Source organism: Callorhinus ursinus, unplaced genomic scaffold (genome assembly GCF_003265705.2).
Source record: "Callorhinus ursinus isolate GAN/ISIS: 27379988/994484 unplaced genomic scaffold, GSC_fseal_2.0 scaffold16, whole genome shotgun sequence".
NCBI lineage: Eukaryota > Metazoa > Chordata > Mammalia > Carnivora > Otariidae > Callorhinus > Callorhinus ursinus.
In genome coordinates this window covers 3976719-4048807 of record NW_027397078.1, presented here as the reverse complement: position 1 = coordinate 4048807, position 72089 = coordinate 3976719, and the positions used below count along the sequence as shown (strand labels likewise).

The following is a 72089-nucleotide window of genomic DNA, read 5'->3' as shown; positions in this document are numbered from 1 at the left end:
GATGAAAATCAAGTACCATGGCCTCAAGTAGCCGAGAGGAAATGGGAGCAGCTGCAGGCTAAAATGACACAGGTTCATCCTGTTCTTACTAAGGTTCAGTAGTTTTTCTGGGATAAATGCTTCTCAATTTGATGTCTGACTTCAGCAAATTTCCAGAGTCCTCATATGGGTGTTTTTTTTTTAACTTAATCCAGTTTAATGATTGCTTTTGATGGAGAGGATTGACAGAGCTCCTCACTTCACCATTCTGAAGTCCTATTCCCTGGTCAATGCAATTTTATCTCTAATTAGGAAATTAATGTATTGAGCATCGAATGTAGCCCAGTTTCTGATTCTATCATTCCTTCCTCTTTTATCTATATGGTAATGTAGCAATGAATGCATTAATATGAGTTAAACGGGATCTCGGAGCCAGAAGCTCCACTGAGGTAGCACCACAAGACCCAACAGTATATGAACAGACAGGGAAAGCACACTTTTGCTCATGTCCAGCTAAAAGTACCTAATAAGTTTACCAGCTGTTAAATACCAAAAATTCAACTGACTATACTTAAAGATCGAATTGGCTTTATTCAATGAGTCAAGAATTGGGCAGCATCCCATCTAGCAAGTGAGCTGCAGAAAATCAAAGGTTTTTAAAGGCAGAGAAGGAATGGATAAAAGGAAATCATTAGCAAAGAATGCATTGTTTTAGGCAAAGTCACCCTCCTAAGGGAAATAGAAGGGGTCTATCAGTAGATTACCTCCTAGGGCTGACCAGGAAATTCCAGGTTGGCTGGTTAGAGGTCACATTTCTGGAAGAAGCTGAAGCTGCACATTAGGTTAGGTATTAAGTCTTGGTGGGTTTAGCATGAGTGACTCCATTTTGGGCCTGCACAAACACAGGTATTCTTCAGTACTGTGGATCCAATTCCCTCAGTTGCAAAACCTGTCCTGGTGAGTTTCCAGATAACTAGGTGTACTCTCAGTCATTTTGAATAGAATCATTTATGAATTCTTAGATGTGTGTGGACACCATTCTCCATTAAAACACACACACACACACACACACACACACACACACATACACATACACACACACACACACCACCACCACCAACAACAAAACTCAAAGTAGTTTCCAGTACTATAGTTTGTTCTTCCTTTAGTGGCTTCTGAAAATTATCTCTTAATTCTCGATTGTTGCTTTGGGTTTAGAGTGAATTTAACAGGATTGTATAATGTTGTCAGTGTGAAATTCATTGTCTTGTAGATTAATCATGTTACACTCTTTCTGGTAATTGACACTGAATTATCGTGACGTTAGTTTAAGGAAAGGAGGGAATCCAGAGACCAGCCCTTTTTCTCTAAACCTCAGTTGATATGAATTATAATTACTATTTGACAATTAGCTGGTTTGGATATGGGCCAGGCACATAAGGAATTAATGAGCCTTTGTTTCTAATGTCTTTCTGCTCGCAAAGTTCTCTTCCCATCAGCCTTTAAACTCACCTAATTTAAAATACCATTTCTAAGAAGATGTCCTGGATCTTCATTATTCATTCCCTTATATTACCAAGGGTTTGGTGATGAACCATTAGAGGGAATTGCTTTTTACCCCTTCTCTCTGGACTCTCCCCTCCCCAGATTTACTCTTCTCCATGGAAGAGAACTTTGCTTAATATGATTGGTAAGTTTGGGGGAAATATATGTTATTCTCAGCTCAGTTCTATTTCTTTTTTTTCTCCTTGAGAGCACTCCTGCTCTCAGGGAGCAGAAGTTATCCTCTGAAACTCAGTGGCAGAGACTGCTCCGTCCCATTTTACCTGGTTTAATGGTAGATAGAGTGGTTTAGTCTCTATACCCTCCAATTTAGCCTTTATTAGTAATAAAGTTACTCATTTGCACTCTAAACCATTCTTTTAGGGCACCTGGGTGGCTCAGTAGGTTAAGTGTCGGCCTTTGGCTCAGGTCATGATCGCAGGGTCCTGGGATCAAGTCCCACATTGGGCTCCCTGCTCAGCAGGGAGCCTGCTTCTCCCTCTCCTGCTCCCCCTGCTTGTGCACGCGCTCTCTCTCTCTGTCCAAAATAAAATCTCCTTTAAAAAAAACCATTCTTTTATATTTTTTCTTAAATCATTCAAAACCTCCCAGAGTGTGGAAAGGAAGAGAAGCTACCTCCTTGATTCTCTTGCAGACCCTAGCAAAGATTTTAATAACTCCTATCTCAAGTGGTCTTTTACTATGGCTATGGTAGTTACTATTGGAGGAATACTGTCCTCTAGAACTTTGTTACTCAAGAGTGGTACCAGGGCCGGGTACTTTGGTATCACCTATGATCTTAGAAATGCAGAATATTGGCCTTACCCAAGACCTAAAAGAATTAAGAGTCTGCATTTTAACAAGATACACATTGCAGATTCAAGGGCACCTTAATATTTGAGAAGCATTTACCCTAGATATCTCATCCCTAGAGAAGAGTTGCTTATATTGGTCATTTTTTTTTATCTTGCTTCTTTTTTTTTAAGATTTTATTTATTTGTCAGAGAATGAGCACAAGCAGGGGGGAGCGGCAGAGGGAGAGGGAGAAGCAGGCTCCCCGCTGAGCAAGGAGCCCGATGCAGGACTCGATCCAAGGACCCTGGGACCATGACCTGAGCTGAACGCAGCTGCTTAACTGACTGAGCCACCCAGGCTTTCCTTTCCTCTCGCTTCTTGTGCCACACACTTCTTGTGCCATAAGGTTCTGATAATTTGTTTAACTGACTTTCTAGAAATGAATTCTAAAAACTGAAAATACCTATACTTTCATTTCAACATTATTGAGAAATAATCGACAAATGTCATTATATATATTTAAAGGATACAATGCAATGATTTGATATACCTATATAGTGGAATGATTACCAAGATTAAGGTAATTAACACATCCATCACCTCACATAGTTAAATCTTGTGTGTGTGTATGTGTACGTGTGTGTGTGGTGAGAATGCTTAGGATCTACTCTCAACAGTTTTAAAGTATACAATATCATATTATTAACTGGTCAATATGCTGTACATTGGATCCTCAGAACTTATTCTTTTTTTAAAAGATTTTCTTTATTTGACAGAGAGAGCACAAGTGTGGGAGGAGGGGCAGAGGGGGAGGGAGAAGAGGACTCCCTGCTGAGCAGGGAACCTGACATGGAGCTTAATCCCAGAACCCCAAGATCATGACCTGAGCTGAAGGTAGACACTTAACTGACTGAGCCACCAGGTGCCCTGAGAACTTATTCTAATAACAGAAAATGTGTACCCTTCAACTAACATCTCCCTATTTCCTCCTCTCCCAAGCCCCTGGCAACTACTTTGTCTTTATTTTTAGATTCCACAATAAATGATACTATATAGTAGTTCTTCCATGTTATCACAAATTACAGGATTTTCTTCTTTTTCATGTCTAAGTAATATTCCATTGTATGTATGTGTTTCTTTATCTAGTCATCCATTGAAGGACATTTATGTTGTTTCTGTATCTTGGCAATTGTGAATAATGCTGCAAAAAACATGGGTGTGCAGGTATCTCTTTAAGATACTGATTTCATTTCTTTTAGGTATATACTGAGAAGTTGAATAACTGGATCATATGGGAGTTCTCTTTTTCATTTTTTGAGGAACTCTAATTTCCTTAGTGGCTACACCAATTTGCATTCCCACCAATAGGGCATAAGGGTTCCCTTTCCTCCACATCCTCACCGGTGTTTGCTATCTCTTGTCATCTTGACAATAGCCATCTTAACAGGTGTGAGGTGACAGCTCACTGGTTTTGATGTGTATTTTCCTGACGATTAGTGATGTTGAGCACCTGTTCACATACCTATGGGCCATTTGTATGTCCTCTTTGGAAAAATGTCTATTCAGGTCCTTTGCCCATTTTTAATTGGATTAGTTGCTTTTTTGCTATTGAGTTGTATGAGTCCTCTATATATTCTGATGTGAATCTCTTATCAGATATATGGTTTACAAATATGTTCTCCCTTTCCGTAAGTCGCCTTTTCAATTTATGGGTTATTTCCTTTGTTGTGCAAAAGTTCTTTAGTTTGATGTAGTCCCACTTGTTTAACTTTTGTTGGCTGGGCTTCTGGTGTCTTATCTAAGAAATCATTGCCAAGACCAATGTCAAGGATCTTTTCCCCTATTTTTCTTCTAGGAGTTTCATGGTTTCAGGTCTTACATTAACTTTTTGACCCATTTCATGTTAATTTTTGTGAGGTGTATAAGATAAGGGTCTAATTTCATTCTTTCGCATGTAAATACCCAGTTTTCCCAACACCATTCATTGGAGAGACTATACTTTCTTCATTGTGTGTTCTTGGCTCCTTTGTCAAAAATTCATTGACCATGTATGTATGGGTCAAAAATTACTTGACCATGTATCTATGTCTGGGCTCGCTATTCTGTTCCACTCATATACGTGCCTGTTTTATACCAGTACCGTACTGTTTTGATTACTATAGCTTTGCAGTATAGCTTGAAATCCGGAAGTATGATGGCTCCACCTTTATTCTTCTTTCTCAGGATTGCTTTGTTTATTTGGATCTTTTGTGGTTCCATATAAACTCTAGGATAGTTTTTTCCTATTTCTATGAAAAATATCATTGGAATTTTGATAGGAGCTACACTGAATCTATAGATTCCTTTGTGTAGTGTGGACATTTGTACAATATTAAGTCTTCCAATCCAGGAATACGGGATATGTTTCTATTTATTTGTGTTTTCTTCAACTTCATTGATCTATGTCTTGTAGTTTTCAGAAGTCTTTCACCTTCTTAGCTGAATTTATTACGAAGTATTTTTGTTTGTTTTTGATGCTATTGTAAATGGGATTGCTTTCTTACTTTCTCCTTCAGATGGTTCGTTTTATTGTATAGAAATGCAACTAATTTTTATATGCTGATTTGGGATCCTGCAACTTTACTGAATCCATTGATTAGTTCTAACAGTTTTTGGTGGAGTCTTTAGGGTTTTCCATATAAAAGATCTTGTCATCTGAAACAAAGATAATTTTACTCCTTCATATATGATTTGGATGTCTTTTATGTCTTTCTTTCGCCTGATTTCCTCTGACTAGGACTTCTTGTACTATGTTGAATAGAAATGATGAGAGTGAGCATCCTTGCCTTATTCCTGATCTTAGAGAAAAGCCTTTTAATTTTTCACTGTTGAGTGTGATGTTAGCTATGGGTTTGTCATATATCGCCTTTCTTATGTTGAGGTACATTCTGTACTTAATTTGTTGAGAGTTTTTTTGTTATGAAAGGAGGTCGAATTTTGTCAATTTTTCTGCATTTATTGAGTTGATCATAGCATTTTTATCATTTATTTTGTTAATGTGGTGTAGCACACTTATTGATTTTCTGATGTTGAAACACACTCATCCTAGGGATGAATCCTACTTGATCATGGTGCATGATCCTTTTAATGTGCTCTTAAACTTGATTTGTTAGTATCTTGTTGAGGATTGTTGAGTCTGTGTTCATTAGGGATATTGCCCTATAATTTTCTTTTCTTGTAGTGTTCTTGTCTGGTTCCAGTATCAGGATAATGTTGGCCTCATAAAATGAGTTTGGAAGTGTTCATTCCTCTTCAAAATTATGGAAGATTTTTAGAAGAATTGGTATTAATTCTTGTTTAAATGTTTTGTAGAATTCACCTGTGAAGCCATCTCGTCCTGAGCTCTTCTGTGTTGAGAGGTTATTGATTACTGATTCAATCTCCTTGCTCATTATTGGTCTGTTCAGATTCTCTATTTCTTCATGATTCAGTCTTGGTAAGTTGTATGTTTCTAGGAGTTTATCCATTTCTTCTAGAATATTCAATTTGTTGATGTATAATTGTTCATAGTAGGTTCTTATCCCTTGTATTTCTGTGGTATCAGTTGTAATGTCTCCTCTTTCATTATAATTTTATTAATTTGAGTCCTCTCTCTTTTTTTCTCAATTTTGTTTATCTTTTCAAAAAATCAACTCTTAGGTTGTTGATTTTTTTTCTATTGTCTTTCTTGTCTTTATTTCATTTATTTCTGCTCTAGTCTTTACTTATTTTCTTCTTTCTGCTAACTTTGGGCTTAGTTTGTTCATACCTTTCTAGTCCCTTGAGTTGTAAGGTTAGGTTGTTTATTTAAGATCTTTCTTTTTTCTTTTTTTTTTTAAGATTTTATTTATTTATTTGTCAGCGAGAGGGAGAAAGAGAGAGAGTGTGCAAGCAGGGGGAGTGGCAGGCAGAGGGAGAAGCAGGCTCCTCCCTGAGTGGGGAGCCAGGTGTGGGACTCAATACCAGGAGCCTGGGATCGTGATCTGAGCCAAAGGCAGATGTTTAACTGACTGAGCCACCCAGGCGTCCTAAGATCTTTCTTTCTTCTTAATGCAAGCATTTATCACTCTAATATTCCCTCTTAGAACTACTTTTGCTGCATCTGATAAGTTTTGGTATATTGTGTTTCCATTTTCATTTTTTTTAATATTTTTGGATTTCCTTTTTGATTTCCTCTTTGACCCATTGATTTTTCAGGAGTGTGTTAATTTCCACATATTTGTGAACTTTCTAAGTTTTTCCTGTTATTGATTTCTAGTTTCATAGCATTGTGGTCAGAAACAATCCTTGATATGATTTCAGTCTTCTTAAGTTTGTTAAGACTTATTTTGTAACCTAGCATATGATCTGTACTGGAGAATGTTGTGTGTGCTTGAGAAGAATGTGCATTCTGCTGCTATAGGATGGAATGTTCTGTATATGTCTGTTAAGTCCATTTGGTCCTAAGTGTAGTTCAAGTCCATTATTTCCTTATTGATTTTTCTGTCTGGTTGATCTATCCATTTTTGAGAGTGTGTACTGAAGTCTCCTACTATGAGTTGTTGTCTATTTTTGCCTTCGTATTTGTTAATAATTGTTTAATATGTTTAGATGCTCCAATATTGGGTGCATATATATTTACAATTGTTATATTCTCCTGGTGAATTGACACTTTTATCATTATATAGTGACCTTATTTGTCTTTTGTTGCTATTTTTGCTTTGAAGTCTATTTTTTCTGATATAAGCATAGCTATCCCTGATCTCTTTTGGTTTTCATTTGCATATAATATTTTTTTCCATCTCTTCACTTTCAGCCTATGAGTATCCTTGAAGCTTAAGTGAGTCTTTTGCTGTCAGTGTATAGTTGGATCTATTTTTTTCATTTATCCATCCACTCTATGTTTTTTAATTGGAGAATTTAAACATTTGCATTTAGAGTAATTATTGGCAGGAAAATACTTACTATCATCATTTTGTTAATTGCTTTCTGATTGTTTTGTAACAATTCATAACTCTTGAATGATTCCCTAAGCCCTTGTAATTCCCTAAGTGATAAGAGTACTAAGAGCATCTTTTATTCTAATGTTTGGTCTTTAACCCTGATTCCTGACACAGATATTTTGAAACCCTTGTAATTTTCTGGGTGATAGGAGTGTCTTTTTTATTCTAATGAGGTGACTCTGGGTAGGCTCCTGGATGAGAGCTGGTTACCAGAAAGACGAAGCCTTGATTAGAAGTTTGGAATTTTCAGCCCTGCCCCACAGTGCTCCTGAGAGAAGGCCTGAAAAATGGAGTTACTGATCAATTATGCCCATGTGATGAAGCCTCCATAAAAGTCCCAATAATACAGGATGCAGAGAACTTCCGGGTGGGAGAACACATCCACACCAGGATGGTGACACACCCCCACTCCACAGGGACAGAGGCTCCTGTGCTCAGAACCCTCCCAGACCTCATCTTATGTGTCTCTTCATCTGGCTGTTCATCTGTCCTTTATCATATCCTTTAATAAACTAGTAAGTATAAGTGTTTCACTGAGTTCTGTGAGCTGCTCTAGCAAATTAATTGAAATCAAGGAAGGAGGCATTGGAACCTCTGGTCAGAAGCACAGATGATAACCTGGCTTGTGAGTGACATCTGAAGTGGGGGGAGGGTACAGTTTTGTGGGACTGAGTCCTTTAACTGTGAGATCTGTCACTGTCTCTAAGTGGATAGTGTCAGACTTGAATGAAATTATAGGACACCCGGCTGGTGTCACAGAAAATTGCTTGATGTGGGGAGAAACCTCCATAATTTGTTACCAGAAGTGTCAGAAGTAAAGTGTTATGTGTGCTTTTTGTATGAAGAGTAAAAGAGACACACAGGTGAAAGACTCGTAGTAGGAAGGAACTGGATTTGTGTCTACACCGGTAGAAAACTGAATAGGTTTTTCCAAATCCACTGGTGTCAGAGAAATGGGATTTTCAGGAATGGCTCTGGCTCAAGGAAACATGTGGTTTGGAAAGAGAGAGGATGAAAGGGTAAAAGATGAGAGATGAGAGACCTTTGATTCCTCGATAGCCCCATGCTCACCCAAGGTCTGGAGTAGCAGCTATGCAGCAATCAGTTACTAAAGGTAAAAGTTACCAACGGAATTTTAAAAATGGATCCAGCTCTGGGGAAATCTGGTTCACTGGATGCATAACAAAATGAAAACTAATATGAAAAAGTGGCCTATTCTTTGGTTATGGTGATTTGTAATGGTAAACTAAAAATAAAAAACAATGCTGGATTGGATCTTGATACTAGAACAAACTCAGATTTCAGTGAGTCTAAGCTTTAGCCACTAGCTTCAAAGCTTCCCTCGAGAGAAAACTTACACAGGGACAGTAGAAAGTACTTCTAAGACCTCTGATCACCAAGAATGTAGCCAGTGTGGGGGGAGGACGAAACCAAGCACGTGGGGTGTGAAAGAGTTGTTTCATCTTGTACATCGGTATCCTCAGCTTCCTGGGGAAGTTTCACTGAATTGGATTGGGGAGAGTCACTGATTGGGGGCCGTGTCTTGGGTCTGAATGCCTCTGGGTGGAAGAACATGTTTGGGTTGATGCAGAACCCTCAGCTCACTCTAGAACAATCACAGATGGCTGAATGTGATCCAGAAACACAGGGAGTTATTCTTAAGGGAACAGCCAGCCTGGTGGACTGGATAAAAGCCACCCTAAGGTCTTTTAATGCTTAGAAAGGAGACTGTCCTTAACCCCCATGAATGCCAAGTGGAACACCCCAATGAAGCGGCTGATATGTTTCCTATGCAAACAGTGTGGGACTGGCTTTATGTTGACTGAGATATTCACCCACTAAATATGCCCATTGTCCAGGTCATTGTAAATGCTGTGGCTAAGGGGACCCCTTTCACCTGGGCACCCCACATAACTTTGCTGCAAAACCAAAGGACAGTTTTGGAAGTCTTACTGAATTTGCTGTCTCAGTTTCCTCTCTGTAGATACAATTAAAAATATTAGGTCAATTAACAAGAGAAGGGGAAAGACAGAGGAAAGAATCAAGAGACTAGTCTTAGCAGGGTGGGAAATTTTAAGTGGTTATTAAGGAATAAAGTGAATAAAGCAAATATTGATGGGACAAAACAAAGAGGAAACAGAAAGGAGAGAGTCACAGGACTCACCCCAGCAAGGTGGAAATCTTTAGATTATTAAGAAATGGGATGGATAAAATGGACATTGATGGGGTTAAAACAAAAATTTTAATACAACACTACCAAAGGTTGGGTGGACCAGGGGATCTCCTGCTGGTGCACCAATATTAAAGGGCCCCAAAAAAGTCCAGTCTGTTTCTCCCAATTTGGAAAAATTTTTAAAGCCTGCAGACACAGATTACATTGAGAAACCTGACCAACAATCGCTTGTGCTTGTGGCAGTGATTAAAGAGATTAATCAAGTTAATGATTGACAAAAGGGCCAGGGTCCCTTGGCTTGACCCCTCACTGGTGACCCAAAGCCTTTTGAACAAAAGCGGATAAAATGGTCAGGAGGTAGAGAAGAGAAATTTGTAGGACTCCTTGATACCGGAGTCCCATACACTGTGGTACCAAAACCCATTAGTGAAGCTCCAATGTGGGCTACAATTAGATTGAGAGCACACAAAAATATGGCAGCCAATAAGATTATGAAATTTGGACTCTGAAAAACAAACTGAGGGTTCTAGAGGGGAGGAGGGTAGGGGGATGGGTTAGCCTGGCGATGGGTATTAAAGAGGGCACGTTCTGCATGGAGCACTGGGTGTTATGCACAAACAATGAATCATGGAACACTACATCAAAAACTAATGATGTAATATATGGTGATTAACATAACAATAAAAAAATTTTTAAAAAAGATTATGAAATTTGGAATGTTTAAATAGCCTTTGTGTGAAATGGTTGTAGCTCCTTTACCTGAATGTCTTATGGGAATGGGTATAGTAAGTCTGGCTGGGGAGCACTTCCCCTACCTAGTATTGTAAAACCAAGACCTGTTGATGAAGTTCTAATGGAGGCTACAGTTAAGAATGTAAAGGTTGATGGAATTAAAGTAGAAGTTTATAGGAGAATTGGAATGTTTGAACAGGCTTTATGTGAAGTGGTTGCATCTCTTTTACCTGATTGCTTTATGGGGACAGGACATTCTGTCTGACTGGGGAACTTCCCCTCCTTAGTATTATAAAACAAAAGACATGTAAATCCATCCTTTAAGCGATGTTAATTGGGCATGCAAAATGGAAGCCAGTAAGATTGCCTGAGCCCCACACAGTGTGGACTAGAAGCTGGAGTGTTGGTAGGGACAAATTCTCTGTGTGCTAGCCCAGTGAAGAGCTTCCTAGATTCCTGGAATATGCTGGAGCTTTTCAAAGCCCTTATTCACGAAATAACCTATTCCCCAGACTTTCCTCTCAGTCATTTTTGTTAGCGTATTGGTTTTTTTTTTTATTATGTTCAGTTAGCCACTGTATAGTACATCATAAGTTTTTGATGTAGTGTTCAATGACTCATTAGTTGCATATAACACCCAGTGCACATCACAACCCATGCCCTCCTCAATACCCATCACCCGGATACGCCTTCCTCCCACCCCCCTCCCTTCTGTAACCCTCAGTTTGTTTCCTGGAGTCTAGAGTCTCTCATGCTTTGTCTCCCTCTCTGATTCCCCCCCCCCCGCCTCAGATTTCCCTCCCTTCCCCTATGGTCCTCCGTGCTATTGCTTATGTTCCACATATGAGCAAAACCATATGATAATTGTCTTTCTCTGCTTGACTTATTTCACTTAGCATAATCCCCTCCAGGTCTATCCATGTCGATGCAAATGGTGGGTATTCATCCTTTCTGATGGCTGAGTCATATTCCTTTGTATATATGGACCACATCTTCTTCATCCATTCATCCGTTGGGCATCTCGGCTCCTTCCACAGTTTGGCTCTTGTGGACATTGTTGCTATGAACATTGGGGTGCATGTGCCCCTTCTTTTCACAACATCTGTATCTTTGGGGTAAAAACTTGGTAGTACAATTGCTGGGTCATAGGGTAGCTCTATTTTTAACATCTTGAGGAAACTCCATACTGTTTTCCAGAGTGGCTGTGCCAGCTTGCAATGGCAAAAATTAACAAAACCCTCTTACAGCTCCAGAATTTTTTTAAATGATTTCTATCTCTGTTAAACTTGTTTGGTTTGTGTATTGTTTTACTGATTTTCCTGAATTGTCTTGTTTGTTTGTTTGTTTTAGTTCACTGTGCTTCCTTAAAACAATTATTTTGAATTCTTTATTAGGCAAATTGGGGATCTTCATTTCTTCGGGGGTTGGTTACTGGGAAATTATTGTGTTCTTTTGATGGTGTCATGTTTCCTTGATTTTTTTTTGTGTTCCTTGAAGTCTTCATTACTTTCTTTGCATTTACGAAAAGTTACCTTCTCCAGTCTTTACTGACTGGCTTTGAGAGAGAACTATCTTCTGTCAGTGCTGCTAGGGATTCAGAGACCTTCCTAACCTCTCCTGTGGACACACTTGTTCCATACTCCTCCTAGAGTGTATTCTTAAGATTGTATGCCTTCTCCCAATCCTGAAGAACCAGGCCAGGTGCTGACAGCCTCTCACTTCCCACTTAATGCTGAAATTTGTGTCCTTTCTCCCAGTCCCACAAAAGTTAGGCCAACTTTAAGTGAGTACTAACTAACTAGCTATTTGGAAAGGCTTGCACTTCCTGCCCCTGGGGGCATGCACGGAGAGCCAGCCATGGGGTGAGGAGATTTGTGAGCGAGGTGTGAGGAGCGTTAGTGATTGGCTGTGGGTCATTTGGGGGGATCCTCAGGTGAGGCATCCACAGCAGCTTGTGGGTGGACTTCCTGATGGAGTCTGTGAAGTAGTATGTTTCTGTGTTTTTGGACACCCTCTAAGCCCTAGCTGCTGTGCTCCCAGCCCATCTCTGTCCTTTAGTCGTGTAGTACACCTCACTACTCTGGATGGGACAAGAAAGAAGTGGGCCTCTTTGGCAGTGTCCCATGCAGCTAGGAACTCACTCACGGCTCTCACTTTCTCCTGTGAGAGAAATAGCAGGCTGAGGGGGTCTCTTTTGGCACTGAACTATGCTGCCTTGGAGAAGTGATGCAGACAAAATAAAACTACTTTTACTCTCTTTAATGTGTCCAGTGCTGGATTTCATTGCTCCAACAGTGTGCTGAAACTTCTCTGGACTCCTGGGCTCCCACCAAAGTACTCTGGTGTGTGGGCAATTGTCAAAATCAGTGCCATTTGGAGGATAATAGAGAAGATACTGGAGAACTCGTCTGCCATGTTGCTGATGTCACTCTTAGGTCTTTATTTTTAAATTAGATAGTGTTGTGGATGGATATTTTGTCATTTCCCACAGTTATGCCACTCCCATGTGGAGGCAGGGCTGGCCTTCTACTGGCAAAAATACTGGTTGATATTCAGGATAAACCATCAAGCCTCTTTGTCCTGTCTCAGAGCTTATAAATCTATGCTAAAACAGCAGAATATCAAGATTTTTTTGGCTCTCACTAGAAAATATAACTTAAACTTTCTACTACTCATCCTCTGGTTGAAAGCATGGCAAACACGAATAACATAAAGGAAAGGCAATAATCTTTCTACCTTTGGAATTAGGAAAAACTTACATTCCTCCAGTTGACATCAATACTTCTTTCTGATAAGTATAACCATGTACTTTCTCCCGTTTTCCTCTTTATTTTGACTTCTAGGGATTTAGATCCAGATACACACACACACACACACACACACACACACACACAGTGTGTGTGTGTGTATATATATATATATATACACACATATAGTTTTTTCTTTTTTCTTAAATCAAGTTTCTATACTTTATTTCTGTTTCGTTCATGATGTTTCTATAATTTTTTAAAAGCTACTTCATTTTTTTGTTTGTTTATTTGTTCATTCTGATTTTTTCTTTTGTGAGAATGTGGCTATGAAATAAATTTAGTAACAAAAATAAATGAAAATTAGTCCTGTATGTTTATTTCTAGGGTAGACTAAGAGGAGTAAAGCTTGGCTTTGGAGGCAAAGGCTCATTTGAACCGCAACGCTATTGAAGTAGAGGCTTCCTTCTTCTAATTGTAGTGGCCTCTGGTGTGTAACTTATTTTCCTAAATATGGCATTTGACATTTTTGATCATGGACAAAACTGAAAAAAAAAAAGTGATGTCATCCTTATTCCCTGTCCATTCCCTGAACAAATATTTATTGAGAATCTACCAAGAGCTAAGGATATAGCAGTGATCAAAGCATAAAAATTCCTGGCTCTCAAGGAGCAAATATTCTAGTGGGAAAAGAAGAAAATAAATAAATTTATTTAAGCCTTTTCCCTCTGGCCTGTCATCCATAAAACATCACTGTCTGCTGGTAATTTGGTTTAAACTTACTTGACTTCAATTTCTTAATTTGACGGGTGGTGATCAAATAAAGGCTTAGGAATATATTGGCAAATATATTTGAGTTTTAAGTGCTATGTAAGAAGTAAAGGTAAGGTAAAGGTATATAGTAGGTAATGGAGGGGGATGTTACTTATGACAAAGTGATCAAAGATGTTTTTGAGAAGGTGACATATAAGCAGAGACCTGAGCTGACGTGAAAGAATATGCCATTCAGCTTTCTAGGGGAAGAATGTCCAGTGCAGGAGAATGCATGAGTAAAGGCCCTAGCGTGGGAATATGCTTGACATGTTCAACAAATAGCAAAGAGATTGTGCAGATGAAAGGCAGTGGGCAAGGAAGAAGTATTCAGAAATGAGCTCAGAAAGGTAAGTAAAGAGCAAGATCATGTATAATCTTGTACACCATTGAAAAAGCCTTTGGTTTTATTCTGGGTACAATCAGAAACCATTGTGAGGTGGGGACATAAATTTAGAAATGACATTATTTGACTTATATTTTTAAGTAAGTCCTTTGGCAACCATAGAGGTGGAGTGTAGACAGAGACACGAGTCAGGGGGCCATTGCCATAATCCAGGCAAGAGATTATTGAGACTTGGATCAGAAGATATGGTAAGTCATCGGTGGTCAGAATCTGGATATATTTTGAAAGTAAAGCCTACAAGAATTGCTGATGGGTCAAATGTGGGATGTGGGAGAAAGAGAGAAAACAAAGACTTTCCCACAGACTAGCCTCTGGTAATGAAGCTTTGCAACATTGCCTGAGCTGGGCACCATAAGGTAGGTTTGTATCCTGATGTGAACTCTGGCCCTGCATCTTCATGTCAAGATATCTGGTGATTCGGCATAGTGGGCAGTAGGTGTTTTCGTAGAAGTCATTCCTACGGGTAGCAAGAACTTAAGTATATATGGAAGGAACTGTGAACGTTACCCAAACTAAATGCATTCTCGATTCAGCTTTAGCTGGATATCACCTTTAGCTGGATATCAAAATTCCCCATGGCTACTTCAACATCACTCAACTCAAGGGAAGTGAAATGGAGGGAAAGTTGGAGTGGACAGAGCCAGCAGTTTTAACTGCTTGCAGTAAAATGCTTAATTTTCACAAATTTTACAAAACTAGATGACTATGTGAATACCTTGCTTGCTTTGCTTACTTACTTCTGTTAAGTGCAGGCCTCTGACACTTAAAGCCGATTAGCTTCACGGTAACTTTCCCTCTATATGTAGAGTTTGAAGGCAAGAGCACGAAGCAGTCTAGGAGACAGAATGAAGTGCCACTGCAGAAGGAAAATCAAGAGAGAAGAGTAACTTGGAAGCCAAGCGAAGATGATGATTAGATTGGTGAGATAATGACTAAAAATTGAGCAGTGTATTTGGCAACATGGAGGTCATGGTGAAGGTAAGAGGTGTCTTATTGAAAAGCAGGGGTGGCAAGGGGAATGGAACGAGTTCAAGAGAAACTAGAGGAAAGGAAGTAGAAACAATGGGTAAGGACAATCCTCTTGAACTTGTCTTTTTACTGAGTATCCAGATGCAACTCTTTTGTGAGTTATATGAGGAATTATATCAGGATTTCTTCCTGCAAAGAAATAATTCCACCCTCCATTAAATCCACTTCTTATATCACACTTCATGTCCTACGTATTTCAGCATGTTCCCAACTCTTATTCACCTCCCTGGCATGTTCAAGGATCACTGTATTGCTTTATCCTATAAAATACAGTGAACTCAATATTGAGACCATTAAAGGGACATTTATTAGAGATGTGGGAAATTCTGTATTCATTCCCATGCCGACACTGATGTGAAAACCATAGAACTTGAGGGGACCCTTGTCTCTGGCACATGCTAATGTGATCAAATCCTGGCATTTAAGATATCACAAGAATTTTGAGAGAGGCCCGATATTATTAAACATAGAGGATAGAGACTACAGAATAACATGAAAAACATTACTTGTTGAGTAAAGTTATGGACTAAAAGTAGCATTGCTACACGTACTGGGATTGAAGAGAAAAGAATGAAAGACGTCTTTAAATTCTAATAATAATGACTCCTCACCCCTGCTGATATTGGCCAAAAAAGGGGGGCTTAACAACTGCCATCAAAAACAAAGCAATGACTCTGAGGAGACACAATGTAGTGTGGTTTCAGGATGTGGCGTTCTTAGTAAGGCAGGTTAAAAACCAAAGAGAATGAATGAAACAAGATGTGTTCCACTGTGATTCTGAAGAAGGAAAAGCCAGTGAAAACACTTGCCCCTTGCCTTTATTCTGGAGGGTGTGCCTTTGGGCAATTTGAAAAACAAAGGTTAGCACCTTCCAAGTTTTATGAGCAGGCCTATTGCTCTGAGGGCAGCTATTTCTAGACAATGCCGAACTAAGAAGGATGTATACACTTGGGAATGGGATAGAAACAGAGCAGTGCAGTGAAGAGACCTGCATTCAAGGTCAGACTATTTGGGCCACATCCTGATTTTTCGATGGACTTTATAATTTGGAGGCAATCCCTTAAACTCTGACTTCAGCTCCAATATCAATAATTGCAAATGTAGTCATGTCGTTTCCTTGCCTAAAACTTTTCAGGTGCTAAAAATTATGAGAAAAATGGGTCTCATGATCCTCATGGCCCACAAGGTCTGACTCGATCTTGCCTTCTTCCCCAAGGTCATGTCTCTCTATGCTCCACCCAACTCCTAACAGCCTAAGTGCTACCAAACTGCTTGAGATTCCCTCATGAACTGTGTTGTTCCGGGGGAGATGCTGTTCCCTTCTTTCTTTGCTAAACTAATTTATACTTATCCTTCAGGACTTAGCCCAGCTGCCATCTCCTGTAAAAAGACTTTGCTGGACCCTCCCGATGAACTGAAGCTTTCTCCCTAGTATTTCCATAGCACTTCATATTAGGTTGAAAAACATCTGTGACCCCTGCCTATGACAGCATGCCCTGTGTCTTGGTTGTCTGTATCCCTAGGCCCATCACAGGGACAATAGTCCCTCCATTAAAAAAAAAATTACCAGGGCACCTAGGTGGCTCAGTCTGTTAAGCATCTGCCTTTGGCTCAGGTCATGATCTCAGGGTCCTGGGATCAAGCCCCACGTTAGGCTCTCTGCTCAGCGGGGAGTCTGTTTCCTCCCTTTCACTCTCCCTCTCTCTCTCTCTCTCAAATAAATAAATAAAATCTTTAAAAAAATTATCAGACCAAACAACCATAAGCTGAGGGAAAAACTACTTGCTTTGAGACTTCACAGGTTGCTATCATATTTGCATATGATACAATGCATGTAAAGGCGTGTAGAAGAATGCGCATTTATTTAATGTTTAATACATTGATTGATTCATTCATTCCCCAAATATTTACTGACCATCAACCACATGCCTGGGGTACTAGAGATATACCAGAAAATAAAGTAGACCACATCTCTCTCTTCATAGACTCTGCACTATACATGGGAAACAGATAATATAGAGATGAATACATGTATATCAACGTTGTGTGAAGAAGTAGTATGAGGGGAAACAGAGCAAAGTGAGCAAATAGAGATAGACTGGGGTTACTATTTTAACTAAGGTGGCTAGTGAGGGCCTGTTTGATGGGGCAAAGTTTGAGCCTGAAGGAAGTAAGGAAGCAGGCTATCGACAATCTTGGTGACGGTATTCTAGACAAAAGGAGACAGGACCGTGTTTGGTGTGTTTAAGGAACAGCAAGGAGCCATTATGGATGGAGGACACTATGTGAGGAACAGTCTGGTGGGAAGTGAAGTAGAAGAGGTGGTGAGGAGACCAGATGAAGTAGGGCCTTGAAAACCCATGGAAAGTACCTGGCTTTTATTTTAGGTAAGAGGCAAGTCACTGGCAGAAAAGAGCAGGGAATAGGCATGACCTGATTTATGGTAGAGAAGGCTTCCTCCAGCAAGCTGGACTAGATGGGGAGAAAGCATGGAAGCCAGCAACCAGATGATCAAAGCATGGACTAAAGAGGTAGAGGTCAGATTTTTGGATTTAATTCTAAGACAGGGCCACCAGGATTTGCCAATTGTTTGAATGTGTCAGAAAGATGAGTTAAAGATGACTGGGATTTTGAGCAGCCAAGAAGACTGGAGTTGCAATTTATGAGGTGTGGGAGGCTACAGAGAGAACAGATTGGGGTAGGGGTGTGGGTGGTTAATCACAAATCCAGTTAATTGATGTCATAGCATGGCTATATGCTGATGGGAGTGATGCAGCCCAGAGTTAAAAAAAAAAAATCACATAGGAGAGAGGGGTGAATTTACGAAGTGATGTCTATGAGATATGACAGGGGTCGAGATCTACTGTTGGCCCTAGGTAAGGGTGTAAACAATATCAGCTATTGCACTGGGAGCTTATGCCCTGTAACACACTGCACAAACATAAGGCCCCATTAAACAGAACTTTGTTAACTAAACTGATGAATATTCTAGCTGTTGCATTCTTTGGGGGCTAACTATATTTTCCAGTTGAACTAAACCAATGAATTAAAAGGTCTGAAAGGCCACAGCAATGACACAGTACATATTGGATTTGTGCTCCACGGAATCATCCTCCAACATGGAACTGCAAATTTAAATATCATCTGGCCCTTTTAAGATTATATTCATGTCTATGGTGTCCCTTGATCCTTAACCTTTAGGGAAGGTAAGCATTATAATTGCTTTTTGGTAGATGAAAAAAACAGACGCCCAGGATTCTAAAGGGTTTCCCTAAAGTCACATAGCTTATTAGGACAGAATTAGGACTTGAACCTGGGTTTCCTGTCTGACCCCCCTGGGGTTCTTCCTAATAACTGGGATCTCAGTCATATTCTGTACCTGCCTTCTAGATCTTGTCCCTGACCCAGAGAAGACTCACACACAGTTCCAAAGGGGCATTTCCCCAGCCACTTGGCCTGTCAAATTCACTGATTTCCCCTGATTATTTTCTTCCTCATTCTCATCCTCAGCATAATAGAAAAGGCTATTATAACCTTCTCTTAGGAAAGTGATTAATTATGGGGAGAAAGACCTGGCTTCCTGTCAGGATGCATAAAGAAGACCATTTCTCTGTCCTTCCTGGGAAAAAGAGGAAAAAGAAAAAACCTGTTGCCATGGTTCTTTCTGATTTCCTGGCTTAATGCTCCCGGTTTGCCCCCAAGGGAACTGAAGGAGATTGACTCTTCAGGCAGTCTAGATAAGCAGAGAAGCTTCCAGATGTTTATTTAGGGGTTATAGTGCAGATTTCACCTTTCTTTTCTTTCTCCCCCCCCCCATTTTTCAAAAGCATGTCAAGGGGGTTGTAGAATTCATACTATCAAACTTGTCAAAAACAGATGAGACAAAAAAGATGAAGGAACATCAAGGAATGAGGATTTGGATGATTTTGAAGTAAGATTAGAGACAAAGGCCATAAAGCCTTACACATCTAGAGATCGCCTGCAAACTTGGCTCTGAGCTGCCCAACAGCCAAAGTAAAAGGGTAAATATGACCAGTACAATGTCCACAAATGCCCATGAGATTATAACAAACCGCGACTGCAAATTGATCCAGGTGAAAAGCTTTTTGTTTGGCTGGATGCATTTCTCAAACTTTTTGGTCTCAGGACTGCTTTATACTCTCAAAAATTCGTGAGGATGCCAAAGAACCTATGTTTGTGTGGGTTATATCTATTGATATTTACTTTATTAGAAATTAAAATGACAACTTTGAGAAATGTAAATTTATTAGTTTGTTTAGAAATAATAAATCCATCACATGTTGACATATTTCCCAAAACAAAAAATTTAGTGTGAAGAGTAGAATTGTTTTACCTTTTGGCATTTAAGTTTACATTTTACATTTAATGTCTGGTTTAATAGGAGACAGCTGGGTCCTCATATTTGCTTCTGCATTCTAGCTGTTAAGACAATTTTGGTTGGTGATGAGCACTGGATGTCATATGTAAGGGTTGAATATCTAAATTGTACACCTGAAACTAATATTACACTGTACATTAACTAACTGGAAAAAGAAGACACATTTTGGTTGAGGTATATGAAGAAAATCTGGCATTACACGTTACATTCAATGACTATATGTCATTGAAAAATGGAAGAGTATTGAAAGAGCCTTTTTGATAACTGTTGATATTCTTCTTTGATACTACAACACACATTGACAAGTGGCTATTTCTTAAAAGATAGTTACAATGTGGAATCTGAAAGTATATCAATGAACTTCTCATATGCTATTGGGTTACAATCTATTGCTGTAGCCTGTATTTTGAATGGATCTTTTACCCATGCGTGATTTTGTAGCATCGTGCATTGGTCATTTGGAAAATACTGGTTCACTGAGTTTTGTAGATCTTCTAAATGTTGACACATTTCATTATGTGATATCAAAAAACCATGTTCGTTAATATCACCACCAATCTCATTAGAAAGTCTTTCACTATTGGGAAGCTGTCAAGCTCACAGTAGCAGATACACGTTTTCCAAATTTTTAATTTTCAGCTGAAGCTCAAATTTTATCATTGGCAACAAATACTGTCAGTTGTTTTCCTTTTTGTTTTTTTAAAGTTTATTTATTTGAGCAATCTCTATACCAAACATGGGGTTCAAACTCATGACCCCGAGATCAAGAGCCGCCTGCTGTACCAACTGAGCCAGCCAGGTGCCCCTATCAGTTGTTTTACTTGAAGTGACTGGCTACTACTGTTCATTTTGAAGAAAATGTCTGCGAAATACCTAAATCTAAATAACCATAGCTTGACTATTACTTGGTTGTTCTTCAAGTGAAAATGGCGTTTGAAGAAAAGAGTTGACTTTTGCTCACAACTCAGTTGCACAAGTGCTTTCCTATAGAAAACCATCATGCTTCTGTGTGCACTGGAATTGCTTTATTCATGCTTTTCCATTTCATCACACGGAGCGTCATTCTGTGTACTCAAAGGCTGAGATTGAATAAAATTAATATCTTAGTTCAGTATCAAGTACCTTCTTAAATAAAGTTTTCTTTTTTGTTTTCATTTTTTTTTTTTAAGATTTTATTTATTTATTTGACAGAGAGAGATACGGCGAGAGAGGGAACACAGGCAGGGGGAGTGGGAGAGGGAGAAGCAGGCTTCCCACGGAGCGGGGAGCCCGATGTGGGGCTCGATCCCAGGACCCTGGGATCATGACCTGAGCCAAAGGCAGACGCTTAACGGACTGAGCCACCCAGGCACCCCTGTTTTTGTTTTGTTTTTGTCTTTGTTTTGTTTTGTTTCTTTCTGCCTGTGTTTCTTTTTGCTTTGTTTTGTTTTTAACTGTGAGGGTATGGCAGTGAAGAAGAGGAAGATGACCACTGCTAGTATAGTTGTTGCCACTGTCTCAATTCATGTTAAGGCACCAGCTTGCCCCAGGCATGCAAATGTCAAACCGTGAAAGAGGCATTAGTAATCTTAGTGTTAATAAGTATAATTATATATTAGTATACATCTAGAATAATTAGCCTCAGTATCAATATGCAAATAGAACTGTCCTTGGGAACCATCTGAAAAGGTCTCTGTAGAGCACTTTGTGAGAACTACTGATCTAGAGGAAAGGATGGACTGCATGTCCAATAGGTAATTAAATATATATATATATAAATTGTATATATTTATAAATTTTGGACACATATATTCAGGTAGTACATTATAACATATTTTTTAATTAAACTTTTTCTTTTGATATTGTAGATTCACATGCAGTTGTAAGAAACAATAGGAAGAGGGGCGCCTGGGTGGCTCAGTCAGTTGGGCAATCGACTCTTGATATCAGCTCAGTTCTTGATCTCAGCTCATGGTTGTGAGCTCAAGCCCCTCTTTGAGCTCCATGCTGGGTGTGGAGCCTAGAAAGGAAGGAAGGAGGGAAGGAAGGAAGGAAGGAAGGAAGGAAGGAAGGAAGGAAGGAAGGAGGGAGGGAGGGAGGGAGGGAGGGAGGGAAGGAAGGAAGGAAGGAAGGAAGGAAGGAAGGGAGGAAGGGAGGGAGGGAGGGAAGGAAGGAAGGAAGGAAGGAAGGAAGGAAGGAAGGAAGGGAGGAAGGGAGGAAGGAGGGAAGGGAGGAGGGAAGGGAGGAAGGAAAGGAGGAAGGAAGGAGGGAAGGAAGGAAGGAAGGAAGGAAGGAAGGAGGGAAGGAAGGAAGGAAGGAAGGAAGGAAGGAAAGAAGGGAAAGGAAGAAAGGGAAGAGATCTTGTGTATCCTTCACCCAATTTCCCTAATAGTAGCATCTTCCAAAACTATAGTACAATATCACAACCAGATTAATGATATTGATACAGTCAAGATACAAAACATTCCATTACCACAAGGATATCCTTGTGTTGTCCTTTTATAGTCATGCCCACTTTCCTCCTTATTGCCTTCTATCTCTCACCCCGACTGCTGGCAACCATTAATCTATTTTCATTCGATGTTTTTTCATTTCAGTAAGGTTATAAATGGTTATAAATGGAATCATATAATATGTAACCATTTGACATTTTCACTAAGCATAATTCCCTGGAGATCATGCATGTTGTTGCAGGCATCAATATTTTATTCCTTTTTTAAAAGAATTTATTTATTTATTTTAGAGAGAGAGTGCACAGGAGAGAGTGTGAGTGGGGGGAGGGGCAGAGGGGGAGAATCTTCAAGCAGACATCCCGCTGAGCGCAGACCCCCCCCCCCCACACACAAGGGGCTCAATCTCACAACCCATGAGATCATGACTGGAGCCAAAACCAAGAGTCAGATGCTCAACCAACTGAGCCACCCAGACACCCCTATTTTATTCCTTTTTATTGCTGAGCAGTATTCCAGTGCATGGATATATAGTTTACCTCATCAACCTTTGAAAGGCATTTGAGTTGTTTCCAATTTTGGGTTATTATAAATAAAGTTGCTATGAAGGTTCATATACAGGTTTTTATGTGAACATAAGCTGTCATTTCTCTGGGGTGAGTGCTCAAGAGTACAATTGCTGGGTTGTTTGGTAATTGCATGTTTATAAACTGTCAAGCTGTTTTCCAGAGTGGCTGTACCATCTTTCATTCCCACCAGCAAAGTGTGAGTGATTCACTTTCTCTACCTCCTTGTCAGCATTTGGTGTTGTCACAGTTTTTAATTTTAGCCATTATGATAGGTGTATGGTGATAGCCCATGTTTTAATTTCTATTTCTCTAATGGATAATGATGTTGAATGTCTTTTCATGTGCTTATTAGGATCTTTATATTCTTGTCATCAAAATGTCTATTCATGTCTTCCCCATTTCCTCATGGGACTGTTTCTTTTTTTATATAGTTCTTTATAAATTCTAGAAACTTGTCCTTGTTTTTCTTCTAAAATTTTATAGTTTTACATTTAACATTTAGGTCTGTGATCCACCTTGAGTTGTTTTTGTATAAGGCAGGAGACAGCTTGAGGTTAACTTTTTGCCTATGAATGTCCAATTGCTCCAGCACCATATGTTGACTTGCTTTTGTACTTTTGTCCAAAATCAGTTTGACATATTTGTGTGGGTCTCTTACTGGGTTCTCTATTCTCCATTGAGCTATGTATCTATCCCTCCAACTATTACCTGACACTGTCTTGATTACTGTAACCTATATAGTAAACCTTAAAATAAGGTAGAGTGATCACTCACACTTTATTCTTTAAGATTAGTTTAGCTATACTAGGCTTCCTTAGCCCATGGCTTCCATTTAAATTTTACCATAAGCTGGTCTGTGTCTACAAAAACTTTGCTAGTATTTTGATAGAAATTGCATTAAACCTACAGACCAACATAGGAAGAGTTGACATCTTTACTCTGGGTCTTTTGTGTTTCCATATGAATTTTAGGGCTGTTTTTTTCTATTTCTGTGAAAAAAATGCCATTGGAATTTTGATAAGGATTGAATTAAATTTGTAGTATGAACATTTTAACAATATTAATTCTTCCAATCCATATATTTCCATTTATTTGTGTCTTCTTCAATTTCTTTCATTAATGTTTTATAGATTTCAGTGTACAGATCTCTCACCTCCTTGGTTAAATTAATTCTTAAGTTTTTTTATATTATTATAAATGAGATTGATTTCTAAATTTCTTTTTCAGGCAGTTTGTTTTTAGTATATAGAAATATAACTGATTTTTGTATGTTGATCTTGTATCATACAACTTTAACGAACTCATTTTTTAGTTTTAACATTTTTTTTGGTGGAGTCTTTACAATTGGCCGTATATAAAATTATGTCATCCACAAAGAGAGACAATTTTACTTCTTCCTAATTTGGAGGCCTTAAAAATGTTTTTCTTGCCAAAATGCTCTAACACTTCAAATACTATATTGAATAGTTGTGGCGAGATTAGGCATCTTTGTCTTGTTTTTGACCTTAAGGGAAAAGCTTTCAGCTTTTCACTGTTGAGTATGATGTTAGTTATGGGCTTGTCATATGTGGCCTTTATTATGTTGACATACATTCCTTCTGTATCTAATATGTAGAGATTGTCATGAAAGTGAGTTGAATTTTGTCAAATGCTTTTTCTGTACCTACTGAGATGATCATATGATTTTTATCCTTCATTCTGTTAATGTGGTATATCCCACTTATTGATTTGCATATGCTAAACCATCCTTACTTCTTAGGTATAAATCCAACTTGATCATGGTATATGATCTTTTTAATGTGCTTTTGAATTCAGTTTGCTAATATTTTGTTGAGGATTTTTGCATCTATGTTCATTTGGGATATTGGTCTATAATCTTTTCTTACAGTGTTCATAACTGGCTTTGGCATCAGGGCAATGGTGGGCTTATAAAATGAATTTGGAAGTTTTCCTTCCTTTTCAGTTTTTTGGAATATTTCGAGAAGGATTGATATTAATTCTTCTGTTTATAAATGTTGGTTAGAATTCACCGCTGAAACTATCTCAAGTTGGGCTTTTCTGTGTTTGTGGGTTTTTGATTACTGTTTCAATCTCCTTACTCATTATTGCTCTGTTCAGATTTTCTGTTTCTTCATGATTCAGTCTTGGTAGTTTGTATGTTTCTAGGAATTTATCCATCTCTTCTAGATTTTTCAATTTGTTGGCATATAAGTGTTTGCAGTAATCTCTTATGACTCTGTATTTCTGTGGTATCAGTTGTAATGTCCCTTCTTTCATTCATAACTTTATTTATTTGAGTTTTCACCCTATTTTTCTTAGTCTCACTAAATTTTGTCAATTTTGTTTATCTTTATAAAAAAATCAACTCTTAGTTTCATTGATTTTTCTCTATTGTTTTTGTAGCCTCTGTTTTATTCATTTATGCTTTAATCTTTCTTATTTCCTTTCTTCCGCTAACTTTTAGCTATTGGATTATGGACCCACCCTACCCCAGTATGACATCATCTTAACTTACTTCTGCAACGACCCCATGTAATATAATAATTTATGAGATATATATTTGATCAGATGACCAAAATATATTTCTCAGTTATATTTGATCTTCATCCACAATTCCTGAAAATGCTTCAAAGCCATATGGGTGAAACAAGTGTCTTGTTATTAATGAAGGTGACTTTTGGACCCTACCCAAGTGGGGGCCATTTGCCAGGAGGACCAATTATATGATTACAGGGTTGGAATTTTCAGTCCCATGCCCTGACCTCTGGGAAGGGGAGTGGGGCTGGAGGTTGAATCGGCCAATAGCCAATGACTAAGTCAATCATGTCTGTGTAATGAAGCTTCCATAAAAACCCAGCAGGCTTTTGGTCCTTTATGAAGACTTTCCATGCTTGGGAAACCAGAATGCTTCCATGTGCCATGAAGCCAGACCCCAAGCTCCATGAGGACAGAAACTCCTTGAGAACTTGCCCTAGGTATCTCTTCATCTGGTTGCTGATTTGTATTCTTTATCATATCCTTTAATAAACTGATAAATGTAAGTAAATGTTTTCCTGAGTTCTGTAAGTTACTCTAACAAATTAATGGAACCTAAGGAGAAGGTCACTGGAATCTCCAGTTAGCTTGTTGGTCAGAAGCCCAGGTAACAGCCTGGGGGCTTGCAACTGATGTCTGAAGTTGGGGATGGGGAGCAGTCTTGTAGGACTGAACTCTTAACCTGTGGAATCTGATGCTCTCTGCAGGTACATAGTGTCAAAATTGAGTTGAATTCTTGGATAACTTGCTGGTATCTGAGAATTGTTTGGTGTTTGTCCAGGAACCTCAAAATACCCTATTTCCAAAAAAGGTCACATTATTCTGAGGTACTGGGGGTTAGGACTTCAACATATCCTTTTTGGAGGGACACAGTTCAACCCATAACTCCTACTTCTGTTGCTGTCTTTGAAGTGAGTTTTTTATAGATAGCATACAGCTGGATCACATTTTATTTACCAATCTCTGTCTTTTAATTATTTTATTTAGATCAGTTATATCTAAGGTAATTATTGATATATTAAGATTTAAGTCTTCATTTTATTATTTGTTTTCTGTTTGTTTTCTCTGTATCTTATTTTGTTGTTTCTCTTTTGGGCCCTCCTGGAGGTTATTTGAACATTTTTCAGTATTCCATCTTAATTTGTTTATATTTTTTAGCATATTACTTTGTATAATTTTCTTGGTGGGTTTTCGAGGAATTATAAAATGCCTATGTAACTTATCATAGTTTGGTATCTACCTTTAGCCCTCTGAGTTACATATAGAAAACTTACTTCCACTTAGGTTCCTTTACTCTCTGCACTTTTTAAATGTAACTGTCTGAAGCATTTCTTGTACATACATTGAATCCTATGTCCAATAATGTTATAACTTTTGCTTCAACCCTCAAATATGATTAGAGAATCTCATGAAGATAGTCTATTGTAGTTCCCCCTAAATTTTTTTACCTAGTCCAATGTTCTTCTTTTCTTAATGAAGTTCTGATTCTTATGTTATCATTCCTTTCTGTTTAGAAAAATGTCTTTTAACCATTCTTTAAGGGTATATTTGCTAATGACAAATTTCCTAGTTTTGTTTTACCTGAGGATATAGTTCCCCTTCATTCTTGATATAGAATTCATAGTTGAAGTTTCTTTTCTTTCAGCACTTGAAAAATGTTGCTCCACATCATTTTGGCCTCCGTGATTTCAGATGACAAATCCATTGCCATTCTTTTTTTTTTTTTAATTTAAATTCAATTAGCCAACATATAGTCCATTGCCATTCTAATTGGTGTTTGCCTACAAGTACTGCATTGTTTCTCTCTGGTTACTTTCAAGATTTTTTTCTTTGCCTAATTTTCAGAAGTTTAACTATGACATGTCTTGCCATGGGTTTTGGGGGGATTCATCCTATATGGAGTTGACTCTGCTTCTTGAATCTGTAGGTTTGTCTCCCACCAAATTTGGAGAGTTTTCAGCCATTATTTTATCAAATTCTTTTTTTTTTTTTAATCTTACTCTGTTTCTCCTCCCCTTCTGGGATTCTAATCATACAAATGTTACCTTTTTGGCTATTTTCCCCTGAGATTCTGTTCATTTTGTTTCATTCTATTTCCTCTCTATTATTCAGATTAGGTAAATTCTATTGATTTGCCCTTAAATTCACTGATTCAATCCCTTGTCATCTCCACTCTATTATTAATCCCATCCAGCAAGTTTTTATTTTGGTTATATTTTTCAGTTCTATAACCTCCATTTGGCTCTCGTTTATAGTTTCTATTTCTTTACTGAGATATTCTGTTTTTCATGTTTCAAGAGAATTCATAATTGATTGTAGAAGCATTTTTACAATGGCTGTTTTTAAATCCTTGTCAGATAACTCCAACATCTGATTCATCTTGGTACTAGGGTCTGTTAATTGTCTTTTTTCATTCATTTTGTGATTTTCCTGGTTCTTGGTATGATGAATGATATTTCATTGCATAAAATATACTTTATATTTAGGAGCTTATAAAACTCTGGATCCTATTTAATTTTTTTTTTAAGCAGGCAGTTCTCCTGTTGACACGTAGCAGGAAAACCTAGTGGGTGTGTATGTTTAACTTGCCACTGACTCCCACTAGGTCCTACTGACACCACCCCAGCAAAGATGAAATGCTGACTTACAGTGCTTTAGCACAGATGGATGAAGTGAAAGTTCAACTCCACTCTTGTTCGTGCAGACATCTTCCCTGTGAAAGTAGAATGTTGAATCACACTTCCTCATTGTCTCCAAGCAGAGGTGTAAGCTCAGCTGTTTGCTGGGCCTTTTTGACACCAAGAAAGAGGAGGGTGGGAAGTGAAATACCAACTAAAACTTCCCACCACCTTGTTCTGCCTTGTCAAAGCTGGGCAGGAACTCACCACTGACACTACCCCAGCTGGGAAATCTAACACTCCCTGGGTCCAGGATGGAATGGACTATCAGCTGCGTGTTTAATCCTGCTGACATTCTCCTAACAGGGAAATTGGATCACTGCTACTTCCTTCTGCTGGGTAAGGGATGGAAGATCAGCTCCTTGCTCAGCTGATCAGCACCATCCAACAAGGGAATCAGAATGTACTCTCTGCTTCTGCCAGGTTGGAAAGTAGGGCGAAGTGGAATGTCAGCCTCCTGAATAGGATAGGCATTTCCTGAAAGGATTTCTGTTGTTATACCACTCTTTTCCAAGTACTTTGGCTAGAGAGAATAGGCTTTCTTGGTGCTTATTTGTCTGAGCCTGCTGGCAGTTCTGGCTTGGAGGCTTCTGCGACACCCTATCTAGGATATAGGGAAGGCAATAAGGAAACCCAGGGAACTCACATCTGTGTTGTTTCTCAAATCCTGAGGTATCTAGGCAGCCTGCCATATCCTTTCCACCTTTCAGAGTTTTCCTATACTTGCTTGTTGTGTTATGTCCAGGGATTTTTATCTGTCAGTATATTGGAATTGAATCTCAAATGTTTCTTTGTCCTTACCAATTTATATGGCCTGGAAAGATTGTGTTAATAGGCTGTCCCTCAATCCAATTTCCTTGTTAATCAATTTTATTCCTCAACAAAGAGCTTTAAGTGTTTTTTTTTTCTATTGAAGTATAATATGCATGCAGAAAAGTACACATCGGTGAATTTTCACAAACTGAATGCATTTATTTAATTAGCACCTAGATTAAGAAACAGAACGTGACCAACATCCTCAAAGGCCTCCATTCTTACATGCTTCCAGTGACTACCCTCCCTAAGGTAACTATTAAATTGTCTCCTAATAATATAGACTAGTTTTCCCTATTCTCTTTTGTGTCTGGATATTTTTGTTCGACACTATGTTCATGAGATCCATCTGTTCTATTGTGAGTAGTTGTAATTTGTTCATTCTCATTGCTATACAGTATTATATTTTGTAAATAAATGCCACAATTAAGTAATCCATTCTACTCTTGATGGGCATTTGGGTGTTGTATTGGGATTTTCCAGAGAAACAGACCCAATAGGGTATGTGTGTGTGTGTGTGTGAAGAAATTTATTATAAGGAATTGGCTGACATGCTTATGGAGGCTGGCAAATTCCAAAATCTGCAGAGTAAGTCAGCAAGCTGGAGACCCAAGAAAGCCAAAAGTGTAGTTCCAGTCCAAAGGCTGGCAGCCTTAAGACCCAGGAAAAGCCAATGTTTCAGTTTGAATCTGAAGGCAGGAAAAAAGCCAGTGTCCCAGTTTTAAGACTGTCATGCCGGAAGAATTCTTTCTTACTTGGGGGCAGGCCAGCCTTTTTTTTTTTCTATTTAAGCCTTCAACTGATTGGATGAGGCCCACCCACATTAGGGAGAATAATTTGCTCTACTCGGTCTACTGATTTAAATGTCAATCTCATCTAAAAACATTCTCACAGGAACACCCAGACCAGTGTTTGACCAGATATCTGGGTATCTTGTGGCCCAGTCAAGTTGACATATAAAATTAACCATTACAGTTATTTTCTAGTTTGGCCTATTATGAGTATGTTGCTATGAACATTCTTGAATATGTCTTTAGGTGAACATATGTGTACATTTTTGTTGAGTATATATCTAGGAGTGAAATCACTATGTCATAGTATGAGCATGTATTCAGCTTTAGTAAATATAGCTTAGGAGTTCTCCAAAATGGATATGTAAATCAACACTCCCATCAGTAGCATATGAGAGTTCTGGTTGCTCCATATACCATACCACTTGGCATTTTTTATATTTTTCATTTTAGTCATTCTGATGAGTGTGTATACGCATTACATTATGCATCAGTTTGCATTTCTCTGATAAAGAAGTTGAGTAACTTTTGATGTCTATTGGCCCTTTTGTTATCCTTTTTTAAAAAGTGTTCAAGTACTTTGCCCATTTTCCTATTATGTTGTCTGTCTCTTTCTTAGAAATGTATAAGAATTCTTTATATAATCTGACTAGGAGTCTTTTGTTGGATATATGTATAGTAAATATCATCTTCCAGGCTGTGGTTTGCCTTTTACTCTCTTAATGGCAGCTTTTGATATACAGAAGTTCTTAATTTCTATGTAGTGCATTTTATCATTTTTTTCCTTTTATGTGCAGTCTTTTTTTGCCTTGCTTAGGAAGTTTTAGGGCTCTTATTTTAACATTTCCTTCTCTTTCCCAGAACAATGGTTGCTCAAGAAGGAGTGAGGTGGTAGAAGAGGAAGGAGTGGGAGGCTGGGTCAGGTGGTATTCAAGCTCATCCTTGCATTATTCCTGAAGCCACAACGGCCTCTAAACTGAGAGCTTTGTGCTAAATCAACCGTACCTTGTTCAACTTCGCCCCCACGCATGGTGATTTTTCCTTTTAATGGCAGTGCTGTGGTTCCTTATAAAGTCTATTAATCTCTTCCATCCCCATTTCATGAGATATGTCTGTATATGTCTAAACCTCCGTTTCTGTACAGAGTTCCAGAGTTCTTTCCCATTGAACTCCTGGAATGTAGGCCAATGATGAAATGGCATATGTGTTTAGGGGTTCTTGAGCATACCCTTAAAGTTAAAAAAAAAAAAACTTTCTTCAGTCCAGGTCATTGAGGACTTTGGGTGTGCTGCCTAATTGCACAAGCTACCATATTTAAGTGTCAGCCCCAGGCCAACCAAGACACCCCCACACACATATTGTTGTCATGCTGTTTTCAAATTATCTTTTTGTTGTTTAAATGAAAGCATAAGCAGCTCTCTTAAGCTAACACTTTGGATTTGACAGTTCTAGAAATGACAATTGATGTATTGGTCTAATTAGGGAATAAGATGGAAAAGCATTATGATGGAAATATTTCAGTAATTATGACTAAATATTAAGAGTTCCCAACTTGCCAGTGATCCTTAGTAAAGAACTAAAAGTTTGGAATGAGGTGAGAATGAAAGAACAAATTCATATAAAAAGGGAAAGAGAATGAGAGAAGAGAAAAAGAGGGTGTAGAAGAATAATACCAAATCTAAATTGTGTTCTAAAAGATCCTTTAAAAATATTTGGAAATTGGAGTGTAATTTTCTCGGGAAGAAAAAAAGTTAGACAAAGTTGTATAGTATCTAGAGTAGCCTACAGAAGTTTACTTAGCCCACAATGTGGCAGCAATAGAAGCATGTCTTGCCCTTAGTTCCCAATTCCCCCAAGATGTCTGCATCCCAGTCCTTGCGCATAAACTCAGCTCAGCTCAGCTGAGCTTGAGCTTCATAGAGACCTGAACCCAGACAGCAGGAAAGAGGAGGAAGGTGACTTGGGCCTGAGGTGTCCCCAGATCTGCTCTGAATAGTGGGAGGGGTGCCATGGGTCCCTCAGCAACATGGGTGAGGGACGCAGGAAACCAGCTGTCACTGCTTGGCCAGGCAGCTATGGCAGCAGCATGGGTGTCAGCAGCTACCTGGAGGCTGTTTGGAAAGTGTCACCTATTTGGCACTTCTCTGAAGTCTTGATCTAGTTTGAAAGGACTGAGCATCTAAATTAAATCAGAGCTGACAGACACTGTGATGCCTCTAGTTTATTAATTCTATGGTGATTTAAAGCAAATTTACCAAAAGTCTTAATTAGATTCTTGAAATTCCAAAAGCACTAGGCAAAAACTCAGTCTTGGCAAAAACATGTTAGTCCCACCCACATCCCCTTCTGCACGCCCAGCTGCCAAATTGCTTAAATCTCTAAATAATTGGTTTCTAGATGAAATAAATTAAGCTCATTCATTTGTACTTAAGTTTCAAAGACTTAACTGCACATCCTTGCTCCCAAAGTTTATCAGCAAAACTGTAGTACAGTGTGTTTGATGTTATACACACACACACACACACACACACACACACACACACACACACATAAACACAGTTAGTAAAATGGATTTTTAAAATGATGTGTGAATGTCAGAAAAAACCAGATCAGTAAGTACTGAAAAGCCTATCATAAAATTGAAGTTACTTTCACCACCAAGTGCCTGTTTCACGGGGCGCCGGTTTCTTCATCTGTAAACTCAACCTTGAGTGGTGGGACAGAGCCCAGTGAAAACATAGGCCTAGGTCTGATACCTCATTGAAATTGCCAGAAATCACTTATGAAGCAATCTGTGGTGTGGGATTTTCTCTTTCTCATTCTTCCTCATGATCTTGAAAGGCAACAATCGTGTGGATATGGAAAATGCCACACTAAACTGAGATTTTTCTATAGAGAAGCTAGGGAAAACAGCTGTTGTCACATTGAAACAGCTGTATATTGTATCTATAGTTGGATTCTCAGCTGTTTTATGAGAACCCGCCTGCCTTTTCCAATGATAAAATCTTATTAAAGGAAAACATTGTGGGAAATTCCATAGTTTTGTGTCATTATCAGAGACGAAGTTCTTTCGAGTGATCTTTAAAGATGAGTGTGTTACAGCTATTCAACTGATGAAATTAGTCTCAACGTGCTATAGTAATCTCTCCTGCTTGTGCTTATTCTCATTCTTTGGAGTGAATTAGGTGGAGACTCAGAGACATTAAATGAACAAGGAGAAGAGAAGATTCTGGATGTGACATAAGCTCTGCATGCACTAAGTATGGGGAGTTTTCTACCATCTGCTTTGGGGCTGGGTAGGGAATCTCCAAAATTTTACCTTCAGATTAGTTCGGTGCCATAAGAAATTGCAAATTCTATAAGGAAGAGGATTACCTGGCTGGAGGTCCGTTACGGAGAGGGTTGTCATGGCCAAAATATCCCTCTGGGTATTTCTTGACCTCAGTGGAATCAGAAGCATCAAAATATTAACATATACTGGCTATCACTACTCTTAAGCAGACTCAAAGAATAGCTTACACCAAGAATAAGTTTATGGCAACTGGAAGACAGTCACTATATCTCCCTGTTAAAAATAAGAAATATTGCCTAAAGAGATATAAACCATTGCGTGCTAAAAGACATTCCAATTTCTTTTTCAAAAGATAAAAATCTTTATGCTGGATGTTTCATTAATAATAGATAAATTGGATCTCCCGTGGGCCCCTGAAAAACACTATGTCTTTTATTTTACAGTAAGCATTTTTAATCTAGGACCCGCAAATGGGCACCAGGAGGGCCCTTAAACCTGACGCTGTGTGTAGGATTTTGTGCATTTTTATGGGATGAAGTCCATAGATCTCAAGATTTGTAAAAGGTTCATAATATAAAATGGTTAGGAATCACCAAAAAGTTCTTTTCCAGTGTGTTCATTGCTTCATTATTCTTCATAATCCATCCCTCTTACTGTAAAAATATTCCATTTTAGGGAGGGCTCAGTGACTTGCCCAATCAATTGGTGGACAAAATATGGACACAGAACCTGGTCTTTCTCAGAAGAATGAAATAAGACTCACTAAAGCTTTACTAGTTCTTTTTTAAAAATTATTTTTACTCATATAAGCAATAGAGGCAAATAATATAAACTGCAAAAAAAAAAAGTATTAGAGTGAGAAACAAGGCTCCCTCTCAAAAGCTTCCCCCAGACACCTAATCCAGAGTTTCTTGCGTACTGTTGTGTTATTCTACCCATATGCAGGCAAATAAATATGTGTACATATTTTTACAGAAAACGCAGCATAATTTACTCAGTGAATTTCCTTTCTTTTTAAAAGTATATCTTTGAGGGGCACCTGGGTGGCTCAGTCGTTAAGCATCTGCCTTCGGCTCAGGTCATGATCCCAGGGTCCTGGGATCAAGCCCCACAACGGGCTTCTTGCTCAGCGGGGAGCCTGCTTCTCCCTCTCCCACTCCCCCTGCTTGTGTTCCCTCTCTCAATGTGTCTCTCTGTCAAATAAATAAATAAAATCTTTAAAAATAATAATAAAAAATTAAAATTAAAATAATAAAATATAAAATAAAATAAAAGTATATCTTCAAAAAGGTGCTTGATATCACTAATCATCAGGGAAATGCAAATCAAAACCACAATGACATCCTCTCACACCTCTTAGAATGGCTATCATCAAAAGGACAAGAGGTAACAAGTTGGTGAGGGTGTGGAGAAAATAGAATCCTTGTGCACTCTCACTGGGAATGTAAATTGGTGCAACTACTATGGAAAACAGTATGGGGGCGCCTCAAAAAATTAAAAATAGAACTACCATATGATTCAGCAGTTCTACTTCTGGGTATTTATCTGAAGGAATTGAAATCAGGATCTCAAAGAAATATCTGCACTCTCATGTTCACTGCAGCATTATTCACAATAACCAAAACATGCAAACAACCTAAGTGTCTAGCAACAGATCAACAGATAAAAAATATGTGAGATATATATATCTATCTATAGATAGATATAGATAGATAGGTAGATAGTGGAATATTATTTAGCCATGAGAAAGAAGGAAACCCTGTCATTTGCAACAACTTGGATGAAATTTGAAGGTGTCAGGCTAAGTGAAAGAAATCGGAGAAAGACAATAAATGCTGTATGGTATCACCGATATGTGGATCTAAAAAAGCTGGAGTCAAAGAAACAAAGACTAGAGTGGTGGGTGGTTACCAGGGGCTGGGTGTGGGAGAAATGGGGAGATATTGGTCAAGAGGTACAGATTTCCAGAGGCGCCTGGGTGGCTTAGTCGGTTGAGTGTCCAACTCTTGATTTTGGCGCAGGTCATGATCTCAGGGTCGTGAGATTGAACCCCATGTTGGACTCTGTGCTGGATGTGGAGCCTGCTTAAGAATCTCTCTCTCTCTCTCTCTTTCCCTCTCTTAAAAAAAAAAAGGAGATACAAATTTCCATTTATAGGATTGACAGGTTCTGGGGATCTAATAGCTAATAATAATGTATTATATACTTGAAAGTTGCTAAGAGAGTAGATCTTAAATGTTCTTACTACAAAAAAGAAACTGTAATTATGTTACAGAATGGAGGTGTTAGCTAATACTAATGGTGGTGATCATATTGCAATATATAAATGTATCAAATTAACATGTTGTAGGCCTTCAACATATATAATGTTATACGTCTATCCTATCTCAATAAGGCTGGGGGGTAGGGAGTGTATCTTAGAAATCTTTCCATATCCATACATATATGAATCTTCGTTCTTTTTTAATGGTGGCAGAACATTTCTTTATGGATGTATCATACTTTCTTTGACCAATTCCCTACTGATGGATATTTTCATTGTTTCCAATCTTTTGCTAATTCAAATAAAGTACTAATGAGTATCTTGAATATATGTCATTTTGCCTGTTTGGTGTGCAGGTCAGATAAAGTCTTAGAAGGTAATGGTTGGTTATGTGCTGGATGATTTTGTTACATATTCTCAAATTTCCATTCATAGAGGTTTAACTAGTTGTCCTTCTGCTAGCAATGTATAAGAGAGAGTATGAGTTTTCCTGCTCTCATCTTCAACAATGTTGCTGTGCTTGGACAAACTAATGGATTGGCAATGATGTTTTAGTTTTAATTTATAGTTCTCTTGTTATGACCTAATTTTTTATTCAAAATCTGATCATACTCCAGAGTTCCATGTAGAACTCAGTACTAAAGTGCTGATACAAGGACTGAATCCATAGCAATGTCATTTCAGCGCTCTGTTACCAAGAGCAGAAGTCTTTGGAGACAAGGAAAGCCAGGCAAGAGAGTGCAGATTTTTTTCAACTATACTCCACTGAAACCCCATCAATAGTATCATCAACACAGATGAAGGGCTGCATCATTACTGCTGAGAAGGTATCTTTTTTTAAGATTTTACTTATTTATTTGAGAGAGAGAGTGAGAGAGAGATCACGAGCAGGGGGGAAGGGTAGAGGGAGAAGCAGACTCCCCACTGAGCAGGGAGCCCGATGCAAGACCCTGGGATCATGACCTGAGCCAAAGGCAGATGCTTAACCAACTGAGCCACCCAGGCACCCAAAGAAGGTATTTAAAGAGATAACTAATTTAATCTATGCCTCACTCGAGGGTGGTGTTTATGAGTGAAAACGGATGAGATGCACAGATTCTGTTCCATTTGGCATATAGTCATTTAATCTCGTGCATTTTGTGCTCTCATATGCTAGTGACACCACCATTACCAACAACAAAACAAAAACCCATGTTAAAATATGAGCCATTTTAAGTAGATGTTAGAAATTTAAGTGTAGCTTCACAATTAAAAAGAAAATTATTGTTTCTTTCTTTATTGTCCTCTTTTCTGGGGTGTTAAAAATATTATTAAGTCCGGGGGCACCTGGGTGGCTCAGTCGGTTAAGTGTCTGAATCTTGCTTTCAGCTCGGGTCATGATCTCAGGGTCGTGTGACTAAGGCCCGCACTGGGCTCCACACTCAGTGGGGAGTCGGCTTGAGATTCTCTCTGCCCTGCCCCACCTGGGCAATATTTTTACTTATGTGATAAATATGGTACAGCTATAAATGAATTCAAGTCTGAAAAAAGACACTTGAAATGATACTTGTATGTGCACTATAATATTTAATTAATTTTTTAAATATTTCATTTATTTATTTGACAGAGAGAGAGAGAGAGAGAGCACAAGCAGGGGGAGTGGCAGAGGGAAAGGGAGAATCAGGCTCCCCACTGAGCAGGGAGCCCAACGTTGGACTTGATCCCAGGACCCTGAGATCATGACCTGAGCCGAAGGCAGACGCTTAACCCACTGAGCCACTCAGGCACCCCTGTTTAATTTAGACCAATATCTGGAGAAGTCAAAAATGAATACTCATAATTATTATACCCAATTTATTTTTATGACACCAATTAAGAAGAAATGAGGTAATTAAAAGAATCTGCACCTGAAATAAATATAATAATCCCAGACAATCCTTTAAACCAGAGAGGACCTGGGTGGGGTTTCCTTTATTATTAGCTAATGTTAATTTCTCTGTATAGTCATTAATTATTGGGAAAATTTGTCAATATTTAAGATCTATCAGAAAAAGAAAACTGTCAGATGGAAAAAAATCTCAGTACATTTACTCCACGACTAAAATATGTATGTATGTGTGCCTATCTCTCCCTTTCTCCCCACCCACAAATATATAGGTAGTTATCATGTACTTTTAATAGGATTGACATTTATATTCCCTGAAAATAGTCATTCAGCAGTTTAGATGGCATAAATATAGTACATTGCCATTATAGGTGACATTTACTCTAACATACAGATTAGACTCTGGCTACTCAAAATTTATTCTGATTAATCTAGAACTCTGTTAAATTCAGCTAAATAGTTTCTTGAATGTTTTGAGGCACTAGCAGCACATTCATGTTTTCCTCTAATGGTTAATACTTTATAGAGAGAGTGTACAGCTATGTTCTTCATGAAAGTAACTTATTTATCATTTCAGTGATATGTTTCCAGGGACAAAATTCAGCAGAGAATATCATTGTATGAAATTAGTCAGAAAATGAAAAAGCTAACTATGCCTTCTGAGGAACCCACTTAAAATGATTCAGTGGTGTTTTTCAGTGTTCTAAGGCTAAAGGAAGTTTCAAGTTGTAACCATTTTTTGGGAACTTCCAATGTATTAAGTAGCAGATTGGAGAAACATTAGAAATGAGAACAATACATTTTTTAAAAGATATTAGATCCATTTATGACACCCATTTCCTATCACTCTTAGAAAGTAATGTTAAAAATGAAAACATGGTGCATCTGAGTAGTTTATTAGATTAATTTGGAATCTGTAGATGCTGACTTTCATGTTTGGCATATGTAAAATATGTCCAAATTAATGAATACATATTGTGACCCCACAACATGCAAAAAAAAGGGGGGGTCAAACAAACAAACAAAAATACAAAAACCTATCTGTTTCCCTAAAAAGGCTTATAATTTAGTTTGGAAAGGTCCCAAGGAAACAAGAATCCGTTCATTGAAATAGCAATTAGGCAACACTGAAAGAGAGTAAGCAACCATCACCACTGAAGCATCAAAAATCTTAGGCCAAAAATGACTAAAAATTGCATTTACTTATAAGACCTTCTGCACCTAGTGAAAATCTCACAGGGTGAGAAGCTTTCACAGGTGCACTGAAACTAGCTAATACCAGCTGCAAATTTTAAATTTTTAAATTTCCAGGAACTTTTTGAGATGGTTGTGAAAGACATTTTTAAAACTTAAATTATATAAACTTACAGTTAAATTATGTACAAAAGAAACAAATACTTGAAACTCATCCCTTCCTTTTCTTTCTTCAGTAAATGTTTTTATTATTGATTTTCCTTTTTTTTAAGATTTTATATATTTATTTGACAGAGAGAGAGAGAGCACAAGCGGAGGGAGCCGCAGAGGGAGAGGGAGAAGCAGACTCCCAGCTGAGCAGGGAGCCCGATGCGGGGCTCGATCCCAGGACCCTGGGATCAAGCCCTGAGTGAGCCAAAGGCAGACGTTTAACTGAATGAGCCACCCAGGTGCCCCTATTATCTGTTTTCTGAAGTTGTTAACAGCTACTGTATCTGCAGGATGGACAGACTATGTAATGGCAGCCACCATGTATCTCTTCCCAGCTCTGCATTCAGTCATGTGAGCCCTGCAGCTTAAAATCAGCCATGGCGGGGGTGGGGGGGGCACCTGGGTGGCTCAGTTGGTTAAGCGTCTGCCTTCGGCTGGGGTCTATGGTCCCAGGGTCCTGGGATCGAGCCCCACATCGGGCTCCCTGCTCAGCGGGAGGACTGCTTCTCCCACTCCCCCTGCCTGTGTTCCCTCTCTCTCTGTCTCTCTGTCAAATAAATAAATAAATAAGTAAAAATCAGCCATGGGGAGAATATTAATACCATGGAAATAGGCAAATGCTGCAAATCACTGCTTTTGGTTTCAGAGAGCCAGTTGCTAAACATTCATCAACACACCATGGCTCATATAGCACATTAGGCTGGAATTCTAGATCTGAGGAACCCTTGAGGATTAGATACAAAATACCTCATCAAGCAGGTGAGTAGGGTGTCTCTAGACGTGCTTTGCAAAAAAAAAAAAAAATGGGGGGAAGAAAGGTAGTACTCCAGATGAGTTAGTCAAGCCTCATGATGACTTCATATCCTAGGGTATTATATTTCTGGTAATTGTGATGGTAAATGGTGTGTCCTCTTAGGGTCATATCCCAGTGATCGGGTCCTCCATCTCTATCAGGAGATGCCAGGAGTTTTCTCCAGAAACCCAGGGATCTGTACTGAGATTCTCTGCTGGGGGATTACTATAAACTCCACATGATTTTTCCCACTAGTACCTCTATGGTACCTCTGGTACCATAAGGTCTCCTAGCTCACATGGTTTGAACAGTGCTGTTTACATCATAGCCTGGACCTGCTACGGAGCTTTTTTTCCTGCTTTGTGCCCTACTTAGAGCTGGCAGAATTTAGTGTCACCCCAGTATATGGGTCATAGCACTATTCAAAGATGGGAGTCCTTTTTTTTAATCCAGGTACCTCCAGAGCCCTAAGAGACTTGTGGGGGGACGTGCTTCTTTGTGGTGAGAAGAAAAAAATTCAAAAATGTTTATTGTTGAGGGGAGGTGCTGACATACCCTGGACCACTGAAGCCCCCAAGTTGTTGTTAATTGTGCGGCGGTCCTTCGAATTTTCATAGGGTTTATCTCTCACTTTCTGGAGTGTGTGTGTCTTAACATTGGAAATGTTGCAGGCGTGCTTTCCTTTGAGCCAGTTAGATCAGCATGATGTTATCAATAGAATGGACCATTATGGTGCTCTGTAGGATGTGTAGCTGAGCTAGTTCTCTTCGGACTGTTTTATGAAAGAGCACAGGAGAATTAACATATCCCTGGAGCAAGACTGTAAATGTATTCTGTTGTATGTTCCCAGTGAATAAAAGCTGTTTCTGATAAAAACTGAAAAATAATGCAATCTCCAGATCAACAGCCACATAGCATGCACCTGAGATCGTGCTCGGTTGATGTAGCAAAGATACCATCCCTGGCACAAGCAGCTGAAATTGGGGCTACTGCTTGGTTTGCAACAGCCCACTTCTGTCTTCCTGGGTTTGTCAAGGTTTGACAAGGACCACGCTGGTTACCCAAATGAAGATAGGTTGAAGACTATCTCCCCTGCATTCTTTAGGGTGGCATTAGTGCCTGCCATTTCCGCTAAGATTAAATATTGGGTTTTGTTTACTATTTCTGTTGGGCAAGAGGGCAATTTTAAAGATTTATTTATTTATTTATTTGAGAAGGAGAATGAGAGAGAGAGAGAGAGAGAACATGAGAGGGGGGAGGGTCAGAGGGAGAAGCAGACTCCCCGCTGAGCAGGGAGCCTGATGTGGGACTCGATCCCGGGACTCCAGGATCATGACCTGAGCCGAAGGCAGTTGCTCAACCAACTGAGCCACCCAGGCGCCCCAAGAGGGCAATTTTAGAGGCTTCCACATGGCCTTCGCCACTCTGATAGCTCTCATCTTGGTGCTTGTGCTAACTACTAAGGGTGTCCATCTCAATGATACATTTCAGGGTCAAGGAAATGACAACTGGGTGGGTCTGTAGATCCAGTGAAACCACTGTGATCCAGACCTGAACCACGACTCCATATACTGCCTGGCTCTCATTTCCTCCCACTCTCATAGAGGGTTCAGAATGATGCTTCAGGCATTCAGATATCAACATCAACTTGGATTCTGTGCCCAACAGTTCTCAAAATGTTTGGATACCACCCCTTCTTTAGCGTACAGTTACTCAAGCAAATAGCTGTGGATCCCTCTTGGAATGGACTGGGGTAATCATTACTGGTGTACTTACCATAGTGTTGCAGGGTCCTTCCTTCTAGTGACTTGCCTTTCTTGCAGTCAGTAAGTTCAGGTTCCAAAAACTGACTCAAGTCCGGGAACTGGGCAAGAAACAGGGACTTTATTGGCATAACTGTGCTCAGCCACCTGATCCTCTGTCCTTGATTTCACCTGATTTTATGAATTGAGTTGCTACCTTCTATTTTTCCCCTAGTAATGCCATGTCCTGGTAAACGTCTCCATTACTCTTTGAAGGTCAGGGTCACCTGGCTTTTAAACTTGCTGCTTATTACTGTAATTATATCAACCTGGCTACTGATGGTTAGAGCCCAGCTACCTGGATTCTAATGTATCAGGGTATTATATTTCTGGTAATTGTGATGGTAAATGGTGTGTCCTCTTCGTCCTCTCAATAAATACAGGCCTCCAGTGGGTTTTCTGGACTTACATAGTTATCCACTCTGGCATTCCCACTTCTGTCACATATCTTCCACCACCTGCCGTTGGAATTCTGGCATCTCTACCTAACTTAAGGAGAATCATTGCTTTGTCCATGTGTGGAAAAAGAACCATCCTTGGGGGCGCCTGGGTGGCTCAGTGGGTTAAGCGTCTGCCTTTGGCTCAGGTCAGGGTCCTGACCTGATCCCTGACCAGGATCTCAGGGTCCTGGGATCGAGCCCTGCGTCGGGCTCCCTGCTCAGCAGAGAGCCTGCTTCTCCCTTTCCCTCTGCCCCTTCCCCCGCTCGTTCTCTCTCTCTCTCTCAAATGAATGAATAAAATCTTTAAAAAGAGAGAGAGAGAAAGAGAGAACCATCCTTGAAGTCTTTGCCAAGGAGTCAAATCCTGTTACCTGGAAGAATGCTTCCAAATCACTAAACTCTCCCTTATCCAGCTTCCCCCACTTAGTCACTAGTGCCCTCAGAATCCAGTCTCACACATATTCCCCCAACTCGGGCCAGTGCATATCGGCCAGGAAAGGCAGCTCCTTTGAGGTAGAGCTCCTTTCCTACTATAGCGGTGGGAAACTTTTTCTTTCTTCCCTTCTAGATTTTTTGGCCGGTCTAATAATTAAATTGATATAGGACAGATTAATGGGAGAAAAACACTTAGAAACACGTGTACCTCCTGTATACAAGGGGGAGACCCAGGAAAACTGAGTAATTCCCCACATCGCTGAAGCCACCACCTTAAATACCATCCTCAGCTAAAGGCAGAAGATGTTGGGGGCAGGGGAGGTGTCAGTCATGGGAGGTTGTAAGGCAAAGCACAGTAAACAAGAGTATGGTTGTTATACAGATTTAGGTTAGGTCTTTCCACTGATAAAAGTTTCTAGAGATTTAGAGTCATCCCTCCCCAGACCACCACCACCATCTTCCTGGTACAGTCAGAAAGACAGCTTTATAAGAGGAGATTTTCCTTATACTTGTAAATGTCTCTTACAGAAGGGTAACTTCTACTGGTTTTGAAGCTCTTTGGGCTTCTCTTTTGTCTACAGTTTCTTTAAAAAAAAAAAAAAAAACTTAAAAAATCAATATACCAGAGGCATATCTTCGGATGGCAAAATGTGCTCCCTTTCACTACCTTATCAGGCCAGCATTTCCTTGGCCAAGCCATGATGTGTCTCAACCCTAGTTATTGGCCTAGTGACCAGAAGGGGGCTGAGCACAGATCCTGGGGGGTGAGGAAGATGGGTGGTCACATGCCTTAATGTTGCAGAAGCCTCTGCATCATCTTCAAGCAAGTAGGGAGAATTAGCTTTTTATAGGAAAAAGAGGCTGGAACATTCAGGAGAATCTGGAGATTTAAGATGTTGAGCATATCAACCCAGTTGTCTTCATCCTTCATGTCAGAGTTCTATTCTTTTCCAACAAAGATCATGAACTTGGCATAATAGATCTTATTTTTATTTTTTTTTAAGATTTTATTTATTTATTGGAGAGAGAGAGAGAGAGAGAGAGAGAGAGAGAGAGAGAGAGAGCATGCACAGGCAAGGGGGAGGGGCAGAGGGAGAGAAAGAAGCAGACTCCCTGTTGAGCAGGGAGCCCAATGAGTGATTCGATCCCTTGACCCTGGGATCATGACCTGGGCTGAAGGCAGATGCTTAACCAAATGAGCCACCCTGGCGCCCCAGATCTTATTTTTAAAGTTTATCTTCTTTGGAGCTCTGTTACTCTTACAATGAAGTCCTAGGCCTGTTCTTCAGTTTCCACCCAATTCCGTCCTTATGGAAGAAGACTTTACCTACCTCCATTTTGACCTCAGTCTGTACTTTCTAATTGATTCAGTTCTTTCCAGCTTATCTCTGAACTCAGGCAAAAGACCCTGTGAGCAACACATCCCCTGATGGGAACTGAACTACCCCTTCAAGCAATAGGGACGGCGCTGAGCCTGTGATTGACCCCAAGACAATGATCGACCTGACCTTCACCGCCCACCTGCAGTACCCACATGTGGCGTCTCAATGGGGTGTCTCTCGATTGGTTAGGGGTCCCCAAATGTGGGGTGACAATCGGGTGGAAGCCAGGGGCATGGGAGGTAAGAGGATTCAGTTGAGGCAGAACAAAGGAGATAGATGTTTATCCAGTACACCACCAGGGACCAGCGGGCCGAACAGCAAAGGAAACACTGTCTACAACCAGGTGGCGGGGGCGGGGGCGGACTGTTCTTAAAGGGGGAAAATAAGGAGGTATGGTAACTTTGAGGAGGCTTTGGTAACTGTGCCTGGTTGTAAGTAGCCCATGGTTGAGTTAGGGCCTATGGATATCTTGAGGTGGGTCGCCTGATGGGCCTGTCTTCAGCCAGGGGGTCACTGTGGGCCCTTTCTACATTCCATCACTCCAGCCTGTTTGCCTAAAAGTGGCCTCTACACCACAACCTCTGCCCCACATTTTTCTTATATAAACCTAGAAGTATCTTTAGCACTTTGGAAACAGCCTTTAAGATGCCGGTCCGCGGTCTTCCCGGTGTTGGCCTCACTGAAATAAATTCTTTTCTTTCACCATCCCCTCTGCCTTTGGATTTTTTCAGCGGTGAGTGGCCGAACCTGGTCTGTTTGGGACCCCTGAAGCCAGCCGCTCTTGCATCCCTGCGCCCTGGGAACACTTCTAGTTATTTTTTCCTTCCTATTTCTTAAATCTGGGAATCATAGCATCAGCTAGTACATTCGTTTCCACCATTATACCGTACCATTTCACCCACAGTGAAAGGTTTAACAACCGTACTCCTACCTTGTGCCAAAGGCTCCCTACGTTTCACCGATCACCAGTGATGGAATTCCCATTGCCAGTTGGGTGGCAGGTGATCTAGTTCCTAAATGTCTCAGATCTGGCACCCACTATTATTATGGGGCAGGTACCGTGGGAAGCAGACTCCGAGACAGAGTTTGCCGTGCAATAAGATTTGGTAGAGAGGGCTTTGGGGTCAACACCCATGGAAGAGAGGGAGGAAAAAAACATTGGGAGGAGGGAGCATTTAAGCTGTGTTTTGAAGTCAGTAGAGGTCTCAGCTGACTTGACAGCTCTAAAGATAATTCTTTAAAGTTATTATGGGTTGAAGTTAGATGATCAAACCTTTATATCCCTTCTGGAATAAGTCATTAGGTGTGGGCTGCCCTGGGAAGGGGGCATGACCTTGGTCAGGGTAGCTCCTGCATCTAAGGCAATCAGTGAAGACAGCCAAGAGCTGAGGACTGTCAGCAGTACTCCCAGAGGCTGGCCATAGGTGGTGGGGAGGATTTTTTTTTTTTCCCTGAAGGAGGATCTAAGAGGCACATCACAGCATCCATCAAGCATAATAGCAAAATATCTTTGGTAGTTTCTAGATTTCCAGCTTCCAAAGAGTGCAGAACTGCCTGGAGATGGATGTGGTAAACAAATACAAATGTTGTTTAATGATCTATTAGGTTGAACCATGTGACATTGACATTTCTGTAGGCTAAATGATTGAATATTAGCAATTTCATACTGTCCAACCTAATAGAATAAAAGGGAAAGGCACGTACATTGGGCATGTGCTCATATTTAAATGTTTGTGCGTTCTAAAATTACCGATCAAATAATTTCACCTCCTACACAACCCTATACCCCACCCCCATCCTCCCCATTTTGGTTATACTCATTAAAAACCCTGCTATTAAAGCATCTGATGTCACTTACAGCCATTGATAAAGCCTCGTGAATGCAATGAGAACTTATCTACTTCTATTCACTACATCCATTCCATCTCTGAGTCTTGAAACTTGTTCCTCTTCTCACTTGCGATGCTTCTCTCTGCATTGCCCCATACCTTAACTAAACATGCTTTCCCAAACCTACCTCCTCCTTATAGCCCCTTGATGACACCACATTCATCATAGCTTCCCTGAGTTGCTTCGGCATGTAAGGCCAGTTCACCACAATCTAGGATTTTATAATGGTGTGCTATGTCTTGTGGAAGGACTCCGAGTCATGTGTGATGTGGAAATGTTGGGGTTCGGAGCAAATGGTCAAGAAAGAATTCTTGAGACATCTTCAGTGCAAAAAGGTGGTTTTATTAAAGCACAGGGACAAAACCCTTGGGCAGAAAGAGCTGCTCTGGGATGGTGAGGAGCAATTGATTACATACTTTCAAGGTTGAGAGGGAATTAGGGATAGTGTAAGTCTCCAAGGAATTTTGGAAGCAAGATTTCCAGGACCTTGGGGGGCTAGCTGTTCTTAGGAAAAGGTCATTTGCTACTGTCTAGTAAAACCTTAGTCGTGAGACCCTTCAGATGTATATCAGTGGGCCATCTGCTTGGAGGATGATTGGTAGGATATATCTCAGGGGGTAGAGATAAAGGAAGTTTCCAAAGGAAATTTTATATGTTAAAAGAGACTTACAGGATCCTGAGGGGTCGGGATAATGTTAAGGTAAGATTGCCTTTTGCCCTTAGCAAAGCATTAACATGGAGGCCCCTGAGTTCCTAGAGGAAGGTCCCTCTGCCTGTCTCAAGGACTTGTCAGTGGGCTGTAAGTTGTAAGGAAATTTAATTTTTTCTTTTGCCTGTGTTCTCCACATCAATGTGGACCACCTTTGTTTTACCAGAGATGTGAGCTCCTTGGAGGCAGAGCTGTGACACTTGAATCCTGTTTTGCCCACATCCTTAGCGCCCACATGGAACTTCATTATTGTTGTTTAAAGTTCAGGTGAACTTTAAAGACCTTTGAATATGTATATTTGCTACTTACCTATTTTAACTGTCCTTTCAAAGCTATATATACATAAATAAATTAAATCATTCATAGACACCCAAAAAGCTGAGGAATCAAGAGCCTGTCAAAGTATTCTTGGAAGGTGTGAAAAAGGTGGGATGAGAAGAAAAATTTTAAACACCCAGAAAAGCAGAGGCTATGAATCTGGTTTCCTGATTCTCCCTCCCAAGGAACTGTGCGCTTCCCTTAACACTTCTCATCATTTCGAATTACAGTTGACCTTTAAACAACACGGGTTTCAACGATGCAAGTCCACCTATATATGGATTTTTTAATAAAGCAATACAATACTGTACATGTATTTTCTCTTCCTTATGATTTTCTTAATAACATTTTCTTTTCTCCAGCTTACTTTATGGTAAGATACGGTATATTATACATATAACGTTGTCAAGGAGGAAGGCCTCTCTCTGCCCTATGGTCCTTCTAGCTGGACTTAGAATCAAATTGACATGAGGCAGATTCAGATGGGAAAATCCAATTTAATAGGCGGACATACGGGGAATCCACACAGACATAAAATTCCAAAGACAATGAGGCAAAATGAAGCTTATATGAGCTAAGTAGAGGGGTAGGGGTCGGGGAGGGAGGCCATTAGCAAGGCCATTAGTGAAAGGAGATGTTTGGAAAAACAAGGTTGCCCTATGATGCAGGTGAGTTCCTCAGGTAAAGGGGAGTCTCAGTAAATAGCACTTTTCCTAGTATAGCTCTCCTTTCCCATGCAAATTTAGGCAGTTGAGGGGCAGGGAGAGAGATTTTCCTGCATCTGCTGGGTTTTGACGACTTTTAACTCAAAATAATCTTTATGCCAAAGTGGCCTATCTTGGGGCAGGCTGCTCTGGGCTCCTACAATACACAAAATATATGTTAATCAATTGTTTGGTATCAGTAAGGCTTCCAGTCAAGAGTAGGCTATTAGTAGTTGAGGTTTGAGGGAGTCAAGAGTTATACATGGATTTTCAACCATGGAGGGGGCTTGGCGTCCTAACCCCTGCATTGTTCAAGGATCAACAGTATCTATTTATATCATTATTTAATTAGTTTCTGTCCCGCCCCAACTAATTTATAAATTCCATGAGGGCAGGGACCATATTTGATCTACTCGCCATCGTATTTCCAGTGCCTTACACAGAATAGGTGCTCCATAAATATTTATTGAAATAAGTATTAAAGGCAATAGTTTAATGGCTACCATTTGAGAAAGGGAAAACAGGACTATGCCTTCAGCTCCAGGGACTTCTTAACCACCAACGCCTGCTCCTGGTCAATGCTCCAAAATGGCTTCTTTCACCCTATCATATTTTCTCATTTGGGAATACCCCTGATATATAAACATTGCCAACCCTTAATCCTTACCACAAGAACCCATTGCTCCCTCTTCTGGGGAAATTTTTAGAGTAGAAGATTTGTTTTCATTCCAGAGGTTCTCTGCCCTCTGACTGAATCTACTACCTGGACCCACAACATCCCCCCATAATATCATTAACTCCAGCAAAACAAGTCAATCTCCTGGCAGAGGCACTCCCAAATTGACACCACAAAGTCTGAAAGCCCCCCCATCCCCAGAAAACATTTCTCCCAATTCTGCCCTGAAGATCACCCTGTGGACACACCTTCCCTAAACTACCACTCATGCTTGACTCAAATAGTGAAAGTGATCTCTTAACATTTACTACTCAATACAGAATTATCATACTCATGAGTTTATTCTCTCCTCTCTTCTCCCTCTAGTTTGCCCAACAGTTATCTCTCTTCTATTCTATTCTGGTTGTGTGTGTGTGTGTGTGGTGAATTGTGAATTGTGAAATATGAGTTTGCAGCAGAATGGAGAAAGAGAGTGTTAAAGGGAGAGAAGATAAAAATCATTTCAATATCTTTTTATTCTGCACTTACAAGTTTTCTATTGCTGCATGACAAATCACCCCAACACTTAACGGTTTCAAATAAAACTGACCATTTCTTTTGCTCACAAATCTGAAATTTGGGCGGGCCTTGCCAGGGGCATTTGTATCTGCCCTACATGGCATCGGCTGGGGCAGCTTGACTAAGGGCTGGAGGGAGGATCCACTTCCAAGATGGCTCATTCACACATGACAAGTGAGTGCTGGCTGCCATCTGGGAGCTCAGCTAGGGCTGAGGGTGGCGGGGAGGTAGGGCTGTTGGATTCCTCCTAGCGTAGTGGCTGAGTTCCAAGAGTGAACATCCCAAACCTAAATGGATTACGCTTGGTTATTATTAAAGAATTTAGCTGAAAATCCCAAGTGTTGCTTGATCCTTTCTCTGTTTTTCATTTATAACCAGCTTATTTCAAAAAAGGATTTGAGGCAGAAGCTCCCTTTATTTGAGGTAGACACCATAAGCTTAAAACACAATTCTTACACTCTGGATTCTGAGAAATAGTCTACATTTTTGAGGGGGAACAAAAGTATGCACACCATTGGGGACGGTGTGCTTGTGCATTTGCATGCTTTGTGAACACACACGTACAGGCCTGTGTATTTTTACATGTGTATACGTTATGTTTGTGCATATGTGTCTACATGTGTGTGCATATGGGAGTGTGTGTGTATATGTGCGTCTACCTATGTTGGTGAGACTGTGTCTGTGTGCGTGTAGCTTCCATGAAGATATCAGTTATTCTTGGGAGTTCTGCAGTGACTTGAAGAATTGCTGCAAGACTAAATCACGACATACTTTTGAAAAGAAAATTTAGTATGATGTGCACATTCAACGGACCTCAAATGTAATCATTTTTAAGCTACATATATGTTAGCACAAGCCATAACATTTTCTCCAATTGGCCTCTTCGTTTACAAAACTGAATAGAAGGGCTTACCTGAGCCATTATCTTTTAAATGCTATTGCTCCAAAAGTCCTGTAGATTGTCCTGATAAAATATAAGAGACACTGTAGAGGAATCCATTGAATTTCCCTCACAGTTATGATTCATGTCATAATACTTGTATTTAGGACAATCTGAGGAATGCTTCTGAAATGATTCATTTGTTCCTAGTTCAAATGAACAAAGAACGCAGCACGTTTTTTACCTTTTTATTTTAAAGCAAAGACTTAATGTTTTTAAAGAATGGACAATAACACCACTCCAACCCTGGTATCTAGTCACGCTAAACCTTATTTCTGTGGTGCATGAGGCATTTACAAACATTACCTTTGCTTATTTTTGCTTATATTTATATACGGTCACATTCACCTTTTTTGGTGTCCAATTCTATAGTTTTTTGACAAAATGCATAGAGCTGTGTAATTGTCATCAAAATCAGAATACAGAAAAGCTCCCTTACCCCCAAATACTACTTCAACCTGCCTCTTTATAGTCAAACATTCCTGCTCCCTGAACCCCTAGGAACCACTTATCTGTTCTCCCTCCCTATAGTTTTGCCTTTTCCAGAATGTTATGGAGATAAGATTTGACCATGTGGGACCTTTTGAGTCTGGCTTCCTTCACTTAGAAAAATTTATTTGAGGGGCACCTGGGTGGCTCAGTCAGTTAGGTGCTTGCCTTCAGCTTGGGTCATGGTCACAGGGTCCTGGGATTGAGCCCCACATCAGGCTCCCTGCTCAGCGGGGAGCCTGCTTCTCTCTCTCCCTCTGCGATCTCTCTCACTCTTGCTCTCTCTCAAATAAATAAATTAAATCTTAAGAAAAAAAGAAAAAGAAAAATTTATTTGAGATACACCATCTTTTTATGTGTATCTCTAGTTTGTTCATTTTTGTTGTGGAGTGAGATTTCATTTTATGGATGTACCACTGTTGGTTTATCCATTTACCTATTGAAGGGTGTTTGGGTTGTTTCTAGTTTGATGTTATTGTGAATAAAGCTGCTATAAACATCTATGTACAGGTTTTGTCTGGGTACAGATGTTTACATTTCTCTAGAGTACATAGTAAAAATTTAGGAGTGGGATTACTAGGTCATATAGTCAGTCTATTTTTAACTTTATAAGAAAACGCTAAACTGTTTTCTGGAGTGACTGTACCACTTTGCATTTCCATCAGGAATGAATGTTCCAGTTGTTCCATATCTACACTAATACTTTGTATTGTCGGTATTTTTTATTTTAGCCATTTTAATGGGTGTATAGTATTATCTCATTGTGGTTTTAATTGGCATGTCCCTAGTAACTAATGATGATCATCATATCTTTATGTGTTCATTTTCCTTCCAGTTTCTTTGGTGAAGTGTCTGCTTAAACTTTTTGCCCAGTTGTGAGGGGTTGTATGCTTTATTGTTGAATTCTGTGAGTATTGCATATTCTAGATATAAGTACTTTGTCAGACATATGATTTGCAAATGTTTTCTGCAGTCTGTAACTTGTCTTATTCTCTTAACAGTGTCTTACAAAGCAAAAGTTATAATTTTCATAAAATCTGATTTATAAATTTCTTTTTTTAAAGAAACTCACTTTATTTTTGTTATTTCTTTTATTTTTTTAAAAGATTTTATTTATTTATTTGAGGGAGAGAGAGAGCACGAGCAAGAGGAGGGGCAGAGGGAGAGGGAGAAGCAGGCTCCCCTCTGAGCAGGGAGCCCAACACCAGGCTCCATCCCAGGACCCTGAGATCATGACCTGAGCCGAAAGCAGATGCCCAACCGACTGAGCAACCCAGGTGCCCCATCAACTTTATTTTTCTTTTTCAAAATTGTTTCACCTATTCGGGTTTCCTTATAACTCAATTAAACGTTAGAATTAGTTTTAAATATCTACAAAAAATCTGGCTGAAAATTTAATTGTGAATGTGTTAAATCTGTAGATCATGGGAAAATAGACACCTCACCAATAATGAGTCTTCGGACCCATGACCATGGTATATTTTTCCGTGAATTTAGGTCTTATTTGATATTTTCATCACTGTTTTGTAGTTTTCGACATCAGATACTGCACATATCTTATAGATTTATCAGTAAATATTCCATGTTTATTGTAGCTATTTTAAATGGTATGCTTTTTAAAAATTGGAGGTTTTGTTTGTTTGTTTGTTTGTTTGTTTGTTTTTAAGATTCAGGCAACGTTTATGAGGGCTTATACTCCAGCACCAGGGAGGCACCAGGAGCAGATGTCCCTTCCCAGCCGGCTCCCTGAACAAAGGCCCACAGTTTGTAAAGGAGCTGAAGCAAAAAAAATTGGAGTTTTAATAATTCATTACTAATATACGGAAATACACTATATTTTTATATATTACACTTGTATCCTGAAACCTTGTAAATTCATTAACTACTTCCAGGAGTTTTGACTTCTATAATGTACTTTGTTTTTGATAACCTTGTAAGACATTATTTTATACATTCAAATTTCCTTTAGATTTACCCCTATTTTTTGCCATTTTCTTTGCTCTTCTTCTTACTTTATCCTTTATACTTTTTCCTAATAGAAAACTTTCTCAATTTCTTAATATAAAAATGCATCCACAGGAAGGAAGAAATAAAAAGTGTCTTTTATCACAGAGGACATGATTGTCCATGTAGAAAAAGCAAAAGAATGACAAATAAACAAACAAAAATCCTCCTGGAATTAATAAGTGAATGTAGCAAAGTTGTATACAAAAAGTCAATCCCTCTCCTACATGCTAGCAATGAACAAGTAGAATTTGAAATTAACATAATTTCACTTACATTAGTACCCCCCAAAATTAAATATTTAGGTATATCTAACAAAATATGTACAAGTTCTATATGAGGAAAACTACAAAACTCTAATGAATGAAATTAAAGAACTAAATAAATGGAGAGATATTCTGTATTCACGGATAAGAAGACTCAATATTGTCAAGATGTCATTTCTTCTAAGTTGGTCTATAGGTTTAATTCAATCCCAATCAAAATCCCAGCAAGTTATTTTGTGGATACTGGGAAGTTAATTCTAAAGTTTGTATAGACAGACAATAATCCCAGAATAACCAATATAATAATTGAAGGAGAAGAACAGAGTTGGGGGACTGACACTACCTGACTTTAAGACTTACTATAAAACTACAGTAATCAAGACAGTGTGGTACTGGCAAAAGACAGACAAGTAAACTAATGGAACAGAATAGAGAGCCCAGAAATAAACTCACGTAAGTCTAGTCAACTGATCTTTGACAGACGAGCAAAGACGATACAGTGGAGCAAAAACAGTGTTTTCAGCAAATGATGCAGAACACCTGGATATCCACAGGCAAAGAAATGAATCTAGGCAGACTTTACATCTCTCACAAAAATTAACTCAAAATGAATCACAGACCTAAACGTAAAATGCAAAACTATAAAACTCCTAAAAGATATCTGTGATATTGTGACTTAAAAGAAATATGTATTTGGTCATTCAGATGACCAAACGATGTTTCTCATATGTATTTGGTCTTTGTCACAGTTCCTGGCTCACAGCTCCTAAAACCAGGGGAGTTTCCTGTGATAAGAGTAATAAAGGTGTCTTTTGTTATGTTAATGAGGTGACTTTCAGAAAGCCCTTAGGTCACCTGAAGGTGAGGGGGGGGTGGCTCTGGTTGCCAAGAGAACCAACCACTTGATTAAAGGGTTGGTACTTTGTCTCACCCCACCCCACCCCCACCTCCAGGGAGAGGAGAAAGGTGGCAAATTGAGTTTAATTGCTGAGATATTAATTTTTTAATAAATTTAAGAACAGCTTTATTTTCTCTCCTCTCCCCAGAGCAACTAAAATCAACTAAAAGGGAGTGTGGCCTGGGATGCAAGAGGGCGCTAAGAGTCATAGTCCTCTTCATCCTCTGCGTCAGGTGCTAAGGGGGCCTGAGGAGGGGGGGCTGCTGGCGGCGGAGGCAGAGTCAAGGTGAAGGGCTTGAAGGGTGTGAGGGGACTCTAAAAGTGGGCACGGGGTGGCTGGCCTGAGGTAGAACCTGTGGTGTCTCCTCTTCCCCGTCAGTGTCTATGTCCTCAGACTCATCCTGCTCCTAGTCCATCCCTGACAGTTTCTTGTCTTTGGCCTTTGTTTCCCATCTTACTATTCTTCCAGCCACGGCTGCCTGGCTCCAGGCCCCTGTGGGGACCCTTGTCCCTTTCCATGAGGTTATCTTCCCTGTCTCCCTGCAGGTCAGGCACAGAGGCCACCAGGTCCCTCAAGTAGTCAAACTGCCAGGGTGCCTGGGTGGCTCCGTCGGTTAAGTGGTCATAACTTCTGGTTTCAGCTCAGGTCACGATCTCAGGGTCATAGGATCGAGCCTCATGTTGGGCTCTGCACTCAGCTAGGAGTCCGCTTGTCCTTCTCCACCCACCTCTGCTCCTCCCCCTGCTCACACACACTCTAGATAGATAGATAAATAAAAAAAAAAAATCTTTTTTAAAAAGTCAAACTGCTGCTCCAGCCCAATGCACTGCTTCAGGTGGGATGTGGTCATGGTTTGGCGCTTCAGAACCAGGTCACCTGGCAGGCCTTCTTCAACAATGATGCCAGGAAGAGCTCGAGCGCCCAGGAGATGATGATAGGTACAGCTGCTGCCACCTTCCCAAAGTTTTCATCAGGTGGCATGAGCTTCTTGATCCGCCCCAGCAGCAACCACACGTTATGCTTCTTGCTTGGCATCAATTTAATCGATCATGACTATATAATGAAGCCTCCACAAAAACCCAAGAGGACAGGGCCCAGAGAGCGTTCAGGTCAGTGAAGACATAGAAGTTCCGGGAGAGTGGTACATATGGCGAAGGCATGGGAGCTCTGTGCCCTTTCCCCACACTTTGCCCTATGCATCTCTTCCATCTGGCTATTCCTGAGTTATATCCTTTTATAATAAGTCAGTGATCTAGTAAGTGAAATGTTTCTTTGAGTCCTGTGAGCTGCTCTCACAAATTAATTGAATCCAAGGAGGACCTTGGGTAACAACCTGGGCTTGCAACTGGCATCTGAAGGGGGTGGGCAGTCTTATAAGACAAAAGTTTTAACTTACGGAATCTGGTGCTATCCCCAGGTGAATAGTGTCAGAATTGAGTTGAATCGTTAAAACACCCAACTGGTGTCTGGAGCATTGTTCGGTGGTGTGAGGAAGCCACCCCCACATCCCCACATTAAAATTGGGTGTTCAGACCACAAAAGAAGAGCCTGGGAAAAAACCTAGAGGATCTTGAGCGTGGTGATGACTTTTTAAGATACAACACCAAAAGGCACAATACATATGAAAGAAATATTTGAGAAGTTGGACTTCGTTAAAATTAAAAACTCTGCTCCGTGAAAGATAATGTCAAGAGATTGAGAAGGCAAGCCACAGACTGGAAGAAAATATTTACAAAACACACGTCTGGTAAAGGACACCTATCCAGGATACATAAATCACTCTGAAAACACAAGAAGAAGAAAACAAATGACCCAATTTAAATGGACCAAATACCTTAACAGAAACTTCCCCAAAGAAGATACACAGATGGCAAATAAGCATATGAAAAGATGCAACACTTCATACGTCATGAGATAAATGTGAGTTAAAACAAAAGTGAAATACTACTACACATCATATTAGAATGACCAATATCCAGAACACTGATAACACCAAATGCTGGTGAGGTTATGGAGCAACAGGAACTCACATTCATTGCTGGTGGGAATGCAAAATGGTACAGCCACTTTGAAAGACAGTTTGGTGGTTTCTTACAAAACTAAACATACTCTCACCATATGATCCAGCAACCTTGGTATTTAAAGGAGTTGAACATTTATGTACACATAAAAGCCTGCACATGGATGTTTATAGCAGCTCTATTCATAATGCAGCAGCTTGGATGGAAGCAACCAAGGTGTCCTTCAGTAGGTGAACGGATAAATAAACTGTGGTCCATCCGGGCAATGGACTATCATTCAGCACTAAAAAGAAATGAACTACCAAGCCATGAAAATATATGGAAGAAATGTATATTAAATGCATATTGCTAAGTGAAAGAAACCAATCTGAAAAGGCTACATACTATATAAGTCCACCTATATGGATTCTGGAAAAGGCAAAAATATGAAAATAGTAAAAAGATCATTAGTTGTCAGAGGTTTGAGTTTGGGTGGGTTGTGGCCGGGAGGTGGTAGGGATGAATAGGTGGAGCACAGAAAAAAATTTAGGGCAGTGAGAATATTCTGTATGATGTTAGAATGATGGATACATGTCATTACATGTTTGTCCAAACCCATAGAACGTACAACACCAAGAGTGAACTCTAAGATAAACTATGGACTTCGGATGATGACGATGTGTCATTGTAGATTCAACAATTTTAATAAATATGCCACTTTGGTGTAGGATGTTAAAAATAAGAGAGACTATGTATGTTAGGGGCAGGGGATATTTGAGAAATCTCTGTACCTTCTCCCCAATTTTTCTATGAACCTTACACTGCTCTGAAGAAATAAAGTCTTAATTTTAAAAATATATCCATTTTGCCCTCAGTCTTCGAAGACACTTTCTCTGTGTACAATTCTTATCAGTAGTTACTTTCTTTCAATATGTTGAAGATATTATTCACTTCTTCTGCCTTCTATTGCTGCTGTTGAAGCCTCAACTATTAGTCTAAATGCCACTCCTTTGAATATCTGTCTTTTATCCTGGGACAATTTTTTGGTTTTCCTTTTGTCTTTGCTGTTTGCATTTTCAGTCTGGTAAGTGTAGGTGGGAATTTCTTTTACTTCTCTCATTTGAAATTGGGGGACTGCTAGAATCGTGGGTTATGTATTTCATCAGTTCTAAAAATCAATAGCCATTGTCTCTTTATCCCCTCTCTACTGTCCTTTTGGAATTCTAATTAAATTATTGTTAGACCCTTTCACTCTATCCCCCATGTCTCTTAATCTGTCTTTTGTATTTTCCATCCTTTATTTTCTCTGTGACACCTTCTGGATAATTTTTTCTGACTTATCTTTAAATTCACTCCATTATCTTTGTATTCGTGAGTAATCTATTAGTTTTATACATTAATCCATAATGTATATATCTATACATGCATACATATATACATATATCCATCCATATTCATACTCATATCTATGTCTATTTATTTATATACATATATTCATTTCTAGAATTTCTAACTGGTTCTTTTCCAAATCCGATGTCACTTTATAAGGTTTTCTGTTGGCAAAGATATTGTCAGTTCACCTTTTATTTATTTAAACATCAAAAACATAGTTGTTCTACAAGCCTTAACTAATAATTCCATATGTGGAGTCTTAGTGGATCTCTCTGTTGTCTAGTCTCTCCGCTTATTCTCACGCATAGTGTTCTTTCTTGTGTGAATGGCACTGTTTGCTGTTAAATACTGTTGAAAATGTATTTATATGAGGGCATCTTGGTGGCTCGGTTGGTTGAGCATCCAACTCTTGAATTCAGCTCAGGTCATGATCTCCGGGTCATGAGATCAAGCCCCATGTGGGGCTCCATGCCCAGCATGGAGCGTGCTTAAGATTCTTTCTCTCCTTCTGCCCCTCCCCCTTCTCTTCCCCTCTCTAAAATAAGTAAATAAATAAACAATAAAATTAAATTTTAAAAATGTATTTATGGGAATAATTGGGGTAATATAAAAGATGAAAAAATACACAAAAGAAAATACACATTTGCTTAAACCAAATATCTAAGGACACTATCTGTTCAAGATCACTTCAAACTAAATTCAATGCTTGAGGGTTTTGTCCTTATATGTTTTTCCTCTTTGACATTCCATAAGATGTCAATTTCAGCTAACAATACATCCAAAGGCCAATTCACTTGTGCCTCACCCTGACCCTAATAGTATAGCCCTTTGGGATTTCTGCTTATAATAGTGACGGTCTCCTCTTAGACTCTCCCCCTTGGCAGGCCATGTCACCCTGGCTGCTAAAACTAAAGTTCTAATTTTTTCCGGTTGACAAAGGTCTTCAGTGGCTTCTGGGTTCCCTTTACCAATCTGGGTTCCTACTTTCAAGTTTGCCCTAAAAATTCCTCACTATCTTGTCAGCTTTTCAGTGCTTTAAAAAAAAAAAACATTTTATTTTTGCATTTTATCCATAACTTGTAGCTGCTTTTCTGCAAAAAGGTTGGTCCAAATAACTCACCCTGCCATTAGTAGAAATGGAAATCAATTAATAATGTTTACAAGAAAAGTCCCATTCCAGATTGGAATTGTACAGTTCTTGAGGGGACATGGCTGTAATAGATATTTTTATTTATTTTCACTTTATTATTGTGGGGAGGGGTTACTCATTCCAGTTTCTGCACACAACTATTTTATTTTAGGGGAAGAAAATGAAATATTCAGTAGGAGCCTGTCTTTTGGCGTCAGCAATGAACAGATTCTCTTCCCCATCTGTTAGTGGGGGGAGGGTCAAAAACATTTTCTTTTTCTCTATCATTTTCTCTTTCCAGACATATTTATACAATTTTACAATTTCCTTTATGTTGCAGAGTATTTGTTAGCAATTCTCCAAGTGACCTTTATTATTTTGTGCTTGCAAGTCTTTACTATTTTTCCTGCTTTTCTCTTATTTGTATGAGGGTGAGAATCAGGGTTTGTAAGTTACTTATTCTGCTTTTTGTAGGGGGGGAGTGGGTGAGGGGAAACTATCTTTCTTCCTGTCTTACTTGAACTCTTGTCTTATAATCCTATTTTCTTATATTTAACTTTTAAAAATTCACTGTCTTTATTTTTCTAGGCAACGTATGAAGTGCTGATACAGAAATTTCTCTGTTTTACAGTAATGGGATTGGATTCAGAAAATTTTTCTAAATAAATAAGAGAGGATTATAAGAAGTTTCGAAGAAACTACAAGTCAGACTTTTTGCAACAACTGGATTATCTCATCTATTAATAAATCCAACTTCATCAAGCAATAACTTGCTGCTCTCTCATTATAATCAATGTTTAAAGTGTTCCTAGTCTTGTCATTCATGAGTCACCACCATTGGAAGCTGCACCTACTTAAGGGTTTTGTGAAGAAGGGAGACTCCACCCTTATACACCTATACTGAGTGAACCAAAAGTTGATGCTTGAAAAGAAAAAATAAAAGATAAGTAACAAGCCAAAATATAATAACAGAGGCTGATAAAAACTGAGGTATCAAGCAGAAAAGAACTAGATAAATTAAAATTAATAATTATTTGAGATTATTAAAAACCATCACTTCATTATGAGATGTATATGTCTATAAAAAACCTCGGACCTCCAGTTTTCCAGATGAGATATTGTAGCATCACTGTGGACACTCTTGATTTACCCTAAATTCAGTGATCCTTTGTTCTGAAACACATTCTCATCATCTCATTCCATCATAGGGTCATTGAGAAAGCAGCTGTAAGAGGTGTCATGAGAAAAAACCAATCTGGTCAAATAAGACTGGACAACATCAAATTAAACAAAATCAAGCAGTTTTCTCTACTGGATAACTCCTGAGGTTTCAGCATGGTAATATGCATGATGAATCTTTAAGAGGGAAGCTAGTATGTAGCAGTCCCTATTTACTGAGCATGTCTTGGAACAGGTGTTCTGTGGAACACACTTTGAGGAACATGGCTTTTAAGTATAGACTGAGAAATTTTAAAAAGAGGGAGAGGGAGAGAAAATCTATTTCTTCCTCCTGTTGGAGGTTGCATTACCAGTGAAGCCCTTAGAATCTTTATCTCATTTCCTAATATTGTGGGAAATATTTATTATCCTTAGAAAACAGACACTGAGAAGTCAAGTAACTTGTTGAAGATCCTACATTTGTAAATGGCAGAACTAGGATTTGAGGCCAGAAGTTCTTGACTCATACCCTTGACAGTATATCTTTTTTTATGTAAGAAGGAAAAAAAAATCTTGATGTTTCCATTACCTTTCAAATAATAACAATTCTTTTAAGAAAATGTGCATAAACACATAAATCCACACAGGTCACTGATACTCTGATGGATGAAACATTCGTGCAGCCAGGGTTGGGTTGAATTTTAGAAAATGTGTTTGGGTGTTTGTCCTGTAAAGACACTTTGATTAATTGGCCTTGCACACAGGTACAATTTAAGACTAAGACTAACCTTCCACCTTGCCCAACAGGAACGAGAAAAATGCCTGTGGCATTCATTAAGTACACTAGTCTGCATGGTTTCCCCTATTATCCAGAGGGAGGTGAGCCCAGTTTCACTAGCAGCATATCCCTCTCTCCTGCCTGTCCCTCATACATTTACTATCCTTCACATCCCTTGCTTGGATTCTAATCCAAGTTTCTGTTTCAGAAGTGATTATCAAGGAAAAAATTTATTGGTGGAATTCTTAACGCGGTTCATGTTGGACGTGAGATTTACAGAGAATTTGACATGTACCGAGTCTCATTCCTTTTGAGTGATACACTGAACATGCCCAGAGATGTTTCAGATTGTTCCAGGAGCATACATACCAGGATTCGTTAGGACATGATGTGTATCTGTGCATCCAGGTTAAAATGGTGTGTGCCTTCTCAAGTCTGATGTCTTCCCCAGGAAGATGGTGCTACTCAGATGCTGTGCATGGTGACATGCACAGGATTCCTTCCAAGTCTTTAACAATTCACTATTTAGTATGCCAGAAGGCAGATTTTAAATCAAGTACCAAAAAAACCCCCCCACAATTAAGAGGTTCAATTAAACAAAATATAGAACCCCAATATGACAGTCAGAAGTCTTTTAAAGTGTTCATGAGTTTTTTAATGACATGGAGAAACAGTCATGATATCACTTACTCATTTAGCAGAACTTATTTAGCACATACTATATATATCAGGCTCTGCTTTAAGGACAATTGTGGGGCTGGGGCAAGTGGGTGGCTCAGTCAGTTGGGCGGCTGCCTTCGGCTCAGGTCATAATCTCAGGGTCCTGGGATTGATCCCGGGGTCGGGCTGTCTGCTCAGCAGGGAGTCTGCTTCTCCCTCTCCCTCTGTGATCTCTCTCACTTTCGCTCTCTCTCAAATAAACAAATAAAATCTTTAAAGAAATACAAAAAGGACCATTGTGGGGCTTACGTTCTGGTGGAGGGACAGATGTCAACAGGTGTCAAACGATGACAGATGTGTCCCATCTACTGAGTTTCCACGGAGGCTGGAACCTCTCTCCCACTTCAACTTTACGGACACCAAACACAATTGGCCTCCTCCATTTTCCCTAGCCTACTGTTCAAAGACTATCATTTTCTCAGTGTGTCATAATGGAGAAAATGTTAGGAAGCCCTGCCAAAGGAAAATAAACAGGTAATATGACAATTACTGATATGATGGAAAATAGATCAGGGTCAGAAGAATAACAACAATGTGATTTTATGTGCCTGGTAAAGAAAATTCTCTCCACAGAGGTAATTTTTAAGCAAAGATCAGGATGAATGTGAGGAAGTAAGCCATTTGGATATTTATTTATTTCCTTCTTTATTTATTTTTAAAGATTTTATTTATTTATTTATTTATTTATTTATTTATTTATTTGAGGAGAGGGAGCATGAGCAGGGGCAGAGGGAGAGGGAGAAGCAGACTCCCCGCCAAGCAGGGAGCCCACTGTGGGGCTCGATCCCAGGACCCTGGGATCATGACCTGAGCCGAAGGAAGACGCTTAATGGACTGAGCCACCCAGGCGCCCTGCCGTTTGGATATTGACAGGTAGAATGTTCCAGCAGAGAGAAGAACAAGTGAAAAGGTCCTGAGGAATGAGCATGCTTGGCATGCTAAAGAAACACTAAGGAAGCCAGTATTTTAAAAGCAGAGTAAACAAGAGGGAGAGTGAAAAAAAATTATATAGATGTAGGCAGGACACACTAGTGAATATCCTTTGGACAGAGGGACCATAAACTAAAATGAGCTTATGCAAACTCAGCAAGCTAGGGTTGAAAGAAGCTAAGCCTTCAGAGAAAGCATGAGCTCCCCAGATCACTATAATATTCACCTAGGTCAGTATCTTTGTGTTATATGCCTGCTTCAATGACAGGTGTTCAAGTTTGTAACCCACGCTGTGTGATATGTATATGCAAAAACAGTGGCTATCACCAGGTAATTTTTAATTTCTTTTTGAAAGGTTTCTTTCTCAAATTTTCTACAAAGGGCATGTGATTTTTTCACAATGAAAAAAAAAAAAAACGTTAACTTGGTTTTGAAAGAATCGAGTAGAAGTCTCCTCTAAGAGGAAAAGGCAATTCTGGATTCCATGCCAATCAACTCTTTAGCCAGTAGAACTCCTTCTAATAAAGGTGGTCACAAATGTAGCTCTGTTCAGCCCAAGGCAGCTTGAGAGGGTAAAGAGAACGCGCCAACAGGAGTGAGGCATTTCTAGGCTCAAGTCCAGCCAAAGCTGGAGGCCTTTCCCTGTGGTCTTAGCCTAGGGCCCCTCTGAGTCAAACAACTGCCATTATCTCAAGGGAAGCACTACATTTCACAGGGCAGTGAACAGGCTCAGAGGCCAGGAGGCCCAGACAGTAGCCCAGCTCATCTTGTCAAAATGCAGACTGATCCTCCTTCCCTGCTCACAATTAACCTATGGATTCCCATCTATTGCATCTAGGATGAAATCCAAACCTTCCCACGGCTTACAAAACTATGCATGATCTGGCCCTTGCTTACCTCTCTGGTTTAATTCCCTTCTATTCGCCCTCTTGCCTACCAGGATGTTTCCACCCCGAGGACGTTTGTTTCTTCTGTCCACCTTCTGCAGGTTTGGTTTTCCTGAGGCAGGGGTTAGCAGGCAGGACGGTTATGAGGGATCAACATCTGTGGGAGGTTGGGAGGTTGAGGGCTCAAGCAGGCATGGGCAGAGGGAGAGGTCCAGGCTGTCATGCCAGCCCAACAGAGGCCTTCAGGCAACCCTAGGGGGCAATCTGAAGATAGAAGGGTCCTTCAGATTTGTTTGAGTTGAGACAAGAAAGCCAGACCTGTATACCGCAGCCTCTGCTAGTTAGTGGGTATGGGCCACCCTACCAGAAGCATGGCCTTGGGGGGGAGGTGGTTCTCCTCAGTGGAGACAGAGTCCTGTAGGGGCTGACACCTGGAGGCTGTTTGCAGGCAGCACTCCCAGCAGCTAAGCCACCAAGATCTTCCTTAAAGGGGGGTGTTATGGGTTGGTTTAATTGTGTCCACCAAAAAAGATTTGTTGAAGTCCTAGCCCCTAGGACCTCGGAATGTGACTTTACTCGGAAATGGAGTCTTTACAGAGGTAATGAAGTTCAAGTGAGGTCATGAGGGTGGGCCCCAATCCAGTATGACTAGGGTCTTTATAAAAAGGGGAAATTTAGACACAGAGACGGACACCCACAGAGAGAAGACAGTGTAAAGAAACACATGAAAAACACTATGTGAAAATGAAGGATTAGGGTGGTGCACGTACAAGCCAAGGAACCCCAGACTACCAGCAAACTGCCAGAAGCTAGCAGAGAGGCTTGGAAGAGATTGTCCTTCGAAGCCTCAGAAGGAAGCAACCCCGCCAACACCTTGATCTTGGACTTCCAGCCTCCAGAACTGTGAGACAATACGTTTCTAATATCTTAAGCCACCCAGTGTGTGGTACTTTGTTACTGCACCCTAGGAAACGAATACAGGGAGCTTTGGACAGCAAGTAATTATGAATAGCACATCCTGCACATCCTTCGTACACTATGCAGAAGTGATAATGCTGGTGATTTTTCTTTTAACCTTAACCTTCTTTTCTTTCATCTCTCTTGGGTCATATTAGTTGTCTCTTTCTAAGGAAATGGTACAGAAGGATTGGCTTTGCCCAGATGTTTCTCAGTCCTTGATAATAGAACTCCATGCTCCCTGGGCCAGATGTCCCACCCATTTTAGTGCATTACCATATCTCTAGAGTTTGTCACACAATAGGTGCTCAATGAAACTATGTTTGTGAACAACAAAAAAATTAATGAATGAATATTGAATATTCATGTGCATATGGGCATTCAATTACATCTGAAAGTCAGCCAAGGGGAGGCTTTGAAGAACTGGGCTGGAATCAGACCTGGAAAAAAGAAACACATCAAATTTAGAAGCTTAGGATAGAAAGCTGTCTGTCTTACAGTAGCAATGCCAGGGAATGAGCTGAGGAGTCTGGAAACAAGACCACATAAAAGGTAAAAAAAAAAAAAAAAGAGTCAGATTAAAGCAATGACTAAGAACCAGGTGTGAGGAAGAACATGAGAGTCTAGAAATACACAAATACTGGAGAGCAAGCACCAGGAGTCACACCCAAGCAAGTAACAAGAGAATTGTATTTTCTAGCATAAGGAAGTTAACCAGAAACCAAGAGGTCAGGAAATTCCGTATGTCAGAAATACAGTCAGCAAATGGAGAACACGAGTAATGGAGACTTTTATATTCTTGAAACTGAAGCAGTCATGCTGGAGGCAGAAAATAAGACCATAGGCTTTAGAGTCGGACTTGGATCCCTACACCAACTCTGCCATTTGCTAGTTGGGAGACCTAGGTAAGAGAAGTCCGTTTCCTCTTGGGCAAGATGCATATAAAAATGGCTATCCAAGTGACAGCAGAGTACTTACTAGACGTGACCTGCTTTCCTTTATATGTCTCCTGCAAGGTTCAGAGATGTTTGGTTGGGGGGGAGGGGGATCTGCATAGTGAACCAAAACAAGCATGTTAGGGAAAAAGAAATTATCAGTCCTGGGGTTTATCAAGGCAGCATCATGGCAGCTCCTTCCAAATGGAGCAGCTACCCTCTCAGAGCCATTCTTGGCTGAGGGGAACAAATTAAACCAGCCAACCCAAGTGGTTCTAGCCTAGGCCCAATGGGGGCGAAGAGCTGTTCTGGAAGAAACTTTCTAACATATAGTGATATATATTTCTTCCTCCTCTCCATCTTGATGCCTCCAAAAAAAAAAAAAAAACCACCATATTGACTCACATATTCCTTCCCCTCATGACTAGGGAGCATATTTGAGTTCTTGACAATGTCTAGCTCACTGCCTTGTACTTAAAAGTTGCTCAGTAAATGTTGAATTATGAAGTGTTGGTCCTCTTGTATAGACCCCTGTTTCATAAACTTCTGTGACCATCATAGTTATAATATCAAGTGTATTTTTATTTATTTTTTAAAGATTTATTTATTTATTTGAGAGAGAGACAGAGAGACAGAAAGAACACAAGCAGGGGGCGAGGCAGACATGGTGGGAGAGGGAGAAGCAGACTCCCCGCTGAGCTGGGAGCCCGACGTGAGGCTTCATCCCAGGACCTGGAGACCATGACCTGAGCCGAAGGCAGACGCTTAACCTTCTGAGCCACCCAGGCGCCCCTCAAGTGTATTTTTTTTAAATAGTACCTCTACTTTCACTTCTGGTCAAGTTGGACTAACAGGGACCAGATTTACTTGACCTCCTGAAACAACTAAAACATTGGAAAATTATATGAAACAATGGGTCTCAAGATATTAGACATGAGGAGAAGAATGATTCCTAAGACATGGGAAACAAAACCAATCTGTGATTACCACAGCTTACTGCTTGGAGAGATTCCAGACTGAGTTGAGGAGAAAGAACAAGTGGTCAAGGGAGGCCCGAGGCTGCTAGAATTCACAGAACAGAGTAGTAGATGAGAGAAACTGAACACAGAGAGAGCTCCAGAGATTTGCAGAGGGGTTCCCCTCAAGTATTTAAGTGAGTACTGATCAGAACATGCCTGTGAGGAGACTACCCAAGGCTAGAGAAAGAACCACTTAAAGGATTGGAGGAAGCAAACTTTTCACAAAAACTCACCCAGGACTTGGGGCGCCTGGGTGGCTCAGTCGTTGGGCGTCTGCCTTCGGCTCAGGTCCTGATCCCAAGGTCCTGGGATCGAGCCCCGCATCGGGCTCCCTGCTCCACGGGAAACCTGCTTCTCCCTCTCCCCACTTCCCCTGCTTGTGTTCCCTCTCTCGCTATGTCCCTCTCTGTCAAATAAATAAATAAAATCTTTAAAACAAACCTTACCCAGGACAAAGAATAGTTTTTATTCCCACCAGACAAAGTGGAAAACTTCAGACATGGTGTGGTAGGCTAAACAATGACCCTCCAAAGATGTCCATGCCCTAATCCCCAGCACGTGTGAATATGTTGTGTCCCAATGACATAAAGGACTTTGCAGATGTGATTATATGAAGCGTCTTGAGATGGGGGGATTTTCCGGATTATATAGGTGGGGTCACTGTAAATACAAGAGTCCTTATAAGAGGGAGGCAGGAGATTCAGAATCACATTTATCACAACATATGCTACAAAGACTACTATTCTTTATATTTTTTATTTTATTTACTTACTTAAATTCAGTTAGTTAACATAGTGCATTATTAGTTTCAGAGGTAGAGTTCAGTGATTCATCAGTCTTATATAACACCCAGTGCTCATTACATCACGTGCCCTCCTTAATGCCCATCACCCAGTTACCTCTTCCCCCCACCCCCCTCCCCTCCAGCAGCCCTCAGTTTGTTTCCTATGGTTAAGAGTCTGTTATGGTTTGTCTCCCTCTCTGATTACCTCTTATTTTATTTTTCCCTACTATCTTTTTTAAATTGAGATATAATTCACATATAACATTATGTATGTTTAAAGTGCACGATGTGTTTGTTTGAATCATTTATATATTGCAATATGATCTCACCACCATAACGTTAGTGGACACGTCCATTCTATCACACAGTTGTCATTTCTTTTTTTGTGGTAAAAAGATTTAAGATCTAGTCTCTTAGCAATTTGAAGTATATAATACAGTATTGTTGACTATAATCACTGTGCTCTGTGTTAGATCTCCAGAACTTCTTATCTTCTAAATGCAGCTTTGTACCCTTTGACCAACTTCTCCCCAATTCCCCCACCCCTGAGCTATGAGTTCAGCTTTCTTAGAGTCTACATATTTTTTATTTTAACTTTTTTTTTTTTAAGATTTTATTTATTTAGGGATGCCTGGGTGGCTCAGTTGGTTAAGCGGCTGCCTTCAGCTCAGGTCTTGATCCCACATCGGGCTCCTTGAGCCCACATCGGGCTCCTTGCTCATCGGGGAGCCTGCTTCTCCCTCCGACTGCTTCTCCCCCTGCTTGTGTTCTGTCTCCCTCTCTGAAAAATAAATAAATAAAATCTTAAAAAAAAGATTTTATTTATTTATTTTAGAGAGAGCGAAAGTGAGAGAGCGCAAGCAGGGGGAGTGGCAGAGGGAGAGGGAGAAGCAGGCTCCCCACTGAGAGGGAGCTGGACAATGGGCTCCATCCCAGGACCCTGGCTGGGATCATGACCTGAGCCGAAGGCAGGCGCTTAACCAACTGAGCCACCCAGGCGCCCCCTCCACATATTTTTTAGATTCTACATACAAGTGATATCATACGGTATCTGGCTTTGTCTGATTTATCTCATTTAGTGTAATACCCTCAAGGTTTTTAATATAAAACCTTTTAAAATTGAGGGACAAAAACTTAAACAACTGACAGTAAAATGTAAAAAGAGACGTGAGTAGATTAGGTGTATATATATATATCCCTCAAATATAACAAATCTTCAAACACACTCATAATTAGAGAAATGCAAATTAAAACAGCACTGAGATACCATTTCTCATCTATCAGACAGGCAAAACTTAAAAAGTATGGCAACACATTTTGTTCGTGCGGCTATGGGAAAACAGGCCCTCTCATACATCGCTGGTGGGAATACAAATTAGTATAATCTTTCTGGAAGGAAATTTGACAATATTTAACAAAACTACTCATGCAGTCACCTTTTGACTCAGCAATTCCAATACTAGGAATCTACCTCCAATAATAGAAAAATACATATGCACAAGTTTATTCATTTCAGAATTGTTTATAATTGCCAAATATTGGAAACAACCTAAATGCCCACACATAGGAGAGAGGTTGAATAAACTATGATATATCCACACAAAGGAGTGCTATACAGCTGTTTCATTTCAGAAATGAGGAAGATCTCTATGAATTGATTTAGAGTGAGAATATCAAAGTGCAAAAGAGTATCATCTATAAGATGCTACACTTCTTTTTTTAAAAAAAGCTTTTATTTACTTATTTGAGATATAGAGAGGGAACACAAACAGGGGAATCAGCAAGCTCCCCACTGTGCAGGGAGCCCGACGGAGGGCTTGATCCCGGGACCCCAGGATCATGACCTGAGCCGAAGGCAGTCACTTAACGGACTGAGCCACCCAGGCGCCTGCTACACTTTCTGTAAGAAAGAGGATATAAGAAAATACATGCATATCTGCTCCTTTTTGCAAGACAAACATAAAAAAGATAAACCAGAAACTAAAGATGTTTGGCTCCTACAGGGACTGGTTAGCAAAAGAGGGGAAAGAAAGGAAGAATGGGAAAGGGTTAATAGCGGTGAGGACGGAGGTACACTTCTCTGATGATACTTTTTTGTGTGGCTTTGACTCTTAGAAATATAATGTTTAAAGTTGGTGAATGTAAGGAGATCTACAGCATTAAAGTGTTGTAAACAGTTACTCAGTGCAGCGAGTAGCCCAAGTCCATCCGAAAGGACTGTACCCAATTTTGACATCATGTTATGGATAAATGTGCACTGGAAAATAAACCAAAGAACCACAGTATACCTTATATTTTGGAAACTGTGCTTTGTGGATAACTTCAGTTTTCCCCAAAGGCTGATATATTTCACTAATTTGACTACATCAGTGTTAATTCTGAGTTGGCAGAGGTAGCCTAACCAACGACTATTATGTTCTGGTACTAAGGGATATACCTTTCAATAAAGTTATTGAAATGTAAAAAAAGAAATATAATGCTTAACATATCCTCCCCAATAAATAACCGGACGAAACCAAGATGTGAGGCAACCCAAAATGCAATACAAACAATAATAAATAAACCTAAGTGTATGACCTAGTGAATAACATAACCACACTGAAGGAGATTGGGAAGAAAAGTCCTAATCTAAGTTTCCTTGGAAAAGAGTATTTTGACTGGCAATTGTAAGGCCAAAGACAAAAAGACCTGCACACCAATACTGTACTCTAGTTAGCACGCCTGGTTCTTACAGGCATGTGGGTTAGCAATTCTGGAATTATTTTATGAAATCTAGAGTTGCATAAATAAGTACATATATTTTAGATTATTGGAGACAAGTTTCTCAGTCTCAGAATTCCAAATAAGGAAACTGTTATAATGAACCTTGTGGAGTTGTACTAAGATTGAAGGTATCAGAGGGAACTTACGATTTTTAATATCGATAGATGATTAGATAGATGATAGATAGAGACAGATGATGGATAGATAGATAGATGTATATACATGGATTAGTGTGCACACATATATTTCCTAGTTCTGTATGCTGAGAGATTCTAGAAGCAGTGATACCCCAATAGCAAGGAGCACAGTTAGTGTCCAGATCTTGGTTTCTTAAATACCGTTCACCAATAAAAGGAACCAGGGCTCCTTGGAGAAGTGGTTGATTCCAGGACAGGGGCAAGAAAAATATAAGATAAGCCTGGAACATTTAGTTGTGCCAGAAAATAAAGGAGTGCCCAGAAAAGGATGGGGGTACATTGGAAGGACACAAGGGCCAAGCCGAAGAAAGTCCTAATGGCCAAAGATGGAACAATTTGAGAAATAAAATGCATAATGGTAGTACTGGATTATAACCCACAGAAGAAAGTAAATGTCCATGAACATATGTTGGTAAAAATAAATAATTAAATGCATAAATAAGTGAGGATAGATAGCTCTCCCTTATTGAAGAATTCTGATTTAAAAATATAGAAAGAATAAGAGAAAACCCAGACCACCATGGGCCAAACACTACACTAATCCTTGCTATGGGCAAGATCCACCAACAGATTCTAAAATTAGTCAGTAAAAGTTTGAGAAGAAACAGGAACATTGTCTATAAATATCCCTCAAGGTATTTACCAATTCCAAAAGGGAAAATAGTAACTTGACAGTAGAGAAAGGTAGCAGACACCATCCTAACCAAGTAATCAAGGTTAACATCATCATAACAAAACATACTGGCATCATGTACTCCCTGATCTGATGCACTGAGAAGGACACAACATAACTTCTTTAGTATCCTTGTCAAAAATGCATGGCCTCAAACTAATCATAAGAAAACATCAGAAAAAAAAGTCAAATTGAGGGTTCTACAAAATAAAGGACCAGTACTCTTCAAAAGTTTCACGGTCACAAAAGGCAAGGGAAGACTGAGGAACTATCACAGATTTGAGGAGACAGAGACACAACGAAATGCAACATGGCACCCGGAAGAGAAAAAGTACATTTGAAGGAAAACTGGTAAAAAGAGCTCCTATGAGCTCTGCAGCTTAGTTAATCATATTGTACCAGGGCTAACTTCATAGTCTGGATAATTGTACTGTGCTTACATAAGATATTAACATTATAGGAAGTTGGATGAAACATACACCTGAACTTTTTGTACTATTTTTGCAACTAGCCTGTAAGTCTAAAATTATTTCAAAATGAAAAGCTAAAAATAATGCGTTGTGTGTGTAGGCAGTGGAGGGAGAGAGAGAGAAAGAGAGAGAAATGTCAGCAGAGTCACCAGATATGTATGACAGTAATCAAATATGACATAAGCCCCACTAGAACGGTGAATGCCTACCTTCTGGAAATAAGAGAAAGGCGAAGGTAGGGGCATGAAACCTCCTTAAGTTACAGAAATACCACTGTATTTCGGATACCTGATCCACTGAAAGACAAACCCAAGTGAGATTAGTCTAGTCGAACATGACAAGCCTGCACAGGTTTAGCGAAAACAGACATGGGCAGACACTACCTGAAGACCAGAACCAGGTGACAACTCAAAAAGTCGGGCGAAAACTCACCTTCACTGAGAAAGAAATGACCATTCTCCCAAAGCCTAAAGTTCCCCAGAATTCCAGAAACTCCTTTGTCTCTGATGTGTGAGGTTGCCCACCCATGGAGGGCGGTACTGACCAGCAAAAAAAGGGTCTAATGGTTGAGTTTTTGTGCTCTTATTTATTCACTGTGTTAGTCACATTTCTCAACCACTTCCTTTTGTTGATCTTGGAGTGATGCCCTCACGCTCAGAAGCCACTTCAAAAGACGGATTATTCAAATATCTTTGTTCTGCCTTTTACTTTTTTTATTCTGAAGGATTTTCCTCTTGTTATCTGATTGCTTCACTGACTATCACCCTCAGTCCGGATGGAAAACATATGCTTTGCCCCTAATGCAATACCCTACCAAAATTTTTAGCCTCTGAATATTTTTACCAAGAGCAGCCATTTTAATAGTGGAGTTTGGTAACGTCACTTTTGCTGATAAATTGCCTCCATGTTAGATAGGTGCATATTAAGAGCCTTAAATTAGGCAAAGTGACAAGACAGGCAATAACTCAAGAGTATTAGAGAAATTATCATTATTTTCACTTTAGGTAGGACAGTTCATGTGTATGAGGAGATGAAGCAAAGGTGAGGTGGGCTTTCACACAGACAACAGGAGCAATGATGTGAGCCGTCACTGAGTTGCTCTAGCCAGGAAGTAAGGCAAGCAGCCAAAGCATTTGAACAGTCGCGAGGGTTTGTTCCCTGGGAATCAGATTCTGAGATGAAGATCAGCGTGCGGGAGTTCTCTGACAGAGTGCTCCTGGGATTAACTTCTGTGGGAGGGAGCAGGAGGGAAAGATAAAGGACTGGGAAGAGAGAAGTCATGCTGTGATTTGATCCCGAACCTCAGCCAATCCTTAGGAAGTTCTGAAGATAAGACATTCCTCCAGCTGTCCTAAATTGGGGTAAGGAGGGCTGGACCTGAAGGCAGCAATCTGTCTTTGGGTGTGGGTCGCCCTAGGAAGGGGTGTGACCTGGAGCAAAGCAACTGTCTTCAGTCGAGGCAATCCCTAAAGGGGCAAACATTTGAGCGCTGTCTACTGACATTCCTCTTAAGACCAGGGGAATAGCCCTTTACTCCTGAAGGGGGATCAGGGTAGCACAGCGCATTTACTGCTTTTAAGCTTCAAGACAGATGTGTTGTGAGCGTGATAAAGACCCTTATGGTTTGGGCTTTAAAGTGGTAGTGCTAAGCTTAGGTAGGCCCCACCAGAGCAGCTGTCCGAAACCCATCCTACAGATTCCGAACCAAGGAGGAACTGTGGACAGGCCACGGGCTCAGGTGTCATGCCAACCCCACAGCTTCCATTTGGTTCTGGATTACATCATCACAAAGTTCAGACCAGGGATCTAGGTTTCCAACATCCACATGCCCGGGTCTTTAGGAGGTCCTGGTCTTCATGAAGTCCATTGGGGCAAAGGCTCCAGAAATATCAACCACAGCTTCAGCTCAGAATCTGCTGAGGGCAAGTCTCCAGCTGAAACAAATGTGGTTATGGAGGAGACACCTTCCCCCGGAGGCAGGTCTCCTAGGCTTCCATAATCCCACAGCAAGAGTTAGTGACCACAGCCATTGTGACACATGATTAAAAATGCCCACTCATGAGAACGTGAAGCTTATCACCAGGAAGACAGCACCTGCATTCAGCGCCAGGTGCTAGACGTACAAGGCCAGGGGGAAAGGGAAATGATGAGATTCAAAATATATTGTTTGGGGAAAAAAAGGGCAATCCACATAAGATCTGGAGTCTGTGACTGGCGTCATTTCAAACACCCACACTTTGCGAGAAGGCATCAGTGTCCAGAATGACAATCTCGGAGTGTGACCCAGGGCTTTCCCACTAAAGTTACAATAAATACCTAGTGTCAATGTTCACCTCCAAGTGGGGCATTTCCCCAGAGGAGTTTAGGTCCACGGTCACAGGCACTGGACAACTGATATCAGTGGCCAGGTGTTTTAGAGAAGCTGAAACCCAGAAGAATATCTTTGCCTCCTTCTTCCTCGAGATGCCACCCAGTCTCTATTATGTCTAGGTGGCACCAGCATTAGCTTATGGGATTTCATTGTGTTTGGGAAAACTGCTCAAGAACTGTGAATTGCTAAATGTTATTGATGCTAGTCAGTGTTGCCAAAACCTTGTGATTCTTGTTGACAATTTGGACTCCTATTTTTTTTTATTATTATGTTACGTTAATCACCATACATTACATCATTAATTTTTGATGTAGTGTTCCATGATTGTTTGCGTATAACGCCCAGTACTCCATGCAGAACGTGCCCTCCTT

General features: G+C 39.9%; 1 long non-coding RNA gene and 1 pseudogene across 1 annotated transcript; one reads left to right on the top strand and one right to left on the bottom strand.

Annotated features, from left to right (window-relative positions):
* Positions 1-28032: 28032 nt before the first annotated feature.
* LOC141374305 (uncharacterized) lies at positions 28033-57829 on the top strand. Its single transcript, XR_012381084.1, has 3 exons — positions 28033-28162; positions 28807-28888; positions 57665-57829. It is a non-coding gene; the product is annotated as an uncharacterized lncRNA (long non-coding RNA).
* On the bottom strand, positions 52753-53590 carry LOC112812921 (dr1-associated corepressor pseudogene; annotated as a pseudogene).
* Positions 57830-72089: the final 14260 nt, after the last annotated feature.